At 40.7% G+C, this 71,069-nt stretch overlaps 14 protein-coding genes across 14 annotated transcripts; 7 read left to right on the forward strand and 7 right to left on the reverse strand.

The window, feature by feature from the left end:
* Window positions 1-7,866: 7,866 nt before the first annotated feature.
* Window positions 7,867-8,293, reverse strand: LOC308684754 (histone H2B). The gene has a single exon (XM_081356022.1). It carries the CDS (start codon window positions 8,279-8,281, stop codon window positions 7,907-7,909), a length of 375 nt encoding a protein of 124 aa, XP_081212148.1. The 5' UTR covers window positions 8,282-8,293; the 3' UTR covers window positions 7,867-7,906.
* A 792-nt stretch (window positions 8,294-9,085) lies between these two features.
* LOC308684761 (histone H4) lies at window positions 9,086-9,397 on the reverse strand (the record flags this gene model as incomplete). Its single annotated transcript, XM_081356029.1, has 1 exon — window positions 9,086-9,397. The coding sequence occupies one exon, from the start codon at window positions 9,395-9,397 to the stop codon at window positions 9,086-9,088; it is 312 nt and encodes a 103-aa protein (XP_081212155.1).
* A 2,885-nt stretch (window positions 9,398-12,282) lies between these two features.
* Window positions 12,283-12,693, reverse strand: LOC308684747 (histone H3.2-like; the record flags this gene model as incomplete). Its single annotated transcript, XM_081356015.1, has 1 exon — window positions 12,283-12,693. One exon carries the CDS (start codon window positions 12,691-12,693, stop codon window positions 12,283-12,285), a length of 411 nt encoding a protein of 136 aa, XP_081212141.1.
* A 646-nt stretch (window positions 12,694-13,339) lies between these two features.
* On the reverse strand, window positions 13,340-13,943 carry LOC308684751 (histone H2A-like; the record flags this gene model as incomplete). Its single annotated transcript, XM_081356019.1, has 1 exon — window positions 13,340-13,943. The coding sequence occupies one exon, from the start codon at window positions 13,941-13,943 to the stop codon at window positions 13,557-13,559; it is 387 nt and encodes a 128-aa protein (XP_081212145.1). The 3' UTR covers window positions 13,340-13,556.
* Window positions 13,944-14,784: 841 nt separating this feature from the next.
* LOC308684746 (histone H1-like) lies at window positions 14,785-15,570 on the reverse strand (the record flags this gene model as incomplete). Its single annotated transcript, XM_081356014.1, has 1 exon — window positions 14,785-15,570. Exon 1 carries the CDS (start codon window positions 15,397-15,399, stop codon window positions 14,785-14,787), a length of 615 nt encoding a protein of 204 aa, XP_081212140.1. The 5' UTR covers window positions 15,400-15,570.
* A 5,296-nt stretch (window positions 15,571-20,866) lies between these two features.
* Window positions 20,867-21,275, forward strand: LOC308684764 (histone H4). The gene has a single exon (XM_081356032.1). It carries the CDS (start codon window positions 20,910-20,912, stop codon window positions 21,219-21,221), a length of 312 nt encoding a protein of 103 aa, XP_081212158.1. The 5' UTR covers window positions 20,867-20,909; the 3' UTR covers window positions 21,222-21,275.
* A 706-nt stretch (window positions 21,276-21,981) lies between these two features.
* Window positions 21,982-22,568, forward strand: LOC308684758 (histone H2B). The gene has a single exon (XM_081356026.1). The coding sequence runs from the start codon at window positions 21,994-21,996 to the stop codon at window positions 22,366-22,368; it is 375 nt and encodes a 124-aa protein (XP_081212152.1). The 5' UTR covers window positions 21,982-21,993; the 3' UTR covers window positions 22,369-22,568.
* Window positions 22,569-47,940: 25,372 nt separating this feature from the next.
* Window positions 47,941-48,518, reverse strand: LOC308684756 (histone H2B). The gene has a single exon (XM_081356024.1). It carries the CDS (start codon window positions 48,513-48,515, stop codon window positions 48,141-48,143), a length of 375 nt encoding a protein of 124 aa, XP_081212150.1. The 5' UTR covers window positions 48,516-48,518; the 3' UTR covers window positions 47,941-48,140.
* A 715-nt stretch (window positions 48,519-49,233) lies between these two features.
* Window positions 49,234-49,599, reverse strand: LOC308684760 (histone H4; the record flags this gene model as incomplete). Its single annotated transcript, XM_081356028.1, has 1 exon — window positions 49,234-49,599. One exon carries the CDS (start codon window positions 49,597-49,599, stop codon window positions 49,288-49,290), a length of 312 nt encoding a protein of 103 aa, XP_081212154.1. The 3' UTR covers window positions 49,234-49,287.
* A 5,337-nt stretch (window positions 49,600-54,936) lies between these two features.
* On the forward strand, window positions 54,937-55,722 carry LOC308684745 (histone H1-like; the record flags this gene model as incomplete). Its single annotated transcript, XM_081356013.1, has 1 exon — window positions 54,937-55,722. The coding sequence occupies exon 1, from the start codon at window positions 55,108-55,110 to the stop codon at window positions 55,720-55,722; it is 615 nt and encodes a 204-aa protein (XP_081212139.1). The 5' UTR covers window positions 54,937-55,107.
* An 841-nt stretch (window positions 55,723-56,563) lies between these two features.
* LOC308684399 (histone H2A-like) lies at window positions 56,564-57,167 on the forward strand (the record flags this gene model as incomplete). Its single annotated transcript, XM_081355597.1, has 1 exon — window positions 56,564-57,167. The coding sequence occupies one exon, from the start codon at window positions 56,564-56,566 to the stop codon at window positions 56,948-56,950; it is 387 nt and encodes a 128-aa protein (XP_081211723.1). The 3' UTR covers window positions 56,951-57,167.
* Window positions 57,168-57,809: 642 nt separating this feature from the next.
* LOC308684693 (histone H3.2-like) lies at window positions 57,810-58,220 on the forward strand (the record flags this gene model as incomplete). The annotated part of the gene is made up of 1 exon (XM_081355944.1): window positions 57,810-58,220. The coding sequence occupies one exon, from the start codon at window positions 57,810-57,812 to the stop codon at window positions 58,218-58,220; it is 411 nt and encodes a 136-aa protein (XP_081212070.1).
* Window positions 58,221-61,059: 2,839 nt separating this feature from the next.
* On the forward strand, window positions 61,060-61,371 carry LOC308684526 (histone H4; the record flags this gene model as incomplete). Its single annotated transcript, XM_081355779.1, has 1 exon — window positions 61,060-61,371. One exon carries the CDS (start codon window positions 61,060-61,062, stop codon window positions 61,369-61,371), a length of 312 nt encoding a protein of 103 aa, XP_081211905.1.
* A 792-nt stretch (window positions 61,372-62,163) lies between these two features.
* LOC308684477 (histone H2B) lies at window positions 62,164-62,596 on the forward strand. The gene has a single exon (XM_081355714.1). It carries the CDS (start codon window positions 62,176-62,178, stop codon window positions 62,548-62,550), a length of 375 nt encoding a protein of 124 aa, XP_081211840.1. The 5' UTR covers window positions 62,164-62,175; the 3' UTR covers window positions 62,551-62,596.
* Window positions 62,597-71,069: the final 8,473 nt, after the last annotated feature.

Raw genomic sequence — 71,069 nt, forward strand, 5'->3', positions numbered from 1 at the left:
AGGCACTGCATTCCACTCGCACACCGTGCATTCGGGCCAGCACTCACCCACCGGTCTTTCTCCCACCAGATCAACTCTCGTCTCTCGCAAGGGCTCAACTTCTCTCCGGAGACAGCAGAAGACGGGTGCAGCGATCGTCACATTCAGCGAGGAGCGGACAAAAGTTAGAGACAGATCAACAATTCACTCTGTGTACTAGTTCACTCGTGCCACACACACTTTCCAAACTCTCAACACCACTTCAGTGTTAGTGCATATAAACAACGAATCCGATACTCATCACTTTGCGTCTTCCCCACTGCTGACGATATTCCTTGGGTTTTCGTTGATAAATACTTCACTCTCTTCTTTCCACTTCTCAGCTTCAATCTTCGCCCGCTTCACAGCCCAGCCTCAAATACAAAACAACCCGCCGACAAACACAGTATCTCACGAGAGGAGAACCACACGACAGTCTGCTTCCTCTCTATTTTTAAAGCCCCATCTGAATACGTGTCCCTCTCACAACACTCTCTGTAATTACTCCACACCTGCCGTCAATCGGGCAATTGGCCTTGCTGCCATGGCAACAGATTCGCAGTGCAATAGAGACGGGTGTCCACTGGAGGTCTCCACAACAACACTGCATTCACAAGGACTTTAGTCTTTTTTCTAATTTTTGTCACACCGTGACATATACATGCATGTATGTATGTATGTGTGTATTTATATATACACATAATAATATACGTGTGTGTACTGTGTATAATTATGTAAACAAAAACTTTTATTTTGGATGCAATTCATCCTTAGACAGCACAAGTCACAGCAGGCACAGTCAAACAACAGTTGGACACATGTTTGTTAAAGCACAGAAAAACTGTGTAAATTTTGTCCAAAAATGCTATGTCTTCCCCCTCACAGGGGAGAACCATGCTGATGGGGACTTTAGAATGCAAAATCTTGTATTTGTTGCGCACAACACCAATTACTCTCCTTTGTGTATGCAGGTATTTTCACTTCAGCACACATCATACCTACACTTTCCCTGACATTAAATCCACGATCAGCCAACACAATGTCAACCAGTACCAGTTTGTCTAGGAAACCACAACACTCTGTTATTAGTTTGTCACTGCTGCGCCCACCCCACCCTTTCGAGATTAAAGAAATTGCATCTTGTGGTGTGATGACAGTCAGATATTTCAGTGTGTGGTTGTGTTTGTATTGTGAAAAAGTCTGCACCCTTGTCTGGAGATTTGATGGTCTTACTATGAAAATCTCGAAACAATCCACAATAGCAGCAACATGCTTTCCAAACGCCTCCACAAACTGGTGGGGCATACTGACCAACAAATGTTCTCTGTCTGGCCAGTGCACCAGTGGAGACAACCATGCATACAAGAGAGCACATTCCTCACCACTCAGTTCAGGGTGCTCAGTGTCCTGGTGGGGTGGCGGATGCTCTGCGGATGCTCTCCTCTCTTTGCCCCTCGGCTCCTCTGGTTGCCAGTCTGCCCTCACCTTGCGCTTTGTATACCGCTCAAACCTCTCCTGGTCTGTCGCCTGGACATCGCTGTGGCCCGACAGCAAAGATGGCTTCGAGTCAGGGTGGTTCTCCAGCATCTCATATGGTTCACCTAAAACAAAGCAATTTCATATTATGACAATTACACAATGTCAACAATATCTCAAGCTGGCAAACTCATTACATTTGCATTCAATCGTGTAGCACATGATGACAGAATTTTCCTCTTTGGGTGAACTATCCCTTTAATGTCAAACTATGTATTTTGTATTTATATTCATTCTTTCCTTTAATGGTAACATCATTCCTTTATTTGATATTGACACAATAGAGAGGACCCAGGCCTAATGAATGATTTTACTGTGATCAGATAATTTTGTAGGCTCGGCATACACAAGTGGGTCAAAGACATTAAAGCATCAAAAAAAAAAAAAAAAAAAAGTGTAATACAGCTGTAAATTTAGTTTCCTTTTTTTTTTTTGGCACATTATAATGTGTCCTGTTTAATTTTATATTGTTTTGACCAAAAAATAATGACTATCATACATTTTTACCATGATTTACAGTAGACACCCACTAAAATGTCATTCACATTCAAATTCAATGACAATTTTACACTTTGGAACATAATTTCCCCCATATGTTGCCATTTTATTTTCACAAAAGTTATTTGAAATATTAAAGTAGACACTTTACTTTCATTTAACAGGGTTTTTTTTTTTTTGTTTTTTTTTTTATGTATATCAAATGACTAAATTTAATTTGATGCGGACACCAAAATGTTGACGTCTCGTCTTTGACCCATGTGCACCCCTCGAAAGCCAGAAAACAGAGGTCCTTCACCTCTACAGCTCAACAACATGAGTGCTATAATAAAATTACTACATTATATTTAAAATGTGTTTTGATAATCATTATATTTTTATTATTAAAGCTACACTGTGTGTTTTTTACCCCCATCTAGCGGTGAAATTGTATATGACTACCCAGTGAATATTATTTTCTGTTCCTCTCAATTCCGAGGGCGTTTTAACTCCTACGGTGGCCGTATTATTCCAAGATTAACACGGCTTCCAGTTATCGACTTCGTCCATGACAATAATAAACAATACGTCTAAAATGAATAAAACTACAGGACAGATGTCAGGAGGTAAACGTCACCCTTGGAATCGGCTATCCCAGCATAATCAGATTAGGCTAACATTACAATGTGTACAAAGTAAAAGCAATTAAAAATAACTAAAATTTACAGTGTCCTTTTTTTTATACAGCTTAAAAAATTGCGCCTTTAAAACTATTCATCACCTGTGATCCGTCGCAGCACAGATTTATGTTACAAGGTAAACAATACTTTTTCACTATTGACGCGAGGATGAAGTTATACTAGAGGTCGTTCTGGCGTTATGCACACCCATGCTATCGAATTTACACAAATGAATTACATCAGGCTGAATTACCTGTCGAGAAGAAAGCAGGCAACCTCGGCGTCCGTTTTACAATCTTTTCTCCTCATGAGCTCTTTCCATCTGGGAAAAGTTACTCCAATATTGACTATGGTCTTGCTGATTTGTCTGTCGCGTTGACGTTTTAATTCTCTCTTTCAAATGTGAACACGCACACACACACACACACACACACACACACACACACACACACACACACACCACACTATCTTTCAAATCTGCCGGCACTCGCGAGCTCGCGAGTAATTTCCCTCACGCATTCGTCACGGTGTCACGGAGTGAAAAACGCAAAAGGCGAAGCTTGAATTTACAGGTATGTCCCTCTTTGGCTAATATAGTTTCAAGATGGAGGGGCAACATGGCGACCAGCATTCGAACCCCTCACCCGTATGTACTTTCAATGGCAGATTATAAACTTACGAGAATACTTTATTACTTGAAAGAAGTAAATATACATTAATGAGCACATATATTTTTGAAATAACTAAGTGTTTTTTGCTAAGAATCAACTAAAAAAGTTACACAGTGTAGCTTTAATATTTTATTTACCTATAAACTTGTCTTTAGGAAGCCATAAGATATAGTGGCAAGAATAACTTTGTGAAACCTTTGGGGGCAGTTTCCCAGACAGGGTTTAAATTAAGACAGGAGTAGGTCTTAATCTACTTAATCATGTTTTAAAGGGGTGGTTGATTATGATTTCACTTTTCTAACTTTAGTTAGTGTGTAATGTTGCTGTTTGAGCATAAACAACATCTGCAAAGTTACAACGCTCAAAGTTCAAAGCAAAGGGAGATGTTTGCTTTTAAAGAAATCACTTTTTAAGGACTATAACAAACGGCTGGTAGAGACTACACAACATTCTTCCCGGGTTAGTGACATCACCAACCCTAGAATTTACATAAACCCCGCCCCCTGAACAAAATTTATAGATTATCAAGACAGAATATGCTAATCAATGCCTAGAAGATAACTACACATAAGATACATAAATTCCATCAACTAACCATTCAGAAATGTCCTGTTGCTTCTACATGTTGTCACTTCTTCTTGAGTCTCTCCATCATTGTCTGACTCCGGTTTGAACATAAAAGGCTAAAAGTGTTTGAAATTTTCAGTGCATGTGTGTGAGGTAATTGAAGCTGCTAAGGACAAGAGTTCTTGAAGATCCGCCCCCTGTGCCGGGAACAGCAGCTCATTTGCATTTAAAGGGACAGACACAAAACAGTGTGTTTTTGCTCACCCTCAAAAAGTGACAATTTTAACATGATGTATAAAAATATCTGTTTGAGCTAAAATTTCACATACACACTCTGGGGACATCGGAGACTTATTTTACATCTTGTGAGAAGGGCATTATACCACCCCTTTAACTTTTGTTGTTGTTGTTGTTGTTGTTGTTGTTGTTTTGCAAAACATACAGAGATTAAAATTTTTTATGACATACAACTTGTATACAATATACAAAATGTATTAACAATATGTTCAATGTCATCATAATACAAATGAGAAAAGAACAATGAGCTGAAAACTAAAATAAGTCAATAAAAAAGATAAAGAAAAAGAACATGAGGGAAAGATATTAATCTATACATCCGTTACACTGTACACATTTTTTTTTCATGTTATGTTTAAATTTTCATAAAGAAAAGTTTTTTAAGAAATGTTAGGTAATCTAGGGTCCAAAATTGTAAAGTTGAGACACTCACACACACACACACACACACACACACACACACACACACACACACACACACACACACACACACACACACACACACACACACACATATATATATATATATATATATATATATATATCACTGATTCTTGAGAGTCGGGACAAAACATGTCCCACATAGAAAAGTCTAATTTATAGCTAAAAATTAAGAAATTCATCATGACTGACATACTTACAAAGTTAAATCTAAAGGAATTGTATATACCATCTGATTTTTAGAATAAACTTTTTTATCTTTTTGAGGAAAATTTGTTTAAATGTATGGTCTGTGGTTAGAAGGTCCATGCTATTGCACTTGTCCTCAGCAAGAGGTCACAATATTAACCATCCCAAAAAACTTTAAAAAAGCTCTACAATTGTGAAAACATATATATCAAATAAAAAATAAGGGGTATAAATATAAAAAACAATGCATTATGTGACCATCAAAGAATATTTTCCAAAAAAATCTGCCTATTAAAGTTGTGTCCTCAGTTTCTGTCAACTCCGTCAGATTTTTTCATAAAGCTCTTTAAATCAGGAAATAGCATGGTCAGCTATATCCCTGAGGACCCCTTTTCATCTCCCTGCCTGTGGTGAATGCAGCACTACCACACATGCTCTGGTACATTTGACATTTTTTTATATTTTAGACAAACAATGTCAATACTCCTATGGTCACAGCTGCACCATGTCAATACCATCTTTCTGTTAAGATACTTTTTTTTAAACCATAGTGGACTGAATTTAAGCATTTTAGTGAGGTTATTGGGACAGCTAGCAACTGAGGAAAAACTACCTAGCTGCAGTGTACAATACATGTTTTGGCAGGAAAATACATGCGCTTACGTCAACTCAGACGTCAATTCCATCAGGTTCTATGTCTGACGGAGTTGACAAATCCACCAATAACCTCTTAATGTGCGAATATAATATTATTTGTGAATATAGTGAAGGGTTAAACTGTTATTTCAGGGTTTTATTTACACATAAATGCTCATACATAGCATGCATTACATTATTTAACCATACGCATCTGACTTATAGATAATGGGCAGGCAGTGGTCTGCTTATTATTGTGTAACGTGTAACTTTGCCAGCACTTTAATATATATATTTATATGTAGAGACAGAGATAGAGATATGAGAAGCCAGTGTAGGGCTGAGCGATATGACCAAAAAAAAATTATCATTATACATTTTTTTTATATCAGTCGATATCGATAATTATCACGATAAATGTCAAATCTTTATTTCAAGTTTAAAGGCAGATTTTTGCTCCTAAGTGAAAGTTGTAGAAAACAGAGCGTTAGTTGTGGTTTTAAACTACTCTTTCTTGTCAGAACATATCATGACAAACAGGTGAACATTTCACAAATCTGAGGTAAAACATTAAAACATTTTTTGTCAACACCGTCAGATCTTCGTCAAGAGCGTTGGATGTATGAATGTTTTTGTAAATTTTTTTGGGGGAAATATTCTTCCGTTTATGTTGTTATGTTGTATTATGCAGTTTATGTTGTTTTTGTAATAAAGGACCATCTGATCTTCATCCTCTTATGTTTTATCTATTTAAGGAATTTGTTTTTACAATATTGAAATTAAAATCAAAGTTTGAAAATGCAAATATTTAGAAATCTGAGTTTTCAGAATAGTGTGAAATCACAACTTAAGTTTATATATTGGATTTTTTTTACATATCAGAGTAACTAAACACTATTGCAATATACTTCAGAACTTTAGATTCTTGTTGGATCTGAAGAATTTAAATTGTATACTTTTTAGTGTGTCTGACGGAGTTGACACAAATCCAGTTCTGAAGGGAAACATGTTTATTTAATAATGTGTTTTTATTTAGAACCTGTTCCTTTACATGGTTAAATAGCTAAGACCTTTCTCTGCAGAAACATATAACTCTAATTGATATAGTGTGTATTTGTTTAAAAAGTTTTTTAAAACGTGTTTTGTCCCGACTCTCAAGAATCAGTGATATATATATATATATATATATATATATATATATATATATATATATATATATATATATATATATATATAAAACGCATATTTTAAAAGTTTTTGTAACAAATGAATAAATATATATATATATTTGCAACCGTTATGCTAACATGGACACCGTGCTGCCGTTGTCATGGGAACATCCCAGGTGAAAATAATGAGGAAATTACATTGTCTTTCGTTGCTCCCTTCATCAAGTGTGATCCAAACGGCTACATAATGGCCCACTAGTGCCCTGCTCACTCCAAAGTCCCACTTCAAGGGCACTGCCGTCTGCCCTTCGAAGGGAGCAGGGCATAGGGATGTTCACGAGCAATAAGCACGTCCCAGCCGGGTTCGTCACTTATTTTGTTCCCCTGGAAACATTTCCGTTGTGGTCTGTTATTTGCAGCGCGTTTCTGTATTTGGTTGTGTTATTTGGAGCACACGTGTGTTGTGAAACTGATGAAGATGCTTTCTTAATGTTTTTTTTTTTTTTTTTTTTTTTTTTGCATGGGTTTTCTTCAGTTGAGCTCTCTCGGTCACCGTAAAATCCATGTAAATAAAATGTTTAAATGTAACTTTTACCTGCACACAGCTGAATAAATGTAAACAATAAAATAAAAGTTGATGACTTGAGTTTTAAATAGTAATAAAACCAAAAAATTAAAAAAAATCTTAAAAAGGTATAAAACATATCTCCTCTTTAAAAGGTGTCAGTACATCATGGTAATTTTGTCTGTACTTCAGCAAATCCATCTTATTTTAGGACTTTTCTCTTAAAACTTGATTTCATTGGTAGTTGTTTTTTTTTTTTTTTTTTAATGGTACAAGACACCTGTTGTTGGAAGGTAAAGCACATTTGAGTGAGTTTCAAATGTAAGGACGTTTGCAGTTTGGTGTTGATGCCATTTACACAAGATGGTTAATGCTCTGAGTAGGCCATTTACACAAGGAACAAGGAAGAAAAAGACCTTACTTTCAAATTATTAAACTAAAGACAGACTGAAAGAGATGGATTAGATTTATGAAATGTGCTCAGCCTAAAACCCCTCAAAAAAACTGAAACAGTATTGCTAGTGTTTATATTTGCGGATTCATTAATTTTCAGAGTTAAAAGCTGTAAATAATAAATAAAAAAAAAACACAAAAGCTCTTTATCTGAGGAGATGGGTGGCTCTTAAAAGAGCCTTTGGGGTAGTTGAAGTCAGGCACGCCTCACTTTGAGCTGGTGTATTTGGTGACGGCCTTTGTGCCCTCGGACACGGCGTGTTTGGCCAGCTCTCCGGGCAGCAGCAGACGCACGGCGGTCTGGATCTCTCTAGAAGTGATGGTGGAGCGCTTGTTGTAGTGCGCGAGGCGAGACGACTCACCGGCGATGCGCTCGAAGATGTCGTTGACGAAAGAGTTCATGATGCCCATCGCCTTGGAGGAGATGCCGGTGTCAGGGTGAACCTGCTTCAGGACTTTGTACACATAGATAGCATAGCTCTCCTTCCTGGACTTTCTGCGCTTCTTTCCTCCCTTACCGGCGGTCTTGGTGACGGCCTTCTTTGAGCCCTTCTTAGGCGCGGACTTTGCTGGTTCAGGCATGATGATGCGAGATCAAGAGACTGACAAAGTAATGTTCCCTCTTGTGTGACACAGAGGTATTTATTCACTGCCCTATGCTAATTTTTAAAGCGATACGAGAATTCTCTGATTGTCTGTTTCCATAGGCCAAACCCATAAACTCGTACTTCATTGGACAACTCAAAGCATCGCGAGGGCCAATCACAGGCGGATAAATAATAGCCCCGCCCACAACTCCCCTAGATTCCCCGTTGTTTCGTTTCCCGCTCTTTTATTATTATTTATTTATTTTTTATTTTTTAAATAAGCGATTCCAATATTTTGCATCGAGTAATTTTAAAACCTCTTATAAATCCATTGAAGGAGTTTGGGAGAGAGAAACTGGGGTCATGTGGGTGGTCATGAAACTATTGTTGAAATGAAAATTTTTTTTGACAAAAAAAAAAAAAAGCAAAAGCAAATATAAGCTCATTTGACAATTTGTGTAACATTTTATACATCCTCTCTTCTGCTAACTGTAGTATTATTTTGATCTAATTGCTTTTTTATTACTTTCGTAAAATAAAATTCGTTCAAGTGATTAACTTGTGCAACACAAACAATGTTTTATTTTTTAGGTGTTATCTGTTAAATAACACATAATGATAGTCTCAATTTATTACTGTGAAACGTTGTTTGGTGGAATTCATCCTGTATTCAGTTAAAGAAAAATGTTATACTTGATTCTAAGGTTGACATGGTCAAAACATTGCCTCTTTATGTGTCAGAGTGTGTGGCTCTTAAAAGAGCCGTTGGGTTTGTGTGGTCTCTCCTGGTTTCAGGCGTTTATCCCCCGAAGCCGTACAGGGTGCGTCCCTGTCTCTTCAGCGCGTACACAACATCCATGGCGGTGACGGTCTTTCTCTTGGCGTGCTCGGTGTAGGTGACGGCATCGCGGATCACGTTCTCCAGGAACACCTTCAACACTCCGCGGGTCTCCTCGTAGATCAGACCGGAGATGCGCTTGACGCCGCCGCGGCGAGCCAGACGACGAATGGCGGGTTTGGTGATTCCCTGGATGTTATCGCGCAAAACTTTACGGTGACGCTTAGCGCCTCCTTTCCCGAGTCCCTTACCGCCTTTGCCTCTTCCAGACATGTTTCACTTTGACTACTTTCCGTCGATCAATGAAAGACAACAAAGAGATGTTCTGTGTGTTACAAGGAAGCCTTATACATTCGCTTACAGGACCTGACAGAAACCATGCAGCGCCGTGTCACATGACACACACACCTCCCACAAACTAGAGCAGTGGTTTTCAAACCTGTCCTGGAGGACCACCAACACTACACGTTTTCTTTGTCTCCCTAATCAAACACACCTGATTCAACTCATCAGCTCATTAACCCCTATTTTTTACAGTCTATGATTAACCCATGTGATAATGAGCTGATGAGGGAGACAAAAAAACGTGCAGTGTTGGGGGTAATGTTACTCCAGGACAGGTTTTTTCAGGTCAATCCTTTTGAGGAGCCGACTTCTCTTTTCTGGTGGTCTTTCGTAGCCCAACCACAAAGTAGGATGCGGGTTTTCCTCCGTTGGCAATATATTGTATACAATCTGTAATCCCAACCCTGACCTTTTTTTTCATAATAAAATTCAAGTTTAATAAAATGTATTTAACAAATATTACAGTAGTACTGGTTGATAATGAAAAGTGATTTTCTGAAAGTTTACCAAATTAAACGAAGAGGGACATATCACAATATCAAAGTAAAATTATTTACCCATGTAATCCCATTTCCCTCCCAGAGATGACACTTATGAATATGTATGGTATGCGTAGGGATATTAAACAATAAATGTTAATTATGTAAAAAAAAAAAGAAAGAAAAGTCAATTAAAAATGGGTTTAATATCTGGTCATAAACACATAGACTAGGTCTATGGTGTTAATGCATTAAACAAATGACAAACCTCCAGTAATTAGTTTAAAGACTGGGTTAAATTGTTGAATTGGGTGTTTTATTCCATTAACAAATAAGTAAACATTGTCTGGCTCAGTTTCAAAAGGGACAAAAGCATTCCTATGCAGCAGTACTGCTCAAATAATCAAATACAATGATGACAAAATTACATAAATTATAGGAAATTGGAAAGTAATTATTGTTAACTTCATTATAAACTGAAATAAATAAATAAATAGCACATTTAATAAGTAAAGTGAAGTAAAGAGATAGATGGATAGATAGATGAGAAAATTGCATAATATATATATATATATATATATATATATATATGGGTGATTCTTAGACTATGGGCACTTTTATGTACTTTGGTCATATTTTTTTAAATGAAATGCTAAGTATTAAAATGCTAAGTATTAATTCAAAGCTAATCAGTGAAGCTATCTTCCATTTTTTCACAAAAAAAAATACAAAAATGTCAATGACAGCATGTGGTGGAAACATGCTGTACCTTCAAGGGTGTTTGTAAAAAGTATTATTATATTTTTTTTTAAGTTAAATAAGAGTATTTTGCATGCATGAAATGCTGAGTATTAATTCAAAGCTGATCAGTGAAGCTATCTTCCATTTTTTCACAAAAAAAAATACAGAAATGTCATTTCCTCCACACTGCCCTCTGTGGTAGAAATAACAGCATGTGGTGGAAATGACATTTATGATTACAAAGTACAATTGATAAGGATTGCAAGAGTAGATTGACTTTGTGAATTGAGTTTACTGAGTGTGATGAGTTTAAGAGTTTTTCAAATAAATATTTCTCTAAATATTACTGTTTCTCTACATTCACGTTAATTCATTGTCATTTCCACCACCACCCTGTCATTTCCATCACCACACACATTTTTTAAAAACATTTAAAAAGTTCTCATCACACATTAAAAATGTATCCACAATTTACGAGATCATGCTCTACTTAATATAAAAATTCAAGTTATTTATTTTCTAATAAGCTCTTGCCCAAACCAATATTAAATTTCAGAGTGTGACAGGTGTACAGTTCACCATTTGGTCCTTAGGGCAGTTAATTTATCTCATTGACAAATGTATAATTATTGTACATTGTGGAAAAACTGATAAAACTAGTTACAAAAAATGATCTTAGACTATTCTTGAGTGGTGTAAGTTATTCTGTTTTTAAATAACAGCTGTATATAGAGATGTGGTGGAAATGACATTTGTTCATTGCAGGTCTGAAAAAATGTAAAATATTTACAATTTCTCTTGTAATCGAAGTTTTTCCTCTTACAGACCTTAAAACTAGACAAATTATTTAAACTTATGAGACTGTGCTACGTGACTTTTGAACAAGTTTTTTTTTTATTCAACTTCACAAGCCTAAAAGTGCCCCTAGTTGAAGAAACGCCCATATATATATATATATATATATATATATATATATATATATATATATATATATATATATATATATATATATATATATATAGAGAGAGAGAGAGAGAGAGAGAGAGAGAGAGAGAGAGAGAGTTCAGTATTATCATATGACATTTAACAAAATTAAAATCTATTAGTCATGTGCTTAAAGTTGTTGGCAGGAGACATTAGCACATGTTAGGACACATGCTTGGTATGGTTTGGTAACCATAATTCTATCAAATAAATTTGTGTTCAACAAAGAAATCCATCCATACATGTTTAGTCAGAACAACTTGAAACTGAGTATATACTGACAGAATTTTAAATTTTGGGTGAACTATCCCTGTAAAGAATAATGTTAACAAACCTTGTTGTAGTGTTACCAGTTTCTTTTTGAATGAGAAGTACACGTTGCTCTTGTGTGTGTGTGTGTGTGTGTGTGTGTGTGTGTGTGTGTTGCAGCTTGATATACTATCTTTTCTGATTATTCAGACCTGGAAGTTAATGTAATCAAATATCATACTGCGTAGGACCCGGATGTTTAATATTTGTTATTTTCAATGTTACACTAGAAATTCCCTCGTTCAGTTTAAACTGAAGTGGCTCTTAAAAGAGCCGTTGTGGGTTGAGGAAGACGCGGGTTTAAGCGCGCTCTCCGCGGATGCGGCGGGCCAGCTGAATATCTTTGGGCATGATGGTGACCCTCTTGGCGTGGATGGCGCACAGGTTGGTGTCCTCGAACAGACCGACCAAATAAGCCTCGCTGGACTCCTGCAGGGCCATGACAGCGGAGCTCTGGAAGCGCAGGTCCGTCTTGAAGTCCTGAGCGATTTCTCTCACCAGCCGCTGGAAGGGCAGTTTGCGGATCAGCAGCTCGGTGGACTTCTGATAGCGGCGGATCTCCCGCAGAGCCACGGTCCCGGGCCGGTAGCGATGAGGCTTCTTGACGCCGCCGGTGGCCGGAGCGCTCTTACGGGCGGCTTTAGTAGCGAGCTGCTTCCTCGGGGCTTTACCACCGGTGGATTTACGAGCGGTCTGCTTGGTTCTGGCCATTGCTGCAGTCTTTCTCTCTCTGTCCTGCTTGCGCTGGAAGGAAATGCTGCTCTACGTTAAACACCCGCTTTTAAAGCATCGAACCGCCACGAGCTCATAGTGACGCGATGATGCAGGCCTTGTGATTGGTAAGTTAATACGTGATTTCTGCGCACGAGTGCCAGCCAATGACTGTGCGTTTCCTCTTTTCAAACAAGCGGAGGGTTTCCCGCTCGAGATGCTTTCTATGTTCCGTTGCCTACTTTGCTCATAAAACAGTGTACATAAGCTCCCTGGTCTTTATACTCACATTGTTGTATTTGTGTGTTCTGAAATACTCGCCTTAATTCCCAGTGGTTATGCAGATTTTGGATTAGAACACAGTCACATTACAGTCTGTGTAAAAGCACTGCAGCGAGACTTAATAGGGTTTCCATCCGTCCCATAAAACAGGGGAACGTTCCGTAAATCAGCATAAAGGGCAAAAGACCCAGAGTAATATTGATGACCAATGTGGAGCTGATATGCAAATGGATTTATTTATTTGAGATAATATATATATATATATATATATATATATATATGCAATAAACTATCAAGACTTTGTAGACAACTATATTTTAATATTAGGTGAGATATTGGGTAGCAAATACACGTCAGGGGATCATAATGCGCTTATAACAAGCATGCGCACAACTACGATTATACATGTAATCGTCGATGTAGAGAAATCATACATATTATAGATTTGATGGGTCATTTTCCCACTTCACCAAGTGAGTTCATGGTATTTGTAAATATAAACAAAGAAAAGCGCTCGTTGTCAGATAAAATGGGTGGCTCTTAAAAGAGCCGTTGTTTCAGTAACCCAGTCTTCAATCTGTTTATTTGGATTTGGCGGGTTTCTCGGTCTTCTTGGGCAACAGCACGGCCTGGATGTTGGGCAGCACGCCGCCCTGAGCGATGGTCACTCGGCCCAGGAGTTTGTTGAGCTCCTCGTCGTTGCGCACCGCCAGCTGCAGGTGACGGGGGATGATGCGGGTCTTCTTGTTGTCCCGAGCGGCGTTTCCAGCCAGCTCCAGGATCTCAGCGGTGAGGTACTCGAGCACCGCCGCCAGATAAACAGGGGCACCGGCACCGACGCGCTCGGCGTAGTTTCCTTTGCGCAGAAGCCTGTGAACACGGCCGACGGGGAACTGCAGTCCCGCCCTGGAGGAGCGAGTCTTAGCCTTGGCTCTGGCTTTACCGCCGGTTTTGCCTCTTCCGCTCATTATTATTTTTTCAGATCGATTACTCCAAACACCTCAGTCAGAAGTGATAGAATGATTCTAGCGTGTTTACTTTCCACACACTGCATATAAACGAAAGTGGCAGTCGCCCATTGGTTTAGAGTGTGTAAATATTCAAACCAATCACTGAACTTCCCTCCAAAGCCCAACCCCCTTTCCTGGCGGGGATTACTATGCACACACGTATTAAGTCCTTTAAGACTTAAGTCTTAATAAAACAGAAGAGATGAAACCATATAAATGTACGTTATATAAAATTTAAATAAGTACAAAAAAGGATATTGTATTCTGTTACTACTAAAGGTACTACACCTGTTTACACACTGTATATTCTGGGTACAATGACTGTCTGATACTGTACAGTATTATGTTCCTATTGTAATATTGGAGTTTTATAACTAATTGGTTGGGTGTGGGTTGTTTGTATTGTCACAATTATCCAGCATAGTGTCCTGTGCAGAGCCATAGAGAGAAGTATCTATGAATCAATATCTTTCTCTCTATGGCTCTGGTCCTGTGTATATTCTGCCTGTCTAAAACATATTTAGACTGATCACTGTCTGAAGCTTTTGCAATACAATAAAACACGTACATCTAAACAATGATTAAAATACACAATTTCACTCACAGAATGATTTTTTTTTTTTTTTTTTTTTTTAACTGGGGTGTTTTGAATTGTTTGTTTAGGTTGCGTGTAAAGAGGACAAAAGTCACATCTCATCTATTTTCTTTGAAAAGTAACAAATAATCGATATATGTTTTGCTCTAATTCAGAGTTAGTGGGTGGCTCTTAAAAGAGCCGTTGAGAAACAAACATTGGACTTTATTTATTTTTGGGCGCTGCCTTTTTGGGCTTTGCCGCTTTAGGTTTAACAACCTTTGCCTTTTTAGGGCTCTTGGCTGCTTTCTTAGCGGCTGCTGGCTTCTTCGCCTTCTTGGGGCTCTTCGTCGCCTTCTTGGGGCTCTTTGTCACCTTCTTAGCGGCTTTGGCTGCGGGTTTCTTGGCCTTCTTAGGAGATTTCTTGGCGGCGGGCTTCTTAGCCGCTGCGCTCTTGGGCTTCTTGGCAGCAGCGGGTTTCTTGGCCGCGGACTTCTTCACTTTAGGAGCTGCCTTCTTCTTGGTCTCGGCTTGCTGCTTGTTGAGCTTGAATGAGCCCGAGGCGCCGGTCCCTTTGACCTGCACCAGGGTGCCTTTAGTCACCAGGCTCTTGATGGCGATCTTGACGCGGGAGTTGTTCTTCTCCACGTCGTAGCCGCTGGCAGCGAGCGCTTTCTTCAGCGCGGCGAGGGACACGCCGCTCCTCTCCTTGGATGCGGACACAGCTTTGACGATGAGCTCGCCGACGCCTGGACCTGCTTTCTTGGCCTTCGTAGCGGACTTCTTCTTGGGCGCTTTAGCCGGGGCGGCAGCAGCGGGTGCTGGGGCGGTTTCTGCCATTTCTGTCTGATCGGATCAACAGTCTTTCAAACGCTGTCTCTGTTTTCAGCAATGAATAGCGCGCTCGCGCGGCGCTGCGCTCTTAAACAGCACATGAGAACCTTATAGACTCAACCTGCCCCCTCGGCCTTCTGTGCGCGTCCACGAGCCCCTCACGCGTGTGTTTTCTTCTCTTACATTTGGTTCAAAACTGGAGTGGTAAAATAGTTTGGCGCAGTCAAAACAAAGTGAACACTAAGCAGAGGTTCTGAGCTTTCATTGGAGACTAAAATACGCGACAGTAAATGTTTATGTTGCTTTCGTCAGATCAAATCCAAGGCGAGCATCAGCCACGGGGGAAAGCCGCGTGTACATTTGACAGATCGTTTAAGTGGAAAGGTTAATAAAAGCCTGGACGCCTCATCTGTGTGTTCAGCAAACAGTCTGAAATAGACTTTACTGAAATCAGCATCAGTGAGAACCGTGAGGAGGCTTTCATACAGATGTTGATTTGGGCAGCTTGAAGCACGCGAACATCATCCGGAGGCTCCGAGTCTCTCTGTGACTCATGTCCGGCCAGCAGATGATCTGGCAGTAAAGTAATAACTGGTATTATTATTAATTAAAAATATATAGCATTTTCATAATCTGATGTACATAAATAAAATATCACATAACTAAAAATGTAAATCGTCATATTTGTCTTTCCTTATTCGTCCTTCATCTCAGTTTTCATCATGTGAATGAGGATCATGTAAAAGCTCATCTGAATGAGCTGCCCATTTAAGCAAGGCAGAGCAAGTGACTCAAAAAACAACTTATTTTTCCCCACTGTTTCATATTTGCCTTGTTCTAGCTTGTACTTTTCTGGACAATGTTTGAAACTTTGTGTTGGAAGCATTTCTTATATCATTGCCTCCTTAAGATGAACTGCTTGTTGTATTTCTCCATAAATCGCTTAGGATAAAATCATCTGCTAAATTAATAAATGATAAAGAGCAGGCCACTTATTGTAAGTTTGTTATATTTTGATTTAACCACTGTTGAATACCAATTCATAAAATAGTCATATCATTTGCACTATATGTTTGATATATTTGTACAGATGTTGAGGTTTTGGTCAGGCTATACTAGTTCAGCTCTAACCCAACTCCGGGTCAAGATAATGAAGGTGTTCAAAATTACACGGGTAGCTTACACTGGGATTATTACGAAGTTATGAGGACACTGGAGCTGAAGAGTGAAGTTTTAATGAATGTTTTAATGAAGTTAAAACATTTTGGGTCTCAGTTGTTTAGAAGTTTTCGCTTATTCCTAAAATGTGTTTATTGGAATTGAAAACATCAGGGAATATGAGGGTATTCTAATCCAAGACAATATTTTTCTGTTAGATTCGTTTTCAGGTAGACTCTCTGCAGCCTCGAAGCATCTGTCAGTCATCAGATGGAAACAGGCCTCAACCCCTGTGATGTGTGGCATCAGTGCGAGATCAATGATCAAGACACAGACAAGTGTAGTACCATCACATTCTCAACTTTATTAAGGAGGAAGGGTCATATTTATACAAGATAAAGCAGAATCATCCAGAATGCCCAGGCCATCCAATCATAATACTGAAAGATCAACCCCATACGGTATATTAATAAATATAATAACAAGTAAGAGAGAGTAAGAGAGGTCAGATATTCAAATGTGTGTGTGTGTGTCTTGACTCTATCGGCATAGTCCTTGTTTTGTCTAGGTGTGCCCATGATGTGCACATAACAAAACTGAAAGAAGGTGCACAAGTCTTACACAAGAAAAGAAGAAAATATTACAATTCTCTTGTGAAAAAGAAATGGGGCTCTCATGACGCACTGTAATTATATGAGAAACATAATTTCCCTAATGTTTCACTATATTAGCAAGGACATTTTGTGCCTCACGTGTAAAACCAAACATACAGCATCTTTTATTTAACCCTGAACCGAAACTGGGAAAACTTCTCTGCCTAAAATAACACTCTGTAGGCTACATTAATGTGCTTAAATAGATTTAATTTTGAGCGTGCTTAAACTGCGTCTGCTTCAACCCACAACGGCTCTTTTAAGAGCTACTTTAACACTGAGTGAGGGGATTTCTAATGTAACGCTGAAAATAACGAATATAAAACACGGTCCTACGCAGCATGATATTTGATTTCATTAACTCCCATGTCAGAATAAACAGGAGATTTATCAAGCTGCAGCGCACACACACAGACACACACACAAATACGGCTCAGGAAGGAAGTGAAGGCAAGCCATAGCTCTTTATGGTTTAGAGATGGTCTTAGACTAAAAATACATGATCTGATTATTTATTGATATTCAATTTAAACAATGCAGTTAACTAATGAAACAGCTTTTTTTCTCTCTTTTTTTATGATTTTTTTTTTATTATTGTAGGCTATTATGAGATAACATTCACTTCATGTTAATTTTGTAACCAATACTTAAAGACAGTATGGATATTTGATGCCAAATTTGCTTAAAAACGTTTTTGATGCCAAAACTTTTTTTAATTTTAAATTCTAAATAAATATTAAATTTCCAATATTCATTATTATTTACATTTACTCACCCTCAAGTAGTTTTGACTAAATCTGTATGATCTTCTTCATTACACACACACACACACACACACACACACACACACACACACACACACACACACACACACATACATAGATTTTTGAAATAAAAATATTATCAAACCGTTTATGGTCCCATTGACTTTTTTCATACTATGGAACTATGGACCAGCAACTGTTTGGTTACCGACATTATTATAAATATCTTGTTTTGTGTTCAACAGAAGAAAGAAATTCATACATGTTTAGTCAGAACAACTTGAGGGTGAGTAAATGATGACATAATTAAAATGTTGGGTGAATATGAAGAAACATGAACTAACAATGGGCAATACTTATACAACATTTATTAATCTTAGTTAATCTCAACATTTACTAATACATTTTAAGATTAAAATGTTTATGTGTTAACATTAATACACTGAACTAACATGAAACATTTTCATTAACAAAGGCTAATAAAATATATTGTTCATTGTTAATTCATTTATTTTTAATGCATTAACTAATGTAAACAAATTAAACCTTATTGTAATGTTTCCAAGACATTTCAACAAACAATAATAGAACAAAAAATTAAGTCAGTTCTGGTAGGTCACGTTAGTCAAGCTCTCACCAGTGACTCTCAGCTGATCCACGTCTACCTATAGTAATACGACACCTATCACTGTATACGCTCCTTCAGCATTATCAGCAGCTATCGCGTTTCTCAGGAGCGAATTATTTCCTCCATCCCCGGCTCCTCATCTCGTCCAGTCTGTATGGCATTCTGATTCCCCCTGAATCAGAATAAATTCTCAGATCATGTTGTACTTTAAATTCTTGAATTAATGATATCTGCATTCATTCATGCTCTCTGCTCTTATCCATGCTAGGCTGTCCTGACAGAATTATACACAAGTTCAATTGTAATAGGAGAAGCAACCAAAACGAGGATTTTCAACTCCAACGTGAAGTCTGTTCTCCTATATGGGTCGGAGACATGGAGAATGACCAAGCGCACACTGCAGAAGATCCAGACTTTCACCAATGGATGCCTAAGGTGCATATTCAAGATCTGGTGGCCTGACCGTACCAACAATGAGGAGCTCTGGCAAAGAGCCAATCAAGAAAGCCATCACCCAGTAGATAGGGAGGAGAAAGTGGGGCTGGATTGGACACACATTACGCAAATCAATGAGTAATGTGACATGCCAGTCCCTCACTTGGAACCCTCAAGGAAGAAGAAAGAGAGGACAGCCCAAGAACAGCTGGAGGTGAGACACTGAGACAGAGCTGAAGAGGAGTGGTATCACCTGGACTCAAATAGAAAAGACAGCCCAAGACCGTGCCCGCTGGAGAATTGTTGTCGATGGCCTCTGCTCCAGGAGGAGCGATGGGCCTAAGTAAATAAGTACAATTGCAATAGGCTATATTATAATAATAATAATAATAATAATAATAATAATAAGAATAAGAATAAATAGGACATTTATCAACTTAACACTCTTGAAAAGAACAGTTTACTTTTCAGTCCCATTGTTTCATTGCATTCTTATAAAAAAAGACTCTATGTCTTCTCTAAATGAAAAGGAAATGTAAAGGGCTCTTTGAAATCTTTCAACTGTTCCGTGAGATTTCGGAGGGCCATTTCCCTGTTGTCCTCATCCATTTTGATGAAAATAAGCTCTTCCACGGGGCCCCTGAACACGGAAGTATCCTTTTCACGGCCAATTTCATGTGTCTGATTATTGGGAGTTCCTTCATTAGAAAATGGCAAATAAATAATATAAAAAACCTTGGCTGTAGTTTGCTGGCCATGTGTTTTGGACGTTTTCTGTCCTGTAACACATGGTGTGGTTGATTTAGGCTTTTGGTTGAGATGTAGTGTGAGCTGGAGGGAAATAAGGAGATAGGCTTTCAGAGAAAACTCCAAAGTAGTGCCCATCATTTCCTAATATTTGAAAAGTCATGCTTTAAGACGGAAATATATAAAGACAACATTAAATATCAACTGCAACAATAGCGTGAAATCCATGCAATTACTTGAGCTGAATTCAGTTTTAAGAATCAATTTTTTAAAGAATCAATCAATGTTTTAAGAGAATTTCAGAATTTAAGTCAAGTATATTTGTATAGCGCTTTTCACAATACAGATTGTATCAAAGCAGCTTCACAGTATTAAATTAAAATAATACAACAAAGTTTGTTTCTAGTGAAATTTATTGATTGATACAATTAAATTAAATATTTAGTCAGTTTCTTCATGTAATCACAGACTTGATGATGGTGAGATCAGATCATACCGGCTGTTTTACAAACATCTCACTGGATTATAGCAATTAATGGCAAAAGGAATGTTTGAAAGTGTAAACTGATATTTTCCACTGACACACGTAGCAAAAGATATAAATAACTGGCAAAATATGATTATGATATATCATAAAGTTTAAACGGTATCAAACCAAGTGTCCGAGGTCAATGCGGGTTATAAGCTATGTTCATATGACTTGGTTCAAATGTTCTGTGTTTCATTGGTGCTGGACATTCAGACTTTGCGGAAAGTAGTATATTATTCAGTAAAGTAAGCAATAAGCTGCTAATAACAATCGTCATTAATTCATCATCAATTCAACAATCGTCATTAAATCATTCACTTTGGTGAGTTTGTTGAAAATCACTTTTCATTATAAACCAGTTACTACTGTAAAATATATGATCTGTGTGAAATACATTTCACAATTTTTTATACGAAACAAAGGTCAGGGTTGGGATTAAATCACATGCCCTAGCTATAGTTTGAGGGAGGTGTGTGTCATGTGACACGGCGCTGCATGGTTTCTGTCAGGTCCTGTAAGCGAATGTATAAGGCTTCCTTGTAACACTCAGAGCATCTCTCTGTTGTCTTTCATTGATCGACGGAAAGTAGTCAAAGTGAAACATGTCTGGAAGAGGTAAAGGCGGTAAAGGACTCGGGAAAGGAGGCGCTAAGCGTCACCGCAAAGTTTTGCGCGATAACATCCAGGGAATCACCAAACCCGCCATTCGTCGTCTGGCTCGCCGCGGCGGCGTCAAGCGCATCTCCGGTCTGATCTACGAGGAGACCCGCGGAGTGTTGAAGGTGTTTCTGGAGAACGTGATCCGCGATGCCGTCACCTACACCGAGCACGCCAAGAGAAAGACCGTCACCGCCATGGATGTTGTGTACGCGCTGAAGAGACAGGGACGCACCCTGTACGGCTTTGGCGGATAAACGCCTGAAACCAGGAGAAACCACACAAACCCAACGGCTCTTTTAAGAGCCACACACCCTGACACACAAAGAAGCAATGTGTTGACCATGCCAACCATAGAATAAAGTATAAAATGTTTCGTTAACTGAATACAGGATGAATTCCACCAAACAACGCTTCACAGTAATAAATCGTGTCAACATGTTATTTATCAGATAACACCTACAAATTAAAACATTTGTTTGTGTTGAACATGTTAATCATTTGAACGAGTTTTATTTTACGAAATTAACAAAAAAGCGATTAGATCAAAATAATACTACAGTTAGCAGAAGAGAGGATGTATAAAATGTTACACAAATTGTCAAATGAGCTTATATTTGCTTTTTTTCTGTCATTTAAACATCTCAACAATAGTTTCATAAGTAGGCCTACACCGTTTTTTTTTTCTTTTTTACTCACTCAGTGGATTTATAAGGGGTTTTAAAATTACTCGATGATGCACAGTATTAGAACCGCTTATTTTCTCAAAAATATTGAATAAAAGACCGGGAAACGAAACAAAGGAAACTTTGGTAGTGGTGGGCGGGACTATTATTCTTCCTCCTGTGATTGGCCCTCGTGATGCTTGAAGTTGTCCAATGAAGTACGAGTTTATGGGTTTGGCCTATGAAAACAGACAATCAGAGAATTCCCGTATCGCTTTGAAAATTAGCATAGGGCAGTGAATAAATACCTCTGTGTCACACAAGAGGGAACATTACTTTGTCAGTCTCTTGATCTCGCATCATCATGCCTGAACCAGCAAAGTCCGCGCCTAAGAAGGGCTCAAAGAAGGCCGTCACCAAGACCGCCGGTAAGGGAGGAAAGAAGCGCAGAAAGTCCAGGAAGGAGAGCTATGCTATCTATGTGTACAAAGTCCTGAAGCAGGTTCACCCTGACACCGGCATCTCCTCCAAGGCGATGGGCATCATGAACTCTTTCGTCAACGACATCTTCGAGCGCATCGCCGGTGAGTCGTCTCGCCTCGCGCACTACAACAAGCGCTCCACCATCACTTCTAGAGAGATCCAGACCGCCGTGCGTCTGCTGCTGCCCGGAGAGCTGGCCAAACACGCCGTGTCCGAGGGCACAAAGGCCGTCACCAAATACACCAGCTCAAAGTGAGGCGTGCCTGACTTCAACTACCCCAAAGGCTCTTTTAAGAGCCACCCATCTTTTCAGATAAAGAGTTTATTTTTTATATATATATATATATATATAATTCTATGATAATTTCGATGACTCTGTTAAAATTTACACTGACAACACTGTCTAAAGCTTTTTGAGGACATTTGAGCATGTTTCATAACCCTAATCCATCTCTTTCTGTCTGTCATTTATTAAAAATAAAAATAAAGTAAGGTTTTATCTTTGCAAAATGTTTAATTTGCTTTAAGAGTTTATTATGTGGACTGGACAGAAAAATCCACAATACATGTACAGTGCAAGATAATAAAATGATTATCATAGCAAAAATCAATTACTTCTGATTCTTATATCTTTTTTTAATGCAAAGGATTGCTCTATAAGTTATAGTCATTGCTTAATATGTAAATTCTGAGGTTGCTGTTGTGCCCAATTATGACCATGAAGAAATGAGAAGCCATAGGAAATGGATAAGAGGCAATGCTTATTCATTGGAACAAAATAAAGATAAACAACATCTTTATTTGCATCAACATCTTTATGCATGGACTATGTTTGCACAGGTAACATGCTCACTCACTCATTCTTAAAGGAACACTCCACAGTTTTTTGAAATAGGGCTTATTCACATTCTTTCATACATTTAGATTGGTGGGTAAATGCATTTTTGTCTCAGTGCATGCATTGTTTTAGTTTGACAGGGTCGGCCTTAGCTTAGCACAATGAATGGAATCCTTTGTTGCCAGCTAGCATGTCCTGAGTAAAAGTGATAAAAAAACAAACAAAAAACAAACAAACACGTAATTCCTTCTTGTGACCTGCGTATTCACAACGAGTGCAAATAGCGATGCAGATTAACACTAGGTGATTTCCTAGGCAGATATTGACTTGGGACTATATTACGCCTGGTTCACACCGGACGCCGAAGCGGCGCGGAACGGAAAATCACGCGCGGTCCGGCGCCTGCCTGTTCACACCAGACGCGTATTCTCGACAAGCGCTTCTGCTCAGTTGTTGTTTATTCAGAGATATTTTTTACATCATGGGTAAGTAAATAACCTCATAAAATGAATACACCATGTTTCTGTAACCAAGAAGTTTGTACACTTCTTTTATTAATCCGTTGTCGAGACACACACGCAGCCAGAGAGAGAGTATGGTAGACAGTAGTAGTGTAGATATACCGTTGAAATATACATCCTCTCTTCAAATTTATTAAATCTATTTTGTTGTGTTTTTTCTTTGTTTGTTTTCATCTTTCTAGTCTGTTTAGATACACAAATATGATCGCATTTGTCACTCGCGGTATTTTAATTTTTGAAAATTGCTTATATTTTGACAATTGACCGGATTGTCTCGTGTTTCTTGGTGTGACTTCCTGCCGGAATTGACGCGGATCACTCGCGGCTCGCGCAAAAAATAGACCAGACGCCGAAACTGGCGCTTCACGGCGCGGGCCGGCCGCGGCGCTCCGCGTCTGGTGTGAACGCCACCATAGGTTAACATGGGCGCCGAAAGGAAGCGGCCTCCGTTCCGCGCCGCTTACGCGTCGCTTCGGCGTCCGGTGTGAACCAGGCGTTAGGGGGAAGCACAGGCAAAGCACTGCTACTTAGGCGAAGCACTACTTGGGCGCAGAGATATCACACAACACATGAAATCCCACGACTTCCGTCAACATACCGGCATGAAACGAGTCAAAACACAGAAGAAGAAGAACAACAAGTGTGACCTGCACCGAGTGTCTTCGCTTTTGGATTGTTTATTTTGCGAAGTTACAGCTACAAAAGGTTGTGAGAACAAGCAAAGGACATACACGAATGTAATGTTTCACAGAATTCCATCGAATGTGGAACTGAGAAATAAATGGCTAAGTTAGCTGCTCTGGAGATCTGTACTTCAACGCCTCTCTACAAAATCAAACGGTATCGTGTTTGCGAAGAGCATTTTGCATCGGAGGACTAAGTTAACGTTACTTTGAAAAAATGGAATATGGGTCCAGAAAGACGGTAGGCTACTACGTCTGAAACATACGGCCGTCCCATCCCATCTATTTTCAAAGCACAGGCAGAACAAAGTGCACATGTAAGTTGTCTTTTATTACTCTTCCTTATGTTAATCTGTGTCTTTATTCGGTTGTAAGATAGATGCTGAGAAGCTGTATATAGACTACGGTTCAAATCGTGTTAGTCTCCTCTAGTATAACCTCTTGTTGAATTCAACCTGTTTAGCATGAACAACCAAACTAAAATAAAAATCGCTGTTATCGTTACCTGTAAAATGAAATGACTGAGGGCTAAGTTAGCTATATTTCTCTCACCGAGTTAGCCTGGTTCTTTTGACTCAGGAGTTTTAGTATAACTACTAGAGAGGAGAAGGCTACAAGCAGTTTACTATACATGTGTCATGTTTAAAATAATCACTTACTCTGTGGACAGCTGTCCATTTGGTCCATTTGGTCCACTTTATCACACCGGAAAAAAAAAAAAATCGAGTACTGCCGGATGGATCAGCGCCGCGAAATCCTCGGTAGCTGTGACACAACTGCGGGCACGCTCATCTTGATCTGACGCGTTGAGCCTGGTCATCGATGGCAGCAACTAGTCCCATTCGCCACAGCACCGACACTCTATTTCAGTCGGCATATTCCCCCAATAGCCAAAATAGCCAGGCAGCTACTATTCACGCCGGTATGTTGACGGAAGTCGTGGGATTTGTTGCGAGATATCTCTGCGCCCAAGTATCAGTGCTTCGCCTAAGTAGCAGTGCTTCGCCTGTGTTTCCCCCTAAAATAGTCCCAAGTCAATATCTGCCTAGGAAATCACCTAGTGTTAATCTGCATCGCTATTTGTACTCGTTGTGAATACGCAGGCCGCAAGAAGTAATTACGTGTCTTTTTGTTTTGTTTTTTGATCACTTTTACTCAGGACATGTTAGCTGGCAACGAAGGACTCCATTCATTGTGCTAAGCTAAGCTAGCGCCGACCCTGTCAAGCTAAAACAATGCATGCACTGAGACAAAAATGCATTTACCCACCTATCTAAATGTAGGAAAGAATGTGAATAAGCCCTATTTCAAAAAACGGTGGAGTGTTCCTTTAATGGAAAGCCGTAACAATCAGAGTTCCTCTTTCAAGCACTTAACGCAAGTTATTTGTTTTCCAATGTATTGACTGATAGCTCTCCTGTCCTCATGTTGAGAGAAATCGTACTCGGTTACTATCGTAACCTCAGAGTATTGCGTAGCTATACGCATTGGGAAAACTCCTTTTCCTCGATAATACTGAAGCCTAAAATGTAAAATGCATTTGCAGCTGCACAGCTAGCACAGTGAGCGTCTTGCTCACTCATTGGCTGTGCTGCGGCAACTGCGGCGTGAAGTGTGTCGTTGAAGGAGATAAATCTGCTATACTGTCTAATTTGGGCTCTAATATAGTTTTAGCCACGCCCAATTTGGCGGTCTCTGACGTGTGTCGGCGCGCTGCTAGCTCATTGGCGCACGCGCCAAAATGGGCGTGGCTAAGACTACATTAGAGCCCGAATTCGCCATTATAGCAGGTTCAAATCGACTGAAGCGACAAACTTGCCATGTAGTAACATTACTATACAATGTGATAACCTGTGCTCTAAACGGTGTTGAGAGCACTTTGGGTACATAGCCATGTCTGGGTTTGAGGGTGACTTAGAGTCACCAATTCCAAACTCCAAACAGGAGGGGCTCACCGAGAGCGCCTGCAGATCCCCCACTCGCTTGATAGATGCCAGTGCCAGCAGGAGAGCAGCCTTTAGCGAGAGAGGTTTAAGATCAACCGACTGGAGCGGTTCAAATGGTGGTCTCTTCAGGGCCCCAAGGACCGTGGAGGGGTCCCATGGTGGCACAGACGGAGGTCTGGAGGAGTTCATCCTCCTGGCTCCCGATTGGCCAGCCACCGGAGCATGATGAGCTGCAATGGCCACCACATATACTTTGAGCATGGACGGGGAACGGCCCGCGTCCAGCAACTCTTGTAGGAAGGAGAGTACCACTGATACCTCGCATGACCTGGGTTCAAAGTTTTTGTCTGAGCACCAGCTGGAGAACACTGACCACTTCAGAGCATAGAGGCACCTGGTAGACACCGTAATGTTAGGCTACTCGGCCTACCTGAATCCATTGAGGGTTTCAGCCCACTTCCTTCTTCTCAGGATTCTGAAGGAAGTGTTCAGTGAAGATGTTCTGGGTTCTCTGCCGGATTGCGACATGGCTCACTGTGCTCTCTTTGCTAAACCGAGCCCAGGTCAGCGACCTTGGCCAGTTATTATACGTCTTCTAAGGCACCAGCAGAAAGTGACTATTATACGTGAAGCCAGAGCTAGAAGAGGAAGGCTTCAGTACCATGGGACACCTATCGTGATCTACGAGGACTTCACTCCTGAAGTAATGGAACAGCGATCAAAGTATCGTGAAGTTATGTCAGACCTCTATAAACTTGGACTTAAGCCTGCGCTACTGTTTCCTTCAAGACTTTCCATCAATGCGAAGGAGGGAGGTAGGAAAATGTTCTCCTCAGCTGATGAAGCCAGAGACTATGCAGCATCACTCCTTTCTGTTTTTTTTTCGTCATTGTGCGTTGCAGTTCTGTGCTTTGCTGTTTGATTTAATTCTGCTACTGATCTCATGGAAATGTGTCTCTATTGCACGCATTGTGTTTATCGTGCAATTTATAGGCGGAAATTAGTTTTAGCCTATTAATTTATACGCACTTTATTGCGTGTAATACGCACGCACCCCACACGACTAATCCTACCCATGCTCATAATTTGTCTAGTTATTAATTTAACTGATGCCTTTATTGTTGAACTATTATGAACTGATTAATGATTAGTATAATGTAAAAAGTGTTTATTTTTATTTTATTTATTTTTTTCTATTGCGGCTTTTTACACCCTCCTCTTCCACACTTTTCAGTATGGTACTTTGACATGTTCTTCTTCTCTTCTCATTTTCAATGGAATCCATTAAAGGTCTAAAGGTCATTCACATTAATATTAGGAGCCTTGCTTTAAAAATTGATGTTCTTAGAGCCTGGGTTGCTCAGTACAAACCCAACATTATTACTATCTCAGAAACCTGGCTAAATAATACCATTTCTGACAGTGATATTGAAATGAATGATTATGTACTGTACAGAGCCGATAGATTGTCCAGAGGAGGTGGGGTGGTCACATATGTTGATGTAAATCTTGTCTCTGAATGGATTACACCTGAAGTTGATCCAGTTAACTTTGAAAGTATTTTTACAAATATTATCTTTCATGTAAATAAACATTTAATTATTGCCAATATTTATAGGCCTCCCGTCTGCCCCATCATGTTCTATAAAGGCAAGGCAAGTTTATTTATATAGCACATTTCATACACAATGGCAATTCAAAGTGCTTTACATAGAAGACATTAAAATAATAAAAAGAAATAAGAATAATTAAAACAGTTTAGAAAAATATAAAATAAAATACAGTACAGTACAAACATTTGGACGAACATTGGCACAGTGCTCATTCATTAAATGCACAGCTAAACAGAAGTGTTTTGAGTCTGGATTTGAAAGTGACTATTGTAGGAGCACGTCTGATCTCCTCTGGAAGCTGGTTCCAGCTGCGGCTGGCATAATAGCTTAAAGCAGACTCGCCATGCTTAGAGTATCTTAGAGTATCATATCTGCAATGTATTGAGGTCCTAGGCCATTGAATGATTTATATACCAGTAATAATACTTTAAAATCAATCCTAAATTTAACTGGGAGCCAGTGTAAAGACCTGAGGACTGGTGTGATATGTTCATATTTTCTGGTTCTGCTCTTTTTGGGAAGGCCAGTGAGGAGTCCATTACAATAATCCACCCTGCTAGAGATGAAAGCATGAACAAGTTTCTCTAAGTCTTGCCTGGAAACAAAGCATTTCATTCTTGCAATATTTTTCAGATGATAGTATGCTGATTTAGTTATTGCTTTGACATGACTACTGATACTAAGGTCTGACTCTAGTGTCACACCAAGATTCCTGACTTGATGTTTAGTTGTTTGACCCCTAGAGTGAAGGTATGCGGTCACCTTGAGAACTTCATCTTTGTTTCCAAACGCAATGACTTCAGTTTTGTCTTTGTTTAACTGAAGAAAGTTTTGACACATCCAACTGTTGACTTCATCGATGCATTGGCACAGGGAGTCAATGGGGCTGTAATCGGTAGGCGATAGGGCTGAGAAGATCTGTGTGTCGTCTGCATAGCTGTGGTAAGCAATTTGGTTCTTTCTCATTATCTGGCTCATTGGGAGCATATACAGGTTGAATAGGAGTGGCGCAATAATTGAGCCTTGAGGGACTCCGCATGTCATGGATGTCCACTCAGACTTATGATCTCCTATACTCACATAATAACCTCTCCCATCTAAGTATGACCTGAACCATTTTAGGACTATCCCAGAAAGCCCCACCCAGTTTTCCAGCCTGTCAAGAAGTATGTTATGATCGACAGTGTCAAATGCAGCACTGAGGTCGAGTAGTACCAGCACTGATAATCTGCCTGAATCAGTATTTAAGCGAATATCGTTTATTATCTTTATGAGCGCTGTCTCTGTGCTGTGGTGCGGTCGGAAACCAGATTGAAAATTGTCAAAGTATCCATTCGAGCTCAAGAATTTGTTAAGCTGATTGAAGACAACTTTTTCAATGATCTTGCCTATGAAAGGAAGATTTGAGATCGGTCTATAAACTTTTATCAGTATGAGTGATACTTACGTTCTGCCCATTTGTTCATGTGCAGACTACTCTCATGTACTGCTTCTGGTGAGCTGCACTAAGGGGTGAGATTCTCTATACACAGACCGGCGGAACCGCTCTGTATTTTCCCCGCTATGCGCCTGTGCACGCGTTGCTGGCCACCTATTCTCCACACAGCTGCGCTAAGGGTTGATACTCTCTATACATAGACCGGCGGAGCCGCTCTTCATTCTCCATATGATATGCTTATGTACTGTGCTGGCCCGCACTGCTGGCCGCCTTTCCCCACACGTTATACATAGACCAGCAGAGCCACTCTGTATTCCTATGAAGTGCTTATTACATGTGCTGGCCTGCGTTGCTGGCCGCCTGTTCCCGCATGTTGTGTTCCCCGGGCTCCCCTGGGACTCATGCAATGGATGCTCGGCGCGCACGCCGTTGACAAGGGGTTCCCGTAGCGTAAGCAACTTACGCAATATGAGAGAAACTCACTTTCGTCTCCGTCTGCGCTAGAAAGCGCGGGGGGCAACGAGCGAATTGAAGCGAATAGCCGTGTTTTATAGTATTCAGCACCCATTCTGACGCGCCTTGAATAGCTTCCCATGCTTGTGCATGCATAGCTAGGGGTCGAATGGTCTCTGGGTTCAGATCGCCGCGCTGCACGGGATGGGGAACCTGTATCAGAGACCTGTATCACTGCGCGCGCCGCCGGTGCTCGAATACGGGGGCTGGTAAACAGTGCTGACTGGCTGTACAGCATATGATGGCTCGATCCCTATGGATGGAGCGCGTTTTGCTGCTGAACACCCCTGGCGCGAGAGCGGCGTGGGGGTTATCGTGTCTGAAAGTGGGTGCGCGTGCTCGTGAGCGGGCGCAGTTTACACTTATAACACGGCCAGTGTTTGGGAGCTTTAGAAGGTCTGTAACCCGAGGTAACTGAGTGGCAGAGCGAGCAGCGGGTAGGTGTGAGCACAGAGTTGTGGGCACATTTACTACACTTAGTACTCGAGCGGCGTGTGTCCGCTTTATGAGAGTGCGCCCTGAGCGCGTTACCATGGGGACCGTGTTTGTGTGTAGTGGTGAGCACATGGGAGTGGGCACATTTTCTACACCTATGACACCTTCTGCCAGAGCCGGAAAACCCGAATTCCCGCGGCGGGACTCAGCCATCTTTTCCTCCTTACAGGTGCTAGGAGGACTTCGCGGGCTCGAGCTTCAACGCTATCTTGGGCCGCGGTTCCCGGGGGGGCGGAGGTCTGTGACGGCTGGTCGAGCGCGACCTAGGGCGGCTGCCCTGACGTCGCTGCGAAGGAGGAGGAGGCCGAGACGAGCACTGTGTAGAGCTGCGTGCAGGAGGCTGAGTTTGAGAGCGGCTTGCAGCTGGGCCCGAGCGGCGGGGCAGGAAGAGGTTCATAGCCTGCGACGCCTTCTGCACTTCAGAGAAGCGATCCACAATTCCGCTGACCGCAGGGCCGAAGAGGCCAGTCGGCGAGAGCGGGGCATTGAGGAACACAGCGCGTTCTGACTCACTCATATCCGCCAGCGTCAACCAAAGGTGTCTGTTGATGACGGTGAGCGCGGCCATAGATCTGCCGATGGCTTGTGCAGCGGTCTTGGTAGCGCGGAGCGAAAGGTCCATAGCGCTGCGCAAATCCGTTAAGGCAGTGTGATCCGAGCCCTTCTCGTCCAGCTTGCGGAGGAGGTCGGCTTGTAGGATCTGAAGCACGGCCATCGAGTGCAGGGCAGACGCAGCTTGGCCGGAGGCGGCGAAAGCGCGGCCGGCGAGAGCTGAAGTGGTCCTGCAGGCTTTAGACGGCAAGGCAGACTTTGAGCGCCATCTGGCAGACGGCGGGCAAAGGTGCGTTGCAACAGCCTCCTCTACGGAGGGGATGTTAGCATATCTCTTCTCGACGGCCCCGTCCACCTGGGAGAGAGCCGAAGAGACTGAAGAGCGGAGCCTAGCGGAGAAAGGAGCGTTCCACGACTTTGATAGCTCCGTGTGGAGCTCAGGCAGAAAGGGTGCTGACCTAGAGGCTGGCGCTTGGCGGCGGCTAGGCAGAAAACACCTGTCAAGTCGGTTAGGTGCAGGCTCCTTCGGTGGGGACCAGTCAAGTCCCAGTCGGTCGACCGCTTTGGTGAGGAGGCGGAGGAGTTCCGCGTCGACACTGGCGCGGGACCGGCTAGACTGCTGAGTAGAGGAGGCGGAGTGGTGAGAACCCGACCACTCCTCGCTGTCTGAAGCAAGCAGAGAGCAGCTGTTGTTGACAGCGGCGTCATCTGCTTCGTCTCCTGAGGCGGCGGCAGTGCGGGCAATGGCCGGCCGCTGCGCGTCGGGGAAGGGCGGGGGAGAAGGAGAGAGCGAGGCTTGCGGGAGAGGCTCCGGCAAACGCTCAGCTGTTACATCCTGCTCGGGAGGCCTTTGAGAGCGGCGTTTCTTCTTTCGCGGCCCGGTAGAGGCAGCCGGAGAAGGGGGAGGATCGTCAAACATGGCGAGTCAAGCTCGCAGGGTCGACATCGGCATCTCCTCACACTGTTCGCAGCCACCCGAGGAAAGGGCGCGGGCTGCGTGGTCGAGGCGCAGGGCAGCCAATGGGCACGTTAGCCTGCCCTAGGTCTGCATGCTGCCGCACTGCGTTGACAAGATTATTAAAAATTAAGGATAATTTTTTGGCTTCAGTATCTCGAGAAAGAAGACTTTCCCGCAGCGTAAGCTACTTACGCAATACGAGAGAACCTCTCGTAAGAGAACTGTAAGTTATATAACAGGTATATGTAGTTTACTGTAAAATTTTGTTTTTTGAGTCACCATTGTGCTGAAGAGTAGAGCCTGTGCTTCAGTCCAGGAGAAGATCTACAAATATTGATGATATTATGCATGTTGCTGTATTTAACAGGCGGTGACTGTATAGTTGTGGTCCAGTGGAAATCTTTTTATGTTCAATAGTTTTTTAGTAGTCTCAAATTAAATAAGTTCACAGTAATGCTTTGCTCACATTGCATTATAAATACATTGAAATGACAGTTGGTCAATTTAAGGCAGTAGGTTTCTGCAAGTGAAATTAGTTAACTCAAGATTTAATTTAGTGCATTTGTACAGTAACATACTGTAGATTACAGTAAAGACCTGTATTAACAGTAAATTACTGTATTAACAGTAAATTACTGGCAACAGATTTACAAATTACTCTAAAAAAAAAAAAAAAAAAAAAACCTGGTAAGGTCTAACAGTGTAGACACATTTGAAAATAAATAGGAACCAATGGAAGTCTCTTCTTGAATTAAGCTGAAGCCAATTTAGTGATGCATACATTACACAATGATGAGTTTTAAAAGGACACCTCAGAAAAAATCTACACAGAGAGTTAAAAACAACATTAAGTGGCTTAAGAACATTGTCACTAGTATTCATGTAGATGATATCAGTGTAGTCAATAATGGGCAATATCAACTGAGAAATTAACCTTTTCCTGACTTCTAATGTGAAACAATTAACAGATCTATAGAGTGTACTGAGACAGCCATACATTATTTTTGTGACATAATCAATGTGAGGTTTAAAGATAAGCTCAGAATCAATCCACAAACCAAGGTATTTCAATTTTTCCAATTTCACCATGGAGCACCCATTTTCAAAATACAGTTGCAAGTTAAGAGCACATGGTCGTCTGTGCCTCGTCCCAACAACATACAACAGGACTTTTCCATATTCAACACTAAGTTGTCTCCATTTTTGAGTCATAATAAAGTCAGCTTGTAACCTGTTCTGGATACAGTGAATACCAGAGTCAGCAGTGTAAATTATGGTATCATCTGCATAAAGATGAATCTTACCGATGGAGCAAATGTGCAATAAATCATTTATGAAAATCGAGAACAAAAGGGGTCCTAGAGTGAAACCTTGAGGAACCCCCTTATCAACCAATAAATAATCAGACACTGAACCTTTGAAAGCAACACACTGCCGTCTATTATGAAGATAAGAATTAAACCATAATAGAGCACTTTGATTCAAACCTATTGCATAAAACTTGTCAAGAAGAATATAATGACCCACCATATCAAAGGCTTTAGAAAGGTCAATAAAAATAGCCCCAGTTAGCTGTCACAGGTGGAGAAAATGTCATTGGTGAACTTCAATAGTCAAGTCAAGTCATCTTCATTTATATAGCGCTTTTAACAATGTAGATTGTTTCAAAGCAGCTTTACAGAGATAAACGTATAATTTATGGTAACAGAGATTGTTTTGGCTTTATAGCGGTTCTTTAGTAAAGTTATTTTCCAGCTAAGGTTAGTTATGATTGATTCGCTTCCGTCGCAACAATCATTTGTTATTAAATTAGGGGCCGCTAAGACGATCCAATTCTCTCTACATAGACTTTAAACGCAAACCTGTGAGAAACGCTCACATGCGCATTAAGAATTGGTTCTATAGTTATGTGCGTTTGAATATATGTGCGCAGGTTTGGAATTCCCTACAAACCAAGCCTAAACAAAGTACTGGTGTTTCCTTATAATTTTTGATACAGAATTTTATTTTATTTGATCAATTTGGGGTAGATATGTGAATTGAGTTTCCCGACAACGCTTTATCTGTAGAGTGGTAAACGGATCCTCCATAGGGAGAGACTAGTTGGCACTTCAGCACTGCGTTGTCATCGGGTCCAGGCGCAGGTCCATCATCAGATCTGGATACGGCCTGGATTCGGCAGGCTGCGGGAAAACCTCGGGATAAAAAAAGACACTAAAATTAGCGTAGATGCCATTCTTCTTATGATGTAACGAGTACATCAGGATTTATGGGAAGTGTTCCCGGTTCCAGCTGACCTAATCTATGCAGCCTAATATTGAATCTAAAGTCTATAATGTATTATGTGAAAGCTAGGTCAAAGAGATGTGTTTTTAGTCTAGCTTTGAACTGACAGAGTGTGTCTGCTTCCCGGACAATGGTAGGAAGGCTGTTCCAAAGTTTTGGTGCTAAATAGGAGAAGGATCTACCGCCAGCAGTCGATTTTGATATTCTAGGTATTACCAACTGGCCGGAATTTTGAGATCGCAATAGACGTGAAGGACTATAATGCGTTAAGAGCTCGCTCAAGTACTGCGGAGCTAACCCATTTAGTGCTTTGGACGTGATCAGCAATATTTTAAAATTGATGCGATGTTTAATAGGGAGCCAGTGCAGTTTTGACAGAACCGAGCTAATATGGTCATACTTCCTGGTTCTGGTAAGAGCTCGAGCTGCTGCATTTTGAACTAGCTGTAGTTTGTTTATTAAGCGTGCAGGGCAACCACCCAGTAGAGCATTACAATAATCTAGCCTTGAGGTCATGAACGCATGAACTAATTGTTCCGCATTTGTCAATGAGAGCATATGGCGTAATTTAGATATATTTTTAAGATGGAAAAATGCAGTTTTAGAGCAACCATAATAGAGCACTTTGATTCAAACCTATTGCATAAAACTTGTCAAGAAGAATATAATGACCCACCATATCAAAGGCTTTAGAAAGGTCAATAAAAATAGCCCCAGTTAGCTGTCACAGGTGGAGAAAATGTCATTGGTGAACTTCAATAGTCAAGTCAAGTCATCTTCATTTATATAGCGCTTTTAACAATGTAGATTGTTTCAAAGCAGCTTTACAGAGATAAACGTATAATTTATGGTAACAGAGATTGTTTTGGCTTTATAGCGGTTCTTTAGTAAAGTTATTTTCCAGCTAAGGTTAGTTATGATTGATTCGCTTCCGTCGCAACAATCATTTGTTATTAAATTAGGGGCCGCTAAGACGATCCAATTCTCTCTACATAGACTTTAAACGCAAACCTGTGAGAAACGCTCACATGCGCATTAAGAATTGGTTCTATAGTTATGTGCGTTTGAATATATGTGCGCAGGTTTGGAATTCCCTACAAACCAAGCCTAAACAAAGTACTGGTGTTTCCTTATAATTTTTGATACAGAATTAGGAGAAAATTATAACTATGCAACCGTCTACTACAGTATCGCATCAGGCAGTGCATTGTAGTCTCCCGGAGGAAAAATTTGATTCGTTCGTTGCTATAGAAGAGGAAGAATTTACTAAACTCGTTAAATCATCTAAATCTACAACATGTATGTTAGACCCTATACCGACTAAGCTACTGAAAGAAATACTTCCAGAGGTCATAGATCCTCTTCTTACTATCATTAATTCATCTTTGTCTCTAGGATACGTACCAAAAACCTTTAAGCTGGCTATGATTAAACCGCTTGTTAAAAAACCGCAACTTGATCCTACAGAATTAGTCAATTACAGGCCGATCTCGAATCTACCTTTTCTGTCAAAGATATTAGAAAAAGCAGTATCTTCACAACTGTGTTCCTTTCTTGAAAGAAATGATATCTGTGAGGATTTTCAGTCAGGATTTAGACCGTACCATAGTACTGAGACGGCTCTCGTTAGAGTCACAAATGATTTGTCGTTTCCGATCGTGGTTGTGTCTCTCTATTAGTGTTACTCGATCTTAGTGCTGCATTTGATACTATCGAGCACAACATTCTTTTAAATAGACTCGAAAATTATGTTGGCAATTCACAAAATTAACGGAATGCATAGTGAATATAAAAAATTGGATGACTCGTAATTTCCTACTTCTAAATTCTGAAAAAAGAGTTTCTAATTATTGGACAAAAAACTTCCTCACGTAATAACCTAGAATACTGTCTAGCACTTGATGGCTGCTCTGTTGTCTTCGTCGTCGGTTAGGAACCTGGGTGTGCTCTTTGATACCAATCTTTCATTTAAAAAGTCACGTGTCTAGTATCTGTAAAACTGCATTTTTCCATCTTAAAAATATATCTAAATTACGCCATATGCTCTCATTGACAAATGCGGAACAATTAGTTCATGCGTTCATGACCTCAAGGCTAGATTATTGTAATGCTCTACTGGGTGGTTGCCCTGCACGCTTAATAAACAAACTACAGCTAGTTCAAAATGCAGCAGCTCGAGCTCTTACCAGAACCAGGAAGTATGACCATATTAGCTCGGTTCTGTCAAAACTGCACTGGCTCCCTATTAAACATCGCATCAATTTTAAAATATTGCTGATCACGTCCAAAGCACTAAATGGGTTAGCTCCGCAGTACTTGAGCGAGCTCTTAACGCATTATAGTCCTTCACGTCTATTGCGATCTCAAAATTCCGGCCAGTTGGTAATACCTAGAATATCAAAATCGACTGCTGGCGGTAGATCCTTCTCCTATTTAGCACCAAAACTTTGGAACAGCCTTCCTACCATTGTCCGGGAAGCAGACACACTCTGTCAGTTCAAAGCTAGACTAAAAACACATCTCTTTGACCTAGCTTTCACATAATACATTATAGACTTTAGATTCAATATTAGGCTGCATAGATTAGGTCAGCTGGAACCGGGAACACTTCCCATAAATCCTGATGTACTCGTTACATCATAAGAAGAATGGCATCTACGCTAATTTTAGTGTCTTTTTTTATCCCGAGGTTTTCCCGCAGCCTGCCGAATCCAGGCCGTATCCAGATCTGATGATGGACCTGCGCCTGGACCCGATGACAACGCAGTGCTGAAGTGCCAACTAGTCTCTCCCTATGGAGGATCCGTTTACCACTCTACAGATAAAGCGTTGTCGGGAAACTCAATTCACATATCTACCCCAAATTGATCAAATAAAATAAAATTCTGTATCAAAAATTATAAGGAAACACCAGTACTTTGTTTAGGCTTGGTTTGTAGGGAATTCCAAACCTGCGCACATATATTCAAACGCACATAACTATAGAACCAATTCTTAATGCGCATGTGAGCGTTTCTCACAGGTTTGCGTTTAAAGTCTATGTAGAGAGAATTGGATCGTCTTAGCGGCCCCTAATTTAATAACAAATGATTGTTGCGACGGAAGCGAATCAATCATAACTAACCTTAGCTGGAAAATAACTTTACTAAAGAACCGCTATAAAGCCAAAACAATCTCTGTTACCATAAATTATACGTTTATCTCTGTAAAGCTGCTTTGAAACAATCTACATTGTTAAAAGCGCTATATAAATGAAGATGACTTGACTTGACTATTGAAGTTCACCAATGACATTTTCTCCACCTGTGACAGCTAACTGGGGCTATTTTTATTGACCTTTCTAAAGCCTTTGATATGGTGGGTCATTATATTCTTCTTGACAAGTTTTATGCAATAGGTTTGAATCAAAGTGCTCTATTATGGTTTAATTCTTATCTTCATAATAGACGGCAGTGTGTTGCTTTCAAAGGTTCAGTGTCTGATTATTTATTGGTTGATAAGGGGGTTCCTCAAGGTTTCACTCTAGGACCCCTTTTGTTCTCGATTTTCATAAATGATTTATTGCACATTTGCTCCATCGGTAAGATTCATCTTTATGCAGATGATACCATAATTTACACTGCTGACTCTGGTATTCACTGTATCCAGAACAGGTTACAAGCTGACTTTATTATGACTCAAAAATGGAGACAACTTAGTGTTGAATATGGAAAAGTCCTGTTGTATGTTGTTGGGACGAGGCACAGACGACCATGTGCTCTTAACTTGCAACTGTATTTTGAAAATGGGTGCTCCATGGTGAAATTGGAAAAATTGAAATACCTTGGTTTGTGGATTGATTCTGAGCTTATCTTTAAACCTCACATTGATTATGTCACAAAAATAATGTATGGCTGTCTCAGTACACTCTATAGATCTGTTAATTGTTTCACATTAGAAGTCAGGAAAAGGTTAATTTCTCAGTTGATATTGCCCATTATTGACTACACTGATATCATCTACATGAATACTAGTGACAATGTTCTTAAGCCACTTAATGTTGTTTTTAACTCTCTGTGTAGATTTTTTCTGAGGTGTCCTTTTAAAACTCATCATTGTGTAATGTATGCATCACTAAATTGGCTTCAGCTTAATTCAAGAAGAGACTTCCATTGGTTCCTATTTATTTTCAAATGTGTCTACACTGTTAGACCTTACCAGGTTTTTTTTTTTTTTTTTTTTTTAGAGTAATTTGTAAATCTGTTGCCAGTAATTTACTGTTAATACAGTAATTTACTGTTAATACAGGTCTTTACTGTAATCTACAGTATGTTACTGTACAAATGCACTAAATTAAATCTTGAGTTAACTAATTTCACTTGCAGAAACCTACTGCCTTAAATTGACCAACTGTCATTTCAATGTATTTATAATGCAATGTGAGCAAAGCATTACTGTGAACTTATTTAATTTGAGACTACTAAAAAACTATTGAACATAAAAAGATTTCCACTGGACCACAACTATACAGTCACCGCCTGTTAAATACAGCAACATGCATAATATCATCAATATTTGTAGATCTTCTCCTGGACTGAAGCACAGGCTCTACTCTTCAGCACAATGGTGACTCAAAAAACAAAATTTTACAGTAAACTACATATACCTGTTATATAACTTACAGTTCTCTTACGAGAGGTTCTCTCGTATTGCGTAAGTAGCTTACGCTGCGGGAAAGTCTTCTTTCTCGAGATACTGAAGCCAAAAAATTATCCTTAATTTTTAATAATCTTGTCAACGCAGTGCGGCAGCATGCAGACCTAGGGCAGGCTAACGTGCCCATTGGCTGCCCTGCGCCTCGACCACGCAGCCCGCGCCCTTTCCTCGGGTGGCTGCGAACAGTGTGAGGAGATGCCGATGTCGACCCTGCGAGCTTGACTCGCCATGTTTGACGATCCTCCCCCTTCTCCGGCTGCCTCTACCGGGCCGCGAAAGAAGAAACGCCGCTCTCAAAGGCCTCCCGAGCAGGATGTAACAGCTGAGCGTTTGCCGGAGCCTCTCCCGCAAGCCTCGCTCTCTCCTTCTCCCCCGCCCTTCCCCGACGCGCAGCGGCCGGCCATTGCCCGCACTGCCGCCGCCTCAGGAGACGAAGCAGATGACGCCGCTGTCAACAACAGCTGCTCTCTGCTTGCTTCAGACAGCGAGGAGTGGTCGGGTTCTCACCACTCCGCCTCCTCTACTCAGCAGTCTAGCCGGTCCCGCGCCAGTGTCGACGCGGAACTCCTCCGCCTCCTCACCAAAGCGGTCGACCGACTGGGACTTGACTGGTCCCCACCGAAGGAGCCTGCACCTAACCGACTTGACAGGTGTTTTCTGCCTAGCCGCCGCCAAGCGCCAGCCTCTAGGTCAGCACCCTTTCTGCCTGAGCTCCACACGGAGCTATCAAAGTCGTGGAACGCTCCTTTCTCCGCTAGGCTCCGCTCTTCAGTCTCTTCGGCTCTCTCCCAGGTGGACGGGGCCGTCGAGAAGAGATATGCTAACATCCCCTCCGTAGAGGAGGCTGTTGCAACGCACCTTTGCCCGCCGTCTGCCAGATGGCGCTCAAAGTCTGCCTTGCCGTCTAAAGCCTGCAGGACCACTTCAGCTCTCGCCGGCCGCGCTTTCGCCGCCTCCGGCCAAGCTGCGTCTGCCCTGCACTCGATGGCCGTGCTTCAGATCCTACAAGCCGACCTCCTCCGCAAGCTGGACGAGAAGGGCTCGGATCACACTGCCTTAACGGATTTGCGCAGCGCTATGGACCTTTCGCTCCGCGCTACCAAGACCGCTGCACAAGCCATCGGCAGATCTATGGCCGCGCTCACCGTCATCAACAGACACCTTTGGTTGACGCTGGCGGATATGAGTGAGTCAGAACGCGCTGTGTTCCTCAATGCCCCGCTCTCGCCGACTGGCCTCTTCGGCCCTGCGGTCAGCGGAATTGTGGATCGCTTCTCTGAAGTGCAGAAGGCGTCGCAGGCTATGAACCTCTTCCTGCCCCGCCGCTCGGGCCCAGCTGCAAGCCGCTCTCAAACTCAGCCTCCTGCACGCAGCTCTACACAGTGCTCGTCTCGGCCTCCTCCTCCTTCGCAGCGACGTCAGGGCAGCCGCCCTAGGTCGCGCTCGACCAGCCGTCACAGACCTCCGCCCCCCCGGGAACCGCGGCCCAAGATAGCGTTGAAGCTCGAGCCCGCGAAGTCCTCCTAGCACCTGTAAGGAGGAAAAGATGGCTGAGTCCCGCCGCGGGAATTCGGGTTTTCCGGCTCTGGCAGAAGGTGTCATAGGTGTAGAAAATGTGCCCACTCCCATGTGCTCACCACTACACACAAACACGGTCCCCATGGTAACGCGCTCAGGGCGCACTCTCATAAAGCGGACACACGCCGCTCGAGTACTAAGTGTAGTAAATGTGCCCACAACTCTGTGCTCACACCTACCCGCTGCTCGCTCTGCCACTCAGTTACCTCGGGTTACAGACCTTCTAAAGCTCCCAAACACTGGCCGTGTTATAAGTGTAAACTGCGCCCGCTCACGAGCACGCGCACCCACTTTCAGACACGATAACCCCCACGCCGCTCTCGCGCCAGGGGTGTTCAGCAGCAAAACGCGCTCCATCCATAGGGATCGAGCCATCATATGCTGTACAGCCAGTCAGCACTGTTTACCAGCCCCCGTATTCGAGCACCGGCGGCGCGCGCAGTGATACAGGTCTCTGATACAGGTTCCCCATCCCGTGCAGCGCGGCGATCTGAACCCAGAGACCATTCGACCCCTAGCTATGCATGCACAAGCATGGGAAGCTATTCAAGGCGCGTCAGAATGGGTGCTGAATACTATAAAACACGGCTATTCGCTTCAATTCGCTCGTTGCCCCCCGCGCTTTCTAGCGCAGACGGAGACGAAAGTGAGTTTCTCTCATATTGCGTAAGTTGCTTACGCTACGGGAACCCCTTGTCAACGGCGTGCGCGCCGAGCATCCATTGCATGAGTCCCAGGGGAGCCCGGGGAACACAACATGCGGGAACAGGCGGCCAGCAACGCAGGCCAGCACATGTAATAAGCACTTCATAGGAATACAGAGTGGCTCTGCTGGTCTATGTATAACGTGTGGGGAAAGGCGGCCAGCAGTGCGGGCCAGCACAGTACATAAGCATATCATATGGAGAATGAAGAGCGGCTCCGCCGGTCTATGTATAGAGAGTATCAACCCTTAGCGCAGCTGTGTGGAGAATAGGTGGCCAGCAACGCGTGCACAGGCGCATAGCGGGGAAAATACAGAGCGGTTCCGCCGGTCTGTGTATAGAGAATCTCACCCCTTAGTGCAGCTCACCAGAAGCAGTACATGAGAGTAGTCTGCACATGAACAAATGGGCAGAACGTAAGTATCACTCATACTGATAAAAGTTTATAGACCGATCTCAAATCTTCCTTTCATAGGCAAGATCATTGAAAAAGTTGTCTTCAATCAGCTTAACAAATTCTTGAGCTCGAATGGATACTTTGACAATTTTCAATCTGGTTTCCGACCGCACCACAGCACAGAGACAGCGCTCATAAAGATAATAAACGATATTCGCTTAAATACTGATTCAGGCAGATTATCAGTGCTGGTACTACTCGACCTCAGTGCTGCATTTGACACTGTCGATCATAACATACTTCTTGACAGGCTGGAAAACTGGGTGGGGCTTTCTGGGATAGTCCTAAAATGGTTCAGGTCATACTTAGATGGGAGAGGTTATTATGTGAGTATAGGAGATCATAAGTCTGAGTGGACATCCATGACATGCGGAGTCCCTCAAGGCTCAATTATTGCGCCACTCCTATTCAACCTGTATATGCTCCCAATGAGCCAGATAATGAGAAAGAACCAAATTGCTTACCACAGCTATGCAGACGACACACAGATCTTCTCAGCCCTATCGCCTACCGATTACAGCCCCATTGACTCCCTGTGCCAATGCATCGATGAAGTCAACAGTTGGATGTGTCAAAACTTTCTTCAGTTAAACAAAGACAAAACTGAAGTCATTGCGTTTGGAAACAAAGATGAAGTTCTCAAGGTGACCGCATACCTTCACTCTAGGGGTCAAACAACTAAACATCAAGTCAGGAATCTTGGTGTGACACTAGAGTCAGACCTTAGTATCAGTAGTCATGTCAAAGCAATAACTAAATCAGCATACTATCATCTGAAAAATATTGCAAGAATGAAATGCTTTGTTTCCAGGCAAGACTTAGAGAAACTTGTTCATGCTTTCATCTCTAGCAGGGTGGATTATTGTAATGGACTCCTCACTGGCCTTCCCAAAAAGAGCAGAACCAGAAAATATGAACATATCACACCAGTCCTCAGGTCTTTACACTGGCTCCCAGTTAAATTTAGGATTGATTTTAAAGTATTATTACTGGTATATAAATCATTCAATGGCCTAGGACCTCAATACATTGCAGATATGATACTCTAAGATACTCTAAGCATGGCGAGTCTGCTTTAAGCTATTATGCCAGCCGCAGCTGGAACCAGCTTCCAGAGGAGATCAGACGTGCTCCTACAATAGTCACTTTCAAATCCAGACTCAAAACACTTCTGTTTAGCTGTGCATTTAATGAATGAGCACTGTGCCAATGTTCGTCCAAATGTTTGTACTGTACTGTATTTTATTTTATATTTTTCTAAACTGTTTTAATTATTCTTATTTCTTTTTATTATTTTAATGTCTTCTATGTAAAGCACTTTGAATTGCCATTGTGTATGAAATGTGCTATATAAATAAACTTGCCTTGCCTTTATAGAACATGATGGGGCAGACGGGAGGCCTATAAATATTGGCAATAATTAAATGTTTATTTACATGAAAGATAATATTTGTAAAAATACTTTCAAAGTTAACTGGATCAACTTCAGGTGTAATCCATTCAGAGACAAGATTTACATCAACATATGTGACCACCCCACCTCCTCTGGACAATCTATCGGCTCTGTACAGTACATAATCATTCATTTCAATATCACTGTCAGAAATGGTATTATTTAGCCAGGTTTCTGAGATAGTAATAATGTTGGGTTTGTACTGAGCAACCCAGGCTCTAAGAACATCAATTTTTAAAGCAAGGCTCCTAATATTAATGTGAATGACCTTTAGACCTTTAATGGATTCCATTGAAAATGAGAAGAGAAGAAGAACATGTCAAAGTACCATACTGAAAAGTGTGGAAGAGGAGGGTGTAAAAAGCCGCAATAGAAAAAAATAAATAAAATAAAAATAAACACTTTTTACATTATACTAATCATTAATCAGTTCATAATAGTTCAACAATAAAGGCATCAGTTAAATTAATAACTAGACAAATTATGAGCATGGGTAGGATTAGTCGTGTGGGGTGCGTGCGTATTACACGCAATAAAGTGCGTATAAATTAATAGGCTAAAACTAATTTCCGCCTATAAATTGCACGATAAACACAATGCGTGCAATAGAGACACATTTCCATGAGATCAGTAGCAGAATTAAATCAAACAGCAAAGCACAGAACTGCAACGCACAATGACGAAAAAAAAACAGAAAGGAGTGATGCTGCATAGTCTCTGGCTTCATCAGCTGAGGAGAACATTTTCCTACCTCCCTCCTTCGCATTGATGGAAAGTCTTGAAGGAAACAGTAGCGCAGGCTTAAGTCCAAGTTTATAGAGGTCTGACATAACTTCACGATACTTTGATCGCTGTTCCATTACTTCAGGAGTGAAGTCCTCGTAGATCACGATAGGTGTCCCATGGTACTGAAGCCTTCCTCTTCTAGCTCTGGCTTCACGTATAATAGTCACTTTCTGCTGGTGCCTTAGAAGACGTATAATAACTGGCCAAGGTCGCTGACCTGGGCTCGGTTTAGCAAAGAGAGCACAGTGAGCCATGTCGCAATCCGGCAGAGAACCCAGAACATCTTCACTGAACACTTCCTTCAGAATCCTGAGAAGAAGGAAGTGGGCTGAAACCCTCAATGGATTCAGGTAGGCCGAGTAGCCTAACATTACGGTGTCTACCAGGTGCCTCTATGCTCTGAAGTGGTCAGTGTTCTCCAGCTGGTGCTCAGACAAAAACTTTGAACCCAGGTCATGCGAGGTATCAGTGGTACTCTCCTTCCTACAAGAGTTGCTGGACGCGGGCCGTTCCCCGTCCATGCTCAAAGTATATGTGGTGGCCATTGCAGCTCATCATGCTCCGGTGGCTGGCCAATCGGGAGCCAGGAGGATGAACTCCTCCAGACCTCCGTCTGTGCCACCATGGGACCCCTCCACGGTCCTTGGGGCCCTGAAGAGACCACCATTTGAACCGCTCCAGTCGGTTGATCTTAAACCTCTCTCGCTAAAGGCTGCTCTCCTGCTGGCACTGGCATCTATCAAGCGAGTGGGGGATCTGCAGGCGCTCTCGGTGAGCCCCTCCTGTTTGGAGTTTGGAATTGGTGACTCTAAGTCACCCTCAAACCCAGACATGGCTATGTACCCAAAGTGCTCTCAACACCGTTTAGAGCACAGGTTATCACATTGTATAGTAATGTTACTACATGGCAAGTTTGTCGCTTCAGTCGATTTGAACCTGCTATAATGGCGAATTCGGGCTCTAATGTAGTCTTAGCCACGCCCATTTTGGCGCGTGCGCCAATGAGCTAGCAGCGCGCCGACACACGTCAGAGACCGCCAAATTGGGCGTGGCTAAAACTATATTAGAGCCCAAATTAGACAGTATAGCAGATTTATCTCCTTCAACGACACACTTCACGCCGCAGTTGCCGCAGCACAGCCAATGAGTGAGCAAGACGCTCACTGTGCTAGCTGTGCAGCTGCAAATGCATTTTACATTTTAGGCTTCAGTATTATCGAGGAAAAGGAGTTTTCCCAATGCGTATAGCTACGCAATACTCTGAGGTTACGATAGTAACCGAGTACGATTTCTCTCAACATGAGGACAGGAGAGCTATCAGTCAATACATTGGAAAACAAATAACTTGCGTTAAGTGCTTGAAAGAGGAACTCTGATTGTTACGGCTTTCCATTAAAGGAACACTCCACCGTTTTTTGAAATAGGGCTTATTCACATTCTTTCCTACATTTAGATAGGTGGGTAAATGCATTTTTGTCTCAGTGCATGCATTGTTTTAGCTTGACAGGGTCGGCGCTAGCTTAGCTTAGCACAATGAATGGAGTCCTTCGTTGCCAGCTAACATGTCCTGAGTAAAAGTGATCAAAAAACAAAACAAAAAGACACGTAATTACTTCTTGCGGCCTGCGTATTCACAACGAGTACAAATAGCGATGCAGATTAACACTAGGTGATTTCCTAGGCAGATATTGACTTGGGACTATTTTAGGGGGAAACACAGGCGAAGCACTGCTACTTAGGCGAAGCACTGATACTTGGGCGCAGAGATATCTCGCAACAAATCCCACGACTTCCGTCAACATACCGGCGTGAATAGTAGCTGCCTGGCTATTTTGGCTATTGGGGGAATATGCCGACTGAAATAGAGTGTCGGTGCTGTGGCGAATGGGACTAGTTGCTGCCATCGATGACCAGGCTCAACGCGTCAGATCAAGATGAGCGTGCCCGCAGTTGTGTCACAGCTACCGAGGATTTCGCGGCGCTGATCCATCCGGCAGTACTCGATTTTTTTTTTTTTCCGGTGTGATAAAGTGGACCAAATGGACCAAATGGACAGCTGTCCACAGAGTAAGTGATTATTTTAAACATGACACATGTATAGTAAACTGCTTGTAGCCTTCTCCTCTCTAGTAGTTATACTAAAACTCCTGAGTCAAAAGAACCAGGCTAACTCGGTGAGAGAAATATAGCTAACTTAGCCCTCAGTCATTTCATTTTACAGGTAACGATAACAGCGATTTTTATTTTAGTTTGGTTGTTCATGCTAAACAGGTTGAATTCAACAAGAGGTTATACTAGAGGAGACTAACACGATTTGAACCGTAGTCTATATACAGCTTCTCAGCATCTATCTTACAACCGAATAAAGACACAGATTAACATAAGGAAGAGTAATAAAAGACAACTTACATGTGCACTTTGTTCTGCCTGTGCTTTGAAAATAGATGGGATGGGACGGCCGTATGTTTCAGACGTAGTAGCCTACCGTCTTTCTGGACCCATATTCCATTTTTTCAAAGTAACGTTAACTTAGTCCTCCGATGCAAAATGCTCTTCGCAAACACGATACCGTTTGATTTTGTAGAGAGGCGTTGAAGTACAGATCTCCAGAGCAGCTAACTTAGCCATTTATTTCTCAGTTCCACATTCGATGGAATTCTGTGAAACATTACATTCGTGTATGTCCTTTGCTTGTTCTCACAACCTTTTGTAGCTGTAACTTCGCAAAATAAACAATCCAAAAGCGAAGACACTCGGTGCAGGTCACACTTGTTGTTCTTCTTCTTCTGTGTTTTGACTCGTTTCATGCCGGTATGTTGACGGAAGTCGTGGGATTTCATGTGTTGTGTGATATCTCTGCGCCCAAGTAGTGCTTCGCCTAAGTAGCAGTGCTTTGCCTGTGCTTCCCCCTAACGCCTGGTTCACACCGGACGCCGAAGCGACGCGTAAGCGGCGCGGAACGGAGGCCGCTTCCTTTCGGCGCCCATGTTAACCTATGGTGGCGTTCACACCAGACGCGGAGCGCCGCGGCCGGCCCGCGCCGTGAAGCGCCAGTTTCGGCGTCTGGTCTATTTTTTGCGCGAGCCGCGAGTGATCCGCGTCAATTCCGGCAGGAAGTCACACCAAGAAACACGAGACAATCCGGTCAATTGTCAAAATATAAGCAATTTTCAAAAATTAAAATACCGCGAGTGACAAATGCGATCATATTTGTGTATCTAAACAGACTAGAAAGATGAAAACAAACAAAGAAAAAACACAACAAAATAGATTTAATAAATTTGAAGAGAGGATGTATATTTCAACGGTATATCTACACTACTACTGTCTACCATACTCTCTCTCTGGCTGCGTGTGTGTCTCGACAACGGATTAATAAAAGAAGTGTACAAACTTCTTGGTTACAGAAACATGGTGTATTCATTTTATGAGGTTATTTACTTACCCATGATGTAAAAAATATCTCTGAATAAACAACAACTGAGCAGAAGCGCTTGTCGAGAATACGCGTCTGGTGTGAACAGGCAGGCGCCGGACCGCGCGTGATTTTCCGTTCCGCGCCGCTTCGGCGTCCGGTGTGAACCAGGCGTAATATAGTCCCAAGTCAATATCTGCCTAGGAAATCACCTAGTGTTAATCTGCATCGCTATTTGCACTCGTTGTGAATACGCAGGTCACAAGAAGGAATTACGTGTTTGTTTGTTTTTTGTTTGTTTTTTTATCACTTTTACTCAGGACATGCTAGCTGGCAACAAAGGATTCCATTCATTGTGCTAAGCTAAGGCCGACCCTGTCAAACTAAAACAATGCATGCACTGAGACAAAAATGCATTTACCCACCAATCTAAATGTATGAAAGAATGTGAATAAGCCCTATTTCAAAAAACTGTGGAGTGTTCCTTTAAGAATGAGTGAGTGAGCATGTTACCTGTGCAAACATAGTCCATGCATAAAGATGTTGATGCAAATAAAGATGTTGTTTATCTTTATTTTGTTCCAATGAATAAGCATTGCCTCTTATCCATTTCCTATGGCTTCTCATTTCTTCATGGTCATAATTGGGCACAACAGCAACCTCAGAATTTACATATTAAGCAATGACTATAACTTATAGAGCAATCCTTTGCATTAAAAAAAGATATAAGAATCAGAAGTAATTGATTTTTGCTATGATAATCATTTTATTATCTTGCACTGTACATGTATTGTGGATTTTTCTGTCCAGTCCACATAATAAACTCTTAAAGCAAATTAAACATTTTGCAAAGATAAAACCTTACTTTATTTTTATTTTTAATAAATGACAGACAGAAAGAGATGGATTAGGGTTATGAAACATGCTCAAATGTCCTCAAAAAGCTTTAGACAGTGTTGTCAGTGTAAATTTTAACAGAGTCATCGAAATTATCATAGAATTATATATATATATATATATATAAAAAATAAACTCTTTATCTGAAAAGATGGGTGGCTCTTAAAAGAGCCTTTGGGGTAGTTGAAGTCAGGCACGCCTCACTTTGAGCTGGTGTATTTGGTGACGGCCTTTGTGCCCTCGGACACGGCGTGTTTGGCCAGCTCTCCGGGCAGCAGCAGACGCACGGCGGTCTGGATCTCTCTAGAAGTGATGGTGGAGCGCTTGTTGTAGTGCGCGAGGCGAGACGACTCACCGGCGATGCGCTCGAAGATGTCGTTGACGAAAGAGTTCATGATGCCCATCGCCTTAGAGGAGATGCCGGTGTCAGGGTGAACCTGCTTCAGGACTTTGTACACATAGATAGCATAGCTCTCCTTCCTGGACTTTCTGCGCTTCTTTCCTCCCTTACCGGCGGTCTTGGTGACGGCCTTCTTTGAGCCCTTCTTAGGCGCGGACTTTGCTGGTTCAGGCATGATGATGCGAGATCAAGAGACTGACAAAGTAATGTTCCCTCTTGTGTGACACAGAGGTATTTATTCACTGCCCTATGCTAATTTTCAAAGCGATACGGGAATTCTCTGATTGTCTGTTTTCATAGGCCAAACCCATAAACTCGTACTTCATTGGACAACTTCAAGCATCACGAGGGCCAATCACAGGAGGAAGAATAATAGTCCCGCCCACCACTACCAAAGTTTCCTTTGTTTCGTTTCCCGGTCTTTTATTCAATATTTTTGAGAAAATAAGCGGTTCTAATACTGTGCATCATCGAGTAATTTTAAAACCCCTTATAAATCCACTGAGTGAGTAAAAAAGAAAAAAAAAACGGTGTAGGCCTACTTATGAAACTATTGTTGAGATGTTTAAATGACAGAAAAAAAGCAAATATAAGCTCATTTGACAATTTGTGTAACATTTTATACATCCTCTCTTCTGCTAACTGTAGTATTATTTTGATCTAATCGCTTTTTTGTTAATTTCGTAAAATAAAACTCGTTCAAATGATTAACATGTTCAACACAAACAAATGTTTTAATTTGTAGGTGTTATCTGATAAATAACATGTTGACACGATTTATTACTGTGAAGCGTTGTTTGGTGGAATTCATCCTGTATTCAGTTAACGAAACATTTTATACTTTATTCTATGGTTGGCATGGTCAACACATTGCTTCTTTGTGTGTCAGGGTGTGTGGCTCTTAAAAGAGCCGTTGGGTTTGTGTGGTTTCTCCTGGTTTCAGGCGTTTATCCGCCAAAGCCGTACAGGGTGCGTCCCTGTCTCTTCAGCGCGTACACAACATCCATGGCGGTGACGGTCTTTCTCTTGGCGTGCTCGGTGTAGGTGACGGCATCGCGGATCACGTTCTCCAGAAACACCTTCAACACTCCGCGGGTCTCCTCGTAGATCAGACCGGAGATGCGCTTGACGCCGCCGCGGCGAGCCAGACGACGAATGGCGGGTTTGGTGATTCCCTGGATGTTATCGCGCAAAACTTTGCGGTGACGCTTAGCGCCTCCTTTCCCGAGTCCTTTACCGCCTTTGCCTCTTCCAGACATGTTTCACTTTGACTACTTTCCGTCGATCAATGAAAGACAACAGAGAGATGCTCTGAGTGTTACAAGGAAGCCTTATACATTCGCTTACAGGACCTGACAGAAACCATGCAGCGCCGTGTCACATGACACACACCTCCCTCAAACTATAGCTAGGGCATGTGATTTAATCCCAACCCTGACCTTTGTTTCGTATAAAAAATTGTGAAATGTATTTCACACAGATCATATATTTTACAGTAGTAACTGGTTTATAATGAAAAGTGATTTTCAACAAACTCACCAAAGTGAATGATTTAATGACGATTGTTGAATTGATGATGAATTAATGACGATTGTTATTAGCAGCTTATTGCTTACTTTACTGAATAATATACTACTTTCCGCAAAGTCTGAATGTCCAGCACCAATGAAACACAGAACATTTGAACCAAGTCATATGAACATAGCTTATAACCCGCATTGACCTCGGACACTTGGTTTGATACCGTTTAAACTTTATGATATATCATAATCATATTTTGCCAGTTATTTATATCTTTTGCTACGTGTGTCAGTGGAAAATATCAGTTTACACTTTCAAACATTCCTTTTGCCATTAATTGCTATAATCCAGTGAGATGTTTGTAAAACAGCCGGTATGATCTGATCTCACCATCATCAAGTCTGTGATTACATGAAGAAACTGACTAAATATTTAATTTAATTGTATCAATCAATAAATTTCACTAGAAACAAACTTTGTTGTATTATTTTAATTTAATACTGTGAAGCTGCTTTGATACAATCTGTATTGTGAAAAGCGCTATACAAATATACTTGACTTAAATTCTGAAATTCTCTTAAAACATTGATTGATTCTTTAAAAAATTGATTCTTAAAACTGAATTCAGCTCAAGTAATTGCATGGATTTCACGCTATTGTTGCAGTTGATATTTAATGTTGTCTTTATATATTTCCGTCTTAAAGCATGACTTTTCAAATATTAGGAAATGATGGGCACTACTTTGGAGTTTTCTCTGAAAGCCTATCTCCTTATTTCCCTCCAGCTCACACTACATCTCAACCAAAAGCCTAAATCAACCACACCATGTGTTACAGGACAGAAAACGTCCAAAACACATGGCCAGCAAACTACAGCCAAGGTTTTTTATATTATTTATTTGCCATTTTCTAATGAAGGAACTCCCAATAATCAGACACATGAAATTGGCCGTGAAAAGGATACTTCCGTGTTCAGGGGCCCCGTGGAAGAGCTTATTTTCATCAAAATGGATGAGGACAACAGGGAAATGGCCCTCCGAAATCTCACGGAACAGTTGAAAGATTTCAAAGAGCCCTTTACATTTCCTTTTCATTTAGAGAAGACATAGAGTCTTTTTTTATAAGAATGCAATGAAACAATGGGACTGAAAAGTAAACTGTTCTTTTCAAGAGTGTTAAGTTGATAAATGTCCTATTTATTCTTATTCTTATTATTATTATTATTATTATTATTATTATTATAATATAGCCTATTGCAATTGTACTTATTTACTTAGGCCCATCGCTCCTCCTGGAGCAGAGGCCATCGACAACAATTCTCCAGCGGGCACGGTCTTGGGCTGTCTTTTCTATTTGAGTCCAGGTGATACCACTCCTCTTCAGCTCTGTCTCAGTGTCTCACCTCCAGCTGTTCTTGGGCTGTCCTCTCTTTCTTCTTCCTTGAGGGTTCCAAGTGAGGGACTGGCATGTCACATTACTCATTGATTTGCGTAATGTGTGTCCAATCCAGCCCCACTTTCTCCTCCCTATCTACTGGGTGATGGCTTTCTTGATTGGCTCTTTGCCAGAGCTCCTCATTGTTGGTACGGTCAGGCCACCAGATCTTGAATATGCACCTTAGGCATCCATTGGTGAAAGTCTGGATCTTCTGCAGTGTGCGCTTGGTCATTCTCCATGTCTCCGACCCATATAGGAGAACAGACTTCACGTTGGAGTTGAAAATCCTCGTTTTGGTTGCTTCTCCTATTACAATTGAACTTGTGTATAATTCTGTCAGGACAGCCTAGCATGGATAAGAGCAGAGAGCATGAATGAATGCAGATATCATTAATTCAAGAATTTAAAGTACAACATGATCTGAGAATTTATTCTGATTCAGGGGGAATCAGAATGCCATACAGACTGGACGAGATGAGGAGCCGGGGATGGAGGAAATAATTCGCTCCTGAGAAACGCGATAGCTGCTGATAATGCTGAAGGAGCGTATACAGTGATAGGTGTCGTATTACTATAGGTAGACGTGGATCAGCTGAGAGTCACTGGTGAGAGCTTGACTAACGTGACCTACCAGAACTGACTTAATTTTTTGTTCTATTATTGTTTGTTGAAATGTCTTGGAAACATTACAATAAGGTTTAATTTGTTTACATTAGTTAATGCATTAAAAATAAATGAATTAACAATGAACAATATATTTTATTAGCCTTTGTTAATGAAAATGTTTCATGTTAGTTCAGTGTATTAATGTTAACACATAAACATTTTAATCTTAAAATGTATTAGTAAATGTTGAGATTAACTAAGATTAATAAATGTTGTATAAGTATTGCCCATTGTTAGTTCATGTTTCTTCATATTCACCCAACATTTTAATTATGTCATCATTTACTCACCCTCAAGTTGTTCTGACTAAACATGTATGAATTTCTTTCTTCTGTTGAACACAAAACAAGATATTTATAATAATGTCGGTAACCAAACAGTTGCTGGTCCATAGTTCCATAGTATGAAAAAAGTCAATGGGACCATAAACGGTTTGATAATATTTTTATTTCAAAAATCTATGTATGTGTGTGTGTGTGTGTGTGTGTGTGTGTGTGTGTGTGTGTGTGTGTGTGTGTGTGTAATGAAGAAGATCATACAGATTTAGTCAAAACTACTTGAGGGTGAGTAAATGTAAATAATAATGAATATTGGAAATTTAATATTTATTTAGAATTTAAAATTAAAAAAAGTTTTGGCATCAAAAACGTTTTTAAGCAAATTTGGCATCAAATATCCATACTGTCTTTAAGTATTGGTTACAAAATTAACATGAAGTGAATGTTATCTCATAATAGCCTACAATAATAAAAAAAAAATCATAAAAAAAGAGAGAAAAAAAGCTGTTTCATTAGTTAACTGCATTGTTTAAATTGAATATCAATAAATAATCAGATCATGTATTTTTAGTCTAAGACCATCTCTAAACCATAAAGAGCTATGGCTTGCCTTCACTTCCTTCCTGAGCCGTATTTGTGTGTGTGTCTGTGTGTGTGCGCTGCAGCTTGATAAATCTCCTGTTTATTCTGACATGGGAGTTAATGAAATCAAATATCATGCTGCGTAGGACCGTGTTTTATATTCGTTATTTTCAGCGTTACATTAGAAATCCCCTCACTCAGTGTTAAAGTAGCTCTTAAAAGAGCCGTTGTGGGTTGAAGCAGACGCAGTTTAAGCACGCTCAAAATTAAATCTATTTAAGCACATTAATGTAGCCTACAGAGTGTTATTTTAGGCAGAGAAGTTTTCCCAGTTTCGGTTCAGGGTTAAATAAAAGATGCTGTATGTTTGGTTTTACACGTGAGGCACAAAATGTCCTTGCTAATATAGTGAAACATTAGGGAAATTATGTTTCTCATATAATTACAGTGCGTCATGAGAGCCCCATTTCTTTTTCACAAGAGAATTGTAATATTTTCTTCTTTTCTTGTGTAAGACTTGTGCACCTTCTTTCAGTTTTGTTATGTGCACATCATGGGCACACCTAGACAAAACAAGGACTATGCCGATAGAGTCAAGACACACACACACACATTTGAATATCTGACCTCTCTTACTCTCTCTTACTTGTTATTATATTTATTAATATACCGTATGGGGTTGATCTTTCAGTATTATGATTGGATGGCCTGGGCATTCTGGATGATTCTGCTTTATCTTGTATAAATATGACCCTTCCTCCTTAATAAAGTTGAGAATGTGATGGTACTACACTTGTCTGTGTCTTGATCATTGATCTCGCACTGATGCCACACATCACAGGGGTTGAGGCCTGTTTCCATCTGATGACTGACAGATGCTTCGAGGCTGCAGAGAGTCTACCTGAAAACGAATCTAACAGAAAAATATTGTCTTGGATTAGAATACCCTCATATTCCCTGATGTTTTCAATTCCAATAAACACATTTTAGGAATAAGCGAAAACTTCTAAACAACTGAGACCCAAAATGTTTTAACTTCATTAAAACATTCATTAAAACTTCACTCTTCAGCTCCAGTGTCCTCATAACTTCGTAATAATCCCAGTGTAAGCTACCCGTGTAATTTTGAACACCTTCATTATCTTGACCCGGAGTTGGGTTAGAGCTGAACTAGTATAGCCTGACCAAAACCTCAACATCTGTACAAATATATCAAACATATAGTGCAAATGATATGACTATTTTATGAATTGGTATTCAACAGTGGTTAAATCAAAATATAACAAACTTACAATAAGTGGCCTGCTCTTTATCATTTATTAATTTAGCAGATGATTTTATCCTAAGCGATTTATGGAGAAATACAACAAGCAGTTCATCTTAAGGAGGCAATGATATAAGAAATGCTTCCAACACAAAGTTTCAAACATTGTCCAGAAAAGTACAAGCTAGAACAAGGCAAATATGAAACAGTGGGGAAAAATAAGTTGTTTTTTGAGTCACTTGCTCTGCCTTGCTTAAATGGGCAGCTCATTCAGATGAGCTTTTACATGATCCTCATTCACATGATGAAAACTGAGATGAAGGACGAATAAGGAAAGACAAATATGACGATTTACATTTTTAGTTATGTGATATTTTATTTATGTACATCAGATTATGAAAATGCTATATATTTTTAATTAATAATAATACCAGTTATTACTTTACTGCCAGATCATCTGCTGGCCGGACATGAGTCACAGAGAGACTCGGAGCCTCCGGATGATGTTCGCGTGCTTCAAGCTGCCCAAATCAACATCTGTATGAAAGCCTCCTCACGGTTCTCACTGATGCTGATTTCAGTAAAGTCTATTTCAGACTGTTTGCTGAACACACAGATGAGGCGTCCAGGCTTTTATTAACCTTTCCACTTAAACGATCTGTCAAATGTACACGCGGCTTTCCCCCGTGGCTGATGCTCGCCTTGGATTTGATCTGACGAAAGCAACATAAACATTTACTGTCGCGTATTTTAGTCTCCAATGAAAGCTCAGAACCTCTGCTTAGTGTTCACTTTGTTTTGACTGCGCCAAACTATTTTACCACTCCAGTTTTGAACCAAATGTAAGAGAAGAAAACACACGCGTGAGGGGCTCGTGGACGCGCACAGAAGGCCGAGGGGGCAGGTTGAGTCTATAAGGTTCTCATGTGCTGTTTAAGAGCGCAGCGCCGCGCGAGCGCGCTATTCATTGCTGAAAACAGAGACAGCGTTTGAAAGACTGTTGATCCGATCAGACAGAAATGGCAGAAACCGCCCCAGCACCCGCTGCTGCCGCCCCGGCTAAAGCGCCCAAGAAGAAGTCCGCTACGAAGGCCAAGAAAGCAGGTCCAGGCGTCGGCGAGCTCATCGTCAAAGCTGTGTCCGCATCCAAGGAGAGGAGCGGCGTGTCCCTCGCCGCGCTGAAGAAAGCGCTCGCTGCCAGCGGCTACGACGTGGAGAAGAACAACTCCCGCGTCAAGATCGCCATCAAGAGCCTGGTGACTAAAGGCACCCTGGTGCAGGTCAAAGGGACCGGCGCCTCGGGCTCATTCAAGCTCAACAAGCAGCAAGCCGAGACCAAGAAGAAGGCAGCTCCTAAAGTGAAGAAGTCCGCGGCCAAGAAACCCGCTGCTGCCAAGAAGCCCAAGAGCGCAGCGGCTAAGAAGCCCGCCGCCAAGAAATCTCCTAAGAAGGCCAAGAAACCCGCAGCCAAAGCCGCTAAGAAGGTGACAAAGAGCCCCAAGAAGGCGACGAAGAGCCCCAAGAAGGCGAAGAAGCCAGCAGCCGCTAAGAAAGCAGCCAAGAGCCCTAAAAAGGCAAAGGTTGTTAAACCTAAAGCGGCAAAGCCCAAAAAGGCAGCGCCCAAAAATAAATAAAGTCCAATGTTTGTTTCTCAACGGCTCTTTTAAGAGCCACCCACTAACTCTGAATTAGAGCAAAACATATATCGATTATTTGTTACTTTTCAAAGAAAATAGATGAGATGTGACTTTTGTCCTCTTTACACGCAACCTAAACAAACAATTCAAAACACCCCAGTTAAAAAAAAAAAAAAAAAAAAAAATCATTCTGTGAGTGAAATTGTGTATTTTAATCATTGTTTAGATGTACGTGTTTTATTGTATTGCAAAAGCTTCAGACAGTGATCAGTCTAAATATGTTTTAGACAGGCAGAATATACACAGGACCAGAGCCATAGAGAGAAAGATATTGATTCATAGATACTTCTCTCTATGGCTCTGCACAGGACACTATGCTGGATAATTGTGACAATACAAACAACCCACACCCAACCAATTAGTTATAAAACTCCAATATTACAATAGGAACATAATACTGTACAGTATCAGACAGTCATTGTACCCAGAATATACAGTGTGTAAACAGGTGTAGTACCTTTAGTAGTAACAGAATACAATATCCTTTTTTGTACTTATTTAAATTTTATATAACGTACATTTATATGGTTTCATCTCTTCTGTTTTATTAAGACTTAAGTCTTAAAGGACTTAATACGTGTGTGCATAGTAATCCCCGCCAGGAAAGGGGGTTGGGCTTTGGAGGGAAGTTCAGTGATTGGTTTGAATATTTACACACTCTAAACCAATGGGCGACTGCCACTTTCGTTTATATGCAGTGTGTGGAAAGTAAACACGCTAGAATCATTCTATCACTTCTGACTGAGGTGTTTGGAGTAATCGATCTGAAAAAATAATAATGAGCGGAAGAGGCAAAACCGGCGGTAAAGCCAGAGCCAAGGCTAAGACTCGCTCCTCCAGGGCGGGACTGCAGTTCCCCGTCGGCCGTGTTCACAGGCTTCTGCGCAAAGGAAACTACGCCGAGCGCGTCGGTGCCGGTGCCCCTGTTTATCTGGCGGCGGTGCTCGAGTACCTCACCGCTGAGATCCTGGAGCTGGCTGGAAACGCCGCTCGGGACAACAAGAAGACCCGCATCATCCCCCGTCACCTGCAGCTGGCGGTGCGCAACGACGAGGAGCTCAACAAACTCCTGGGCCGAGTGACCATCGCTCAGGGCGGCGTGCTGCCCAACATCCAGGCCGTGCTGTTGCCCAAGAAGACCGAGAAACCCGCCAAATCCAAATAAACAGATTGAAGACTGGGTTACTGAAACAACGGCTCTTTTAAGAGCCACCCATTTTATCTGACAACGAGCGCTTTTCTTTGTTTATATTTACAAATACCATGAACTCACTTGGTGAAGTGGGAAAATGACCCATCAAATCTATAATATGTATGATTTCTCTACATCGACGATTACATGTATAATCGTAGTTGTGCGCATGCTTGTTATAAGCGCATTATGATCCCCTGACGTGTATTTGCTACCCAATATCTCACCTAATATTAAAATATAGTTGTCTACAAAGTCTTGATAGTTTATTGCATATATATATATATATATATATATATATTATCTCAAATAAATAAATCCATTTGCATATCAGCTCCACATTGGTCATCAATATTACTCTGGGTCTTTTGCCCTTTATGCTGATTTACGGAACGTTCCCCTGTTTTATGGGACGGATGGAAACCCTATTAAGTCTCGCTGCAGTGCTTTTACACAGACTGTAATGTGACTGTGTTCTAATCCAAAATCTGCATAACCACTGGGAATTAAGGCGAGTATTTCAGAACACACAAATACAACAATGTGAGTATAAAGACCAGGGAGCTTATGTACACTGTTTTATGAGCAAAGTAGGCAACGGAACATAGAAAGCATCTCGAGCGGGAAACCCTCCGCTTGTTTGAAAAGAGGAAACGCACAGTCATTGGCTGGCACTCGTGCGCAGAAATCACGTATTAACTTACCAATCACAAGGCCTGCATCATCGCGTCACTATGAGCTCGTGGCGGTTCGATGCTTTAAAAGCGGGTGTTTAACGTAGAGCAGCATTTCCTTCCAGCGCAAGCAGGACAGAGAGAGAAAGACTGCAGCAATGGCCAGAACCAAGCAGACCGCTCGTAAATCCACCGGTGGTAAAGCCCCGAGGAAGCAGCTCGCTACTAAAGCCGCCCGTAAGAGCGCTCCGGCCACCGGCGGCGTCAAGAAGCCTCATCGCTACCGGCCCGGGACCGTGGCTCTGCGGGAGATCCGCCGCTATCAGAAGTCCACCGAGCTGCTGATCCGCAAACTGCCCTTCCAGCGGCTGGTGAGAGAAATCGCTCAGGACTTCAAGACGGACCTGCGCTTCCAGAGCTCCGCTGTCATGGCCCTGCAGGAGTCCAGCGAGGCTTATTTGGTCGGTCTGTTCGAGGACACCAACCTGTGCGCCATCCACGCCAAGAGGGTCACCATCATGCCCAAAGATATTCAGCTGGCCCGCCGCATCCGCGGAGAGCGCGCTTAAACCCGCGTCTTCCTCAACCCACAACGGCTCTTTTAAGAGCCACTTCAGTTTAAACTGAACGAGGGAATTTCTAGTGTAACATTGAAAATAACAAATATTAAACATCCGGGTCCTACGCAGTATGATATTTGATTACATTAACTTCCAGGTCTGAATAATCAGAAAAGATAGTATATCAAGCTGCAACACACACACACACACACACACACACACACAAGAGCAACGTGTACTTCTCATTCAAAAAGAAACTGGTAACACTACAACAAGGTTTGTTAACATTATTCTTTACAGGGATAGTTCACCCAAAATTTAAAATTCTGTCAGTATATACTCAGTTTCAAGTTGTTCTGACTAAACATGTATGGATGGATTTCTTTGTTGAACACAAATTTATTTGATAGAATTATGGTTACCAAACCATACCAAGCATGTGTCCTAACATGTGCTAATGTCTCCTGCCAACAACTTTAAGCACATGACTAATAGATTTTAATTTTGTTAAATGTCATATGATAATACTGAACTCTCTCTCTCTCTCTCTCTCTCTCTCTCTATATATATATATATATATATATATATATATATATATATATATATATATATATGGGCGTTTCTTCAACTAGGGGCACTTTTAGGCTTGTGAAGTTGAATAAAAAAAAAACTTGTTCAAAAGTCACGTAGCACAGTCTCATAAGTTTAAATAATTTGTCTAGTTTTAAGGTCTGTAAGAGGAAAAACTTCGATTACAAGAGAAATTGTAAATATTTTACATTTTTTCAGACCTGCAATGAACAAATGTCATTTCCACCACATCTCTATATACAGCTGTTATTTAAAAACAGAATAACTTACACCACTCAAGAATAGTCTAAGATCATTTTTTGTAACTAGTTTTATCAGTTTTTCCACAATGTACAATAATTATACATTTGTCAATGAGATAAATTAACTGCCCTAAGGACCAAATGGTGAACTGTACACCTGTCACACTCTGAAATTTAATATTGGTTTGGGCAAGAGCTTATTAGAAAATAAATAACTTGAATTTTTATATTAAGTAGAGCATGATCTCGTAAATTGTGGATACATTTTTAATGTGTGATGAGAACTTTTTAAATGTTTTTAAAAAATGTGTGTGGTGATGGAAATGACAGGGTGGTGGTGGAAATGACAATGAATTAACGTGAATGTAGAGAAACAGTAATATTTAGAGAAATATTTATTTGAAAAACTCTTAAACTCATCACACTCAGTAAACTCAATTCACAAAGTCAATCTACTCTTGCAATCCTTATCAATTGTACTTTGTAATCATAAATGTCATTTCCACCACATGCTGTTATTTCTACCACAGAGGGCAGTGTGGAGGAAATGACATTTCTGTATTTTTTTTTGTGAAAAAATGGAAGATAGCTTCACTGATCAGCTTTGAATTAATACTCAGCATTTCATGCATGCAAAATACTCTTATTTAACTTAAAAAAAAATATAATAATACTTTTTACAAACACCCTTGAAGGTACAGCATGTTTCCACCACATGCTGTCATTGACATTTTTGTATTTTTTTTTGTGAAAAAATGGAAGATAGCTTCACTGATTAGCTTTGAATTAATACTTAGCATTTTAATACTTAGCATTTCATTTAAAAAAATATGACCAAAGTACATAAAAGTGCCCATAGTCTAAGAATCACCCATATATATATATATATATATATATATATATATTATGCAATTTTCTCATCTATCTATCCATCTATCTCTTTACTTCACTTTACTTATTAAATGTGCTATTTATTTATTTATTTCAGTTTATAATGAAGTTAACAATAATTACTTTCCAATTTCCTATAATTTATGTAATTTTGTCATCATTGTATTTGATTATTTGAGCAGTACTGCTGCATAGGAATGCTTTTGTCCCTTTTGAAACTGAGCCAGACAATGTTTACTTATTTGTTAATGGAATAAAACACCCAATTCAACAATTTAACCCAGTCTTTAAACTAATTACTGGAGGTTTGTCATTTGTTTAATGCATTAACACCATAGACCTAGTCTATGTGTTTATGACCAGATATTAAACCCATTTTTAATTGACTTTTCTTTCTTTTTTTTTTTACATAATTAACATTTATTGTTTAATATCCCTACGCATACCATACATATTCATAAGTGTCATCTCTGGGAGGGAAATGGGATTACATGGGTAAATAATTTTACTTTGATATTGTGATATGTCCCTCTTCGTTTAATTTGGTAAACTTTCAGAAAATCACTTTTCATTATCAACCAGTACTACTGTAATATTTGTTAAATACATTTTATTAAACTTGAATTTTATTATGAAAAAAAAGGTCAGGGTTGGGATTACAGATTGTATACAATATATTGCCAACGGAGGAAAACCCGCATCCTACTTTGTGGTTGGGCTACGAAAGACCACCAGAAAAGAGAAGTCGGCTCCTCAAAAGGATTGACCTGAAAAAACCTGTCCTGGAGTAACATTACCCCCAACACTGCACGTTTTTTTGTCTCCCTCATCAGCTCATTATCACATGGGTTAATCATAGACTGTAAAAAATAGGGGTTAATGAGCTGATGAGTTGAATCAGGTGTGTTTGATTAGGGAGACAAAGAAAACGTGTAGTGTTGGTGGTCCTCCAGGACAGGTTTGAAAACCACTGCTCTAGTTTGTGGGAGGTGTGTGTGTCATGTGACACGGCGCTGCATGGTTTCTGTCAGGTCCTGTAAGCGAATGTATAAGGCTTCCTTGTAACACACAGAACATCTCTTTGTTGTCTTTCATTGATCGACGGAAAGTAGTCAAAGTGAAACATGTCTGGAAGAGGCAAAGGCGGTAAGGGACTCGGGAAAGGAGGCGCTAAGCGTCACCGTAAAGTTTTGCGCGATAACATCCAGGGAATCACCAAACCCGCCATTCGTCGTCTGGCTCGCCGCGGCGGCGTCAAGCGCATCTCCGGTCTGATCTACGAGGAGACCCGCGGAGTGTTGAAGGTGTTCCTGGAGAACGTGATCCGCGATGCCGTCACCTACACCGAGCACGCCAAGAGAAAGACCGTCACCGCCATGGATGTTGTGTACGCGCTGAAGAGACAGGGACGCACCCTGTACGGCTTCGGGGGATAAACGCCTGAAACCAGGAGAGACCACACAAACCCAACGGCTCTTTTAAGAGCCACACACTCTGACACATAAAGAGGCAATGTTTTGACCATGTCAACCTTAGAATCAAGTATAACATTTTTCTTTAACTGAATACAGGATGAATTCCACCAAACAACGTTTCACAGTAATAAATTGAGACTATCATTATGTGTTATTTAACAGATAACACCTAAAAAATAAAACATTGTTTGTGTTGCACAAGTTAATCACTTGAACGAATTTTATTTTACGAAAGTAATAAAAAAGCAATTAGATCAAAATAATACTACAGTTAGCAGAAGAGAGGATGTATAAAATGTTACACAAATTGTCAAATGAGCTTATATTTGCTTTTGCTTTTTTTTTTTTTTGTCAAAAAAAATTTTCATTTCAACAATAGTTTCATGACCACCCACATGACCCCAGTTTCTCTCTCCCAAACTCCTTCAATGGATTTATAAGAGGTTTTAAAATTACTCGATGCAAAATATTGGAATCGCTTATTTAAAAAATAAAAAATAAATAAATAATAATAAAAGAGCGGGAAACGAAACAACGGGGAATCTAGGGGAGTTGTGGGCGGGGCTATTATTTATCCGCCTGTGATTGGCCCTCGCGATGCTTTGAGTTGTCCAATGAAGTACGAGTTTATGGGTTTGGCCTATGGAAACAGACAATCAGAGAATTCTCGTATCGCTTTAAAAATTAGCATAGGGCAGTGAATAAATACCTCTGTGTCACACAAGAGGGAACATTACTTTGTCAGTCTCTTGATCTCGCATCATCATGCCTGAACCAGCAAAGTCCGCGCCTAAGAAGGGCTCAAAGAAGGCCGTCACCAAGACCGCCGGTAAGGGAGGAAAGAAGCGCAGAAAGTCCAGGAAGGAGAGCTATGCTATCTATGTGTACAAAGTCCTGAAGCAGGTTCACCCTGACACCGGCATCTCCTCCAAGGCGATGGGCATCATGAACTCTTTCGTCAACGACATCTTCGAGCGCATCGCCGGTGAGTCGTCTCGCCTCGCGCACTACAACAAGCGCTCCACCATCACTTCTAGAGAGATCCAGACCGCCGTGCGTCTGCTGCTGCCCGGAGAGCTGGCCAAACACGCCGTGTCCGAGGGCACAAAGGCCGTCACCAAATACACCAGCTCAAAGTGAGGCGTGCCTGACTTCAACTACCCCAAAGGCTCTTTTAAGAGCCACCCATCTCCTCAGATAAAGAGCTTTTGTGTTGTTTTTTTTTTTTTTTTTTTTTATTTACAGCTTTTAACTCTGAAAATTAATGAATCTGCAAATATAAACACTAGCAATACTGTTTCAGTTTTTTTGAGGGGTTTTAGGCTGAGCACATTTCATAAATCTAATCCATCTCTTTCAGTCTGTCTTTAGTTTAATAATTTGAAAGTAAGGTCTTTTTCTTCCTTGTTCCTTGTGTAAATGGCCTACTCAGAGCATTAACCATCTTGTGTAAATGGCATCAACACCAAACTGCAAACGTCCTTACATTTGAAACTCACTCAAATGTGCTTTACCTTCCAACAACAGGTGTCTTATACCATAAAAAAAAAAAAAAAAAACTACCAATAAAAGCAAGTTTTAAGAGAAAAGTAAAAAAAAAAAAAAGTCCTAAAATAAGATGAATTTGCTGAAGTACAGACAAAATTACCATGATGTACTGACACTTTTTAAAGAGGAGATATGTTTTGTACCTTTTTAAGAATTTTTTTATTTAATTTTTTGGTTTTATTACTATTTAAAACTCAAGTCATCAACTTTTATTTTATTGTTTACATTTATTCAGCTGTGTGCAGGTAAAAGTTACATTTAAACATTTTATTTCCCTGGATTTTACAGTGGCCAAGAGAGCTCAACTGAAGAAAACACATGCAAAAAAAACACAAAAAAAAAAAAAACACACGCAAATTAAGAAAGCATCTTCATCAGTTTCACAACACACGTGTGCTCCAAATAACACAACCAAATACAGAAACGCGCTGCAAATAACACAGACCACAACGGAAATGTTTCCAGGGGAACAAAATACGTGACGAACCCGGCTGGGACGTGCTTATTGCTCGTGAACATCCCTATGCCCTGCTCCCTTCGAAGGGCAGACGGCAGAGCCCTTGAAGTGGGACTTTGGAGTGAACAAAAACTTTTTTTTTTTTTTTTTTTTTTTTACAAAAAAACTTTTAAAATATGCGCTATATATCTGTGTGTGAGTGTCTCAACTTTAAAACTTTGGACCCTACATTACCTAAAATTTCTTATGAAACTTTTCTTTATGAAAATTTAAACATAACATGAAAAAAATGTGCACAGTGCAACTAATGTATAGATTAATACATTTCCCTCATGTTCTTTTTCTCTATCTTTTTTATTTAATTATTTTAGTTTTCAGCTCATTGTTCTTTTCTCATTTTTATTCTGATGACATTGAACATATTGTTAATACATTTTGTATATTGTATACAAGTTGTATGTCATAAAAAACAAAACAAAAAAAAATAAAGTAGACTTTTGAGCTGTAAGCACGGTTCGTCACTTATTTGGTTTCAATGGAAAAAAATTTTGTTGTGTGTTATTTGCAGCACGTTTCTGTATTTGGTTGTGTTTGATTGGTGTAAGAATCCAATTTTCAAGTAAGAACATTACTGTAATTTATAGAGCGTTTGTTTCCAGAAAATTAACACTAGTAAAAAAAAATATATATATATATATATATATATATATATATATATTACATCATGAATATAGAGATACTTTAGTTATTATTGAATAATAACTTAAGATGCAACATTGAACGAGTAATTGTTTCTTTATGAGCAATGAATATGCTAATGCCAGTATCTTGTTGTCCAATATCTTATTGTCCATTACATTTACATGCTAAATAAGTTATATAGTATGAGCTCTAGCTTTTTCACACAAAAAAAAACAAAACAAAAAAAAAAACACTAAAATAGATTAGAGGGCCACCACTCCCTTTACATGTTAATTGTTGAAGGGGATTCACAGTCAAAGACCCAGAACCAGATATGATGAATGAAGACCCAGAGTCAGAATATAATAAATTGAAGAAAAGTTTGCAGTTTCATCAGGCAGAAGTCAGCTTCAAGACTCACAAGGACTTTATAGGCCGCCCCTCTTACAGTTACAAAGATCACAGCAGTTACACGCGCGCACACACACACACACACACACACACACACACACACACACACACACACACACACACACACACACACACACACACACACACACACACACACACACACACACACACACACACACACACACACACACACACTATTTCACACACCAGCTTTTTCAAGGTTGGATTTGACTAGGCTCTATAACTATCAACAGGAGAGTCTTCTCAAAACATAAAAATAATACTTTCTTTCTCTCAAGGAGAGGACACTTTAATATAACACAGTAAAGTAAAGCTTTATTAAAGAAATGGTCCCTTAAAATATTGGTTCCAATGACCCTTATATGTTTTAACACATGTTGAAGACCTTTCTCAAATAAAACGAGTCCATATTTCATTTCTGGAAGCCGGGATAAATGATCAAGCACTGTTACTGCAATCATATCAAATACAGACATTAGAGAATACATGAACATAACATTATAGTAATCCAGACATCCCAACCTGCAAAAGTTCATTTCAGGGAGGTACCCCCCCCCCCCCCCCCCAAAAAAAAAAAAAATAATATATTAAAGCATAATACAAAATTTCTATAGGCTATAGGCCTATGCATTTATTTGTTCATAATGTTACAATTTGTAGATTACTTTTACTATTTATAAGCTGCTTATACTATTCATGTAAACTGCTTTTATTTATATTCCATTGCAGCTTTAAACAGGTCTAAGGAATAGGCTAATATGCACATGAATTTAATGAAACTTGTTGAACTCACCTCAACATGTCTTTTACAATCATTTAACCCACCATGGGCAATGCTGAAGTCACTGTTACAAACTTTACAGCGTGCAAGACTATCATTATGTTTTACTCTTATAAGACAGGGGCAGGGCCGGCGATTGCTATAGGCGAACTAGGCGGTTGCCTAGGGCGACAAATGTGTTGGGGGCGCGGACGCACTCTAGTGTCGCCCTTTCTACTTCCCATATTAATCATAAAATTAGAACGAAACGCGAAATAAAACATTTTTATTAAACATGATCAAAAGGCGCCCCCTCAACCACACGTTTAATTACTTGTCAACCTGATTATTAGATTGAATTTATGATTTTTGTCGACCATTTCTGGATTGGCGGGGGGCGGGAGGGTTGCGTTACGTTACGTTAGGGAAGTGCTCAGCTGCTGGCGCGTTGATCGAAAATGAAGCGGTCTAAACCTTTGGTGCACAGGGACGAAAACGGAGAAAGGAAGAAGATAAAAAATAAAGCTCAGTATAGAGTAAGTCTTCTCATCTTAGCTATTAAGGTGTCCAATGAAATAAATTTGCTTAGTATTGTAGCCTACATCACCTAATATTGGACGTTTCATTGCTGTCACTAAGCTATAGTTTGCTAGCTATAGTTACTTTGAAGGTGAATAGAAATGGCAGAAACAACTGTTAATATTTTATTATTTGAGATAGAACTAAAAGAACTTAAATATTTTAATTTTGTAGTGGTACATACATGATCCATAATAGCATATTTGTTTGTAGAAGGTATAGTTAAACCAGTTTAATGGTCATAATTTGCTTAAATTAATCCAATTTGGTAAATATCCTTGAACATTCTTTGTAGAATTTGTGTATAAACAATTTACAGTTGATTCTTCAAGTCATAATTTGCTTGTTGAAGTGTTGGAGTGACTATTAGAGCATTTTTGTTTGTTCATCAATGAACATTCTTTGTAGCATTTTTGTATGTGCAATTTATTAGAGTGTATCATTAAGTAATATTTTGCTTGTTGAAGTGTTGGAGTGACTACAGGTGAAACTCGAAAAATTAGAATATTGCAAAAGTTCATTTATTTCAATTATTCAACTTATAAGGTGAAACTAATATATTATATAGACTCATTACATGCAAAGTGAGATATTTCAAGACTTTGTTATGGCTTACAGCTTATGACATATCAATTCATATCAATTCTAATTTTCTGTGATTTTGAATTTGGGGTTTTCATAAGCTGTAAGCCATAATCATCAAAATTATAACAAATAAAGGCTTGACACTTATCAATTTTCTTATTTCTTATTTTCTTATAAAGAGCGGGGGGGATGGGGGGATGGGGGGATGGGGGGGGGCGCAAAAACTCAATCTTGCCTAGGGCAACCAAAGGGCTAGAGCCGGCCCTGGACAGGGGTACACTTTCATGTAGTCTGCCGTAAAATGTATCTTATACTTTCGTTTTTGCATGTTTTTTTGTGGCACTCTCCCGTTGCCATGGCGCTCCTGTTTCTAGATACACTGAACTGATAAATTCGGTTCGGGAGAAGCGATAAAACCCGCCCACACTGACAATTGATTGGTTGCAGGGACGTCACTAGGATTGGAAGAAAGGGGGGGCTTAGCCCCCAGGGTACACTTTACAGGGTTTTTCCTGGTTCAAAACGAGGCGGACGTGGTAAAATCCTAATAATGTATTTTAATAAGGTAATTAAATTTGTATTTTTTGTATATCATCATGGTGTTTCTCACACTATTTTTGTTGGTGTAGTTTGGTACCTCTAGGGGGGTCCGGGGGCATGCCCCCCCGGAAGAAAATTTTGTACATTTTAAAGATAAATTCATTAATCTGGTGCACTTTGAGTCACCCGAAACTATTAAAAATAAATAATCCACCCGCAAACCGCCCATATTCTCTGATTTAGATATCTGCATCTGATCATCACATTACAATTATTCAAATTCTCAGTGTTAAGCATGATAATATGGTAACATATCACACTGAAGTAGGCTGATTTAAAATGAACATTTATTTAAAATAAAAGTTCTTCTTTTGGCAAAATTACATTTCCTTAATAGCCTAAACAGAGGCTTTACTCCCTTCAAACTTATATTGTCAATGTTTCATTACATCACTGTTTGAAAACACTCCTTTATAAAGGGCATTTTTCCCTAATTTTATTAAATGTTTGCTCCATCTTTCATTTCAAATTCTTAAATTTGATCAATATATTCAATTAAAATAATAAGACACTAGGCTGTTAGTTATACCAATCAAATTAAATAATTTACATTGAAAAATTATAACTGTATTAAATGAGATTATTTTAAATATTTTTGAATATACACATAAGGAATGTTGAAAAGAATGATACTTTATGAAACTAAACCGCCAGTAGGAGGCGGCAGGCGACAGTCTTAATGAGCGAGTCATTGAGTCATTCATTCAAACGATTCGTTCAAAAGGCTGATTTATTCAGAATGAGGCGGTTTATGAACGGATAATTGAATCTTTGACTCAATAGATTCGTTCAAAACGCTGAATCATTCATTAATGAAACACGGCTGAGTTTGCTGTGAGATGCGCTATGGTTCTGTTGTTTGGAACTATTTTCGCTGATGCTGAAACAGAACAAAAACAGTCATTGCATGTAAGTGACTTAATTTTAATTATTTGTTTATTGAACTGTTATGAAATCAGTCTCGGTTTCAATCTTGATGGCATTCAGGAAAACAGCTCTCTGGTCGTGTGTAGCCTAGGCTATATATTGTTTCTTAACTATAATAGCCTATGTTATAAATAACAGCGCGAGCCTCAACAGCGCAACTTTGTTACCGTGGGCATAGATTAGATAGGCTATCTATGACCGTCAGTAGCCTACATTATAGGGCTATCAATCGCCACTTACAATAAATGAAATAAAACAGAATCTTCCTCACGTTTTCGGTGATTCCCTAGTTTTTTTTATTTTTATATTAAAAATTGTTTTAATCAGGGCATTTGTCCGGATGGGCTACAATTCTCTCTCACTTTTCCCTTCAAAAAAGAAAAAAAAAGCGGTATTGTCGAGTCCTTGTTTTCGATATGTTCGATGTTTGCCTTGATTGGTTTTCCCTGAAGAGAATTACGTTATTGAAAACGAAAGTAGAGTGATGCACGTTTCATTGTGTTTTACCGTGATGAGGGGGGGAGGGGTGCATAGCAAGTTCAACTTCAGACTAGAGTAACGACGAGACGAGATGAATCCTCCAGTTTCTTGCAGCGCTCCGGTCTGCAACGCTCTGAAAGCTGCCACAGTTCACACCAATGCAACGAGACGGTGCGGTGCATCATCTTGATAGCACAACGACTCTTTGTACTTCAGTCCAACTTCCGACTTTTCGGCTATTTTTTGTAGCTGTATATATCATTTGTTGCGTCTAAATATGAATGAGGATACGGTTATTGATAAATCGAATTGTTATTGTTGTTCTTATTTTCATTTAGGGGGGCTTAGGAACATTTTGGGGTAGCTTCAGCCCCCCTAAAATAGGCCTAACGACGTCCCTGATTGGTTGATTTACCGAAACAGGCCAATCAGATGCTCTCTATCTTACGTCCGCACACACGCACACACGCAAGGTCTCTCGCTCCCTCTCCCTCTCTGCTGTGCACGCGCGCTCTGGCTCGCTCGCTCTAGATTCCGGGAGATTTTAACTCATTTGCGGGTATCAGGGAGCCGCTATCAATATGCGGGAGACTCCCGGAACTTCCGGGAGACTTGGGATGTCTGGTAATCACACTGGTAACTTCTATCCACACTATTCCTACGCCCCATGACGCTTTGCGCGAATTATGGGCGCGACTTCCGGCGCGTACTGTCACTGAACCGGAACCGGCGTTTTCCATGGTTACGGTCATAAGCGGTAACTTAAACATGTGGGAACACAGCTTGTTACACCTCAAAACAGAATAATGTTATTATACCTTTGCCTTCTACTGTTAGGGGATGGGAGGACGACCTGAAGAAGTGGCCTCAGATAACTTACACTAGTATATTTAGCTACGTTATTGACTCTGTTGCTACGGACGGTGAAGCGATGAACAATTTGAAAAGCTCCGAGGCTTATCAGTACTTCCACAGCAATAAAGTCGGTCGCGTTTTGTTAAAGGAGGTGGGACACAATCTTGTCTAAAGCAGACATAGAGCCTAGTCAGAGCCTTAAAGTTCCACATCACCAGGCCTGGGTTTTAGTTTTATCGTCAGGTGAAATACAAACGGCAGGGTGTTCATGTGTTGCGGGACCAGGGTGATCTTGCAGCCACGCAGCTGTAATACTTTGGAAGGTAAAATGTTGATACTTCGGATAGTTTTGTAATGTCAGTTTGCCTGTTACATCTTAATAAATTGTTATAACCTATTCGTTAACAAACATGTATTCATTACTTCAATGAGCTCAGTTTCTGCATTAGATTAATACACTATTAGCTAACTGTGTGAATAGTAGGCCTATGTATATGCACATTTATGAAAGACATTGCTTGGACACAGTCACCCCTGATAAAAGATCACTCTAAATTGTAATGTAGACACGCATTTTCTGTAAAGCTGTGAAAAGCAAAGGCAACTAAATAAATACATGTGGATTTTACATACAAATAAATGTGAATTCAATTGAATCAGCTTGCAACTGCTGAGTGTATTTTATAAAGGAACATTTTCTAATGTAGGTTGAGAATGCAGTCAGACAGGGAAAGACAGGGATATCATGTACTGATGTGCAGAGGAAGTTGAATGCAGTGGAATGTAGAGCAGAAACAGGTGAAGCACATTAATTTCAAACGTCATAAACCAGACCACATTCATCCAGGCTCATCAGCACCAGATCCCCTAAGTGTGTCATCCACAGAAGCACCCCCCAAACTTTTCAAGGATCACTCAGAATTTAAAACGTATGTCAGTTCTTCTGTGATGGCCCCACTATTTAATCTACGGACGAATGGTCTCCTTCAGCTGTGTTACAGATTAGATGTAGAGAATAATGAGTCTTCTCAGAGCCAGTGTCATCAGATACCACATACAGAACATGGACTAGCACTAACCTGTAAGAAGTGTCTTACTTTTTATGAGACCTATATTCAACTAAGCCCTGCTCAGATGGAGAAGTTGACTGAAGAGACGCAGGTACAGAGTGCATCACAACTTTGGCATGATGCAAGGAAGCTGCGATTGACTGCGAGCACAACAAAGAGAGCCCCCAAACGGAGCACTACTAACCCACAAAAAATCCTGAATGAACACTTGCATCCCACCTTCACTGGCAATACTGCAACTAAATATGGAAAAGAAAATGAGGACATAGCCATACAGCTCATGGAGGCTCATGGGCACACTGTGGAGAGGAAAGGCCTGGTGGTGTGTCCTGACCATCCCTGGTTTGGAGCCAGCCCAGATGGAGTTTTGGACTCTACACAGCTTCTTGAGATAATGTGTCCCCTAAAGAGTGCCATGTCACTTGCGGAAATTCTTAGTCGGCCAAATGGTGACATCAGATGCTTAAGTGATGGGAAGTATCTCATTCTTCCCAATGGGCCCTCCAGGTGGGTGATTTTTTTTTTTTTTTTTTTTAAGATTTGAACTAATGGGAGAGATACTTCTTGATTCTCATTATAACAAAATGTAAGCCATTTTAGTTTGCATTTATTCTTCCAGATCCAGCTGACAATGATGTGCCTGGGGCTGCAGAGCTGCAAGCTGGTTATCTGGACATCAACTGAG

Source organism: Scardinius erythrophthalmus, assembly GCF_964197995.2.
Source record: "Scardinius erythrophthalmus genome assembly, chromosome: 24".
NCBI lineage: Eukaryota > Metazoa > Chordata > Actinopteri > Cypriniformes > Leuciscidae > Scardinius > Scardinius erythrophthalmus.

What these genes read in the sequence shown, in the direction of transcription:
- LOC308684477 (XM_081355714.1), top strand. Translation starts at nt 62,176, where the DNA reads ATGCCTGAACCAGCAAAGTCCGCGCCTAAGAAGGGCTCAAAGAAGGCC.
- LOC308684764 (XM_081356032.1), top strand. Translation starts at nt 20,910, where the DNA reads ATGTCTGGAAGAGGTAAAGGCGGTAAAGGACTCGGGAAAGGAGGCGCT.
- LOC308684756 (XM_081356024.1), bottom strand. Translation starts at nt 48,515, where the DNA reads ATGCCTGAACCAGCAAAGTCCGCGCCTAAGAAGGGCTCAAAGAAGGCC.
- LOC308684758 (XM_081356026.1), top strand. Translation starts at nt 21,994, where the DNA reads ATGCCTGAACCAGCAAAGTCCGCGCCTAAGAAGGGCTCAAAGAAGGCC.
- LOC308684754 (XM_081356022.1), bottom strand. Translation starts at nt 8,281, where the DNA reads ATGCCTGAACCAGCAAAGTCCGCGCCTAAGAAGGGCTCAAAGAAGGCC.